General features: G+C 43.8%; 3 protein-coding genes across 3 annotated transcripts; 2 read left to right on the top strand and 1 right to left on the bottom strand.

Moving 5' to 3' along the window:
* Positions 1-23696: 23696 nt before the first annotated feature.
* Positions 23697-40357, top strand: ngfa (nerve growth factor a (beta polypeptide)). The gene is made up of 3 exons (XM_076167114.1): positions 23697-23893; positions 38697-38804; positions 39062-40357. The coding sequence occupies exon 3, from the start codon at positions 39073-39075 to the stop codon at positions 39955-39957; it is 885 nt and encodes a 294-aa protein (XP_076023229.1). The 5' UTR covers positions 23697-23893; positions 38697-38804; positions 39062-39072; the 3' UTR covers positions 39958-40357.
* A 3788-nt stretch (positions 40358-44145) lies between these two features.
* On the top strand, positions 44146-56037 carry LOC143013049 (tetraspanin-2-like). Its single transcript, XM_076166492.1, has 8 exons — positions 44146-44409; positions 50036-50138; positions 53329-53426; positions 53539-53613; positions 53702-53785; positions 53895-53954; positions 54070-54153; positions 54265-56037. The coding sequence occupies exons 1-8, from the start codon at positions 44341-44343 to the stop codon at positions 54328-54330; spliced, it is 639 nt and encodes a 212-aa protein (XP_076022607.1). The 5' UTR covers positions 44146-44340; the 3' UTR covers positions 54331-56037.
* Positions 56038-57220: 1183 nt separating this feature from the next.
* Positions 57221-60011, bottom strand: LOC143013048 (mitochondrial glutamate carrier 1-like). The gene is made up of 7 exons (XM_076166491.1): positions 59962-60011; positions 59704-59794; positions 59468-59586; positions 59155-59350; positions 58871-59028; positions 58710-58785; positions 57221-58589 (listed from the first exon to the last, which is right to left on the bottom strand). Exons 1-7 carry the CDS (start codon positions 59969-59971, stop codon positions 58430-58432), a joined length of 810 nt encoding a protein of 269 aa, XP_076022606.1. The 5' UTR covers positions 59972-60011; the 3' UTR covers positions 57221-58429.
* Positions 60012-72089: the final 12078 nt, after the last annotated feature.

The raw sequence follows: 72089 nt of genomic DNA, 5'->3' as shown, positions 1-72089 counted from the left end.
TTGAAGTGTAGCCTTTTGGGAAAAGCAAAACCAGCTATTCACAGCAACATAAAAGGAGAATTGTATCCATACAAAAATCACAACATGTGGTTTCACAAATATGGGGGAGGCCATGTATTATAATGGACCTTGAGTTATTTACATGTTGGCTAGGAAGCTTGAACAAATCAAATAGAAAACATAAGGGCCTACATTCAAAAAAGGCCAATCTACAGCTACAGCCACTTGTTCCTTACTTGTACAACTATACACAGACTATAACATATACAACATAATGAAGATCATCCTCTTAAAAGTCACCACTGAAGAGAGAGGAGGTTGTATTAGTGAATGCTGTGTTATGACAGAAGGGCAACACGGCTGAGCGTATAGATAGTTGGCCTCGCTCCAGTTTAACATAGGGGGCCTGGAAATCCACTGGATATGACACACACGCACACACACACAGACGTGAATCTTTTGAGAGACCACGTGTCTGCATGGAAGCAGCATGGTTGAGACAGATCGCTGAAGGATCGGTACAGTACCAGTAGAGAGACTATGCAGTGACATCGACCTGTGTATTCCTCAGCTGCTGCAGCCTTTCCATGACAACACATAACTTGCATTCTTCTGGTAGACTGTTGCTCCACATCCTAAACAGATCATTAAGAATCTGTCGGCCATACACGGCACGACACCAAAGAAGACAAGATCAGTCTAGGGAGTGCAATTATGGCCTCACACTCCATCTCACTCCTCTGACAGCTGCTGCTGGAGCTGCATAAACCACAAGCACTCAGACACTTTATAGTCGCTCACATGACTTCTTCCCTGAGTTTTGTTCCAGCCATGATTTTCCACTGGGATCAACATGAGAGTCACTGCTGCTCCCCAGTGGCCTTTAGAGGAACTAAACAGAGCGTCCTCTCCCAACAGCAAGGTGTCGCACACTTGCCTCATCATAAAAAACAATAAAGACAGAGAGAAGAGGTGGAAAGGACCTGATTGGGTAAAAGGCAAAAGTTATGGCATAAGCGTGGGAGGGAGGTGAGGTAAAGGGAGTGCAAAGCTGATAAATGGAGATTAAAAACACAACAAAAGCAAAGAGATGTAGAGGGAGACAGCCCGTCTTTGTACTTCAGTACAAAGGAGCAGACAAAAAGCCATGGATACTTGATCACCAGGGCCCTGGACCAGAGAGAGCCTGCAGGTAGAGGGAGACGAGGGCACAAGGTGCATTTGAGCGTATATGTGTGACTGTGTGTGTGTGTGTTCTCTGGGGTAGGGGTGAAGCCAGGAAACAGGTGCCCATTGTGCAGCGGGGAGTAATGAGGGAGGTAATGAGGGTTTGGGTTTCCAGAGCTGCCCATTACAAGTGCACCGCGGCTCAACCTGAGAGAGCCTGGGGACCGAGCGAGCAGAGGAGGGGCAGCAGGTATCAATGGAGATAGTGGAGCTCCATCTAGATAACGATGAACAGCCATTAGACTCAAAGTACCACACAGGGAGTAGGAGAGAAACTGCAGACACTGATAACAGCAGATGATTTATCCTCTTTTATTTTATTATGTAGAGGGATGTAAACACGGCTATAATTCACTGTTCAAAAATGATAAAAATGCAAAAGATAAACAGTAGGTTTGAGTGGCACTGTTATACCAGTGTGTGTGTGTGTGTTTGTGTGCGTTTATCAGCCTTACATCTCTATTGTATTATAATCCACCACCTGGGGGCAGCAAACCACACTGAAGCTGCAGTGTTCCATCCAAAGCCCTGAAAAATGAGCAGTAACCTTTGACTCACTATAAGGACAAGTCACGGATTACCTGCCTCAGCTAAGTAAAAAATAAAATAAGAACAAGTTAAAAGTATGAACACACATGCATCTTTGTGCGCTGAAAGACATTTGGAAAATCATAGACATGATAAAATGTACATACAACTCAAATTCTATTGTGTACATAAATGCACAGTAATCCTCATTCTCATCGCAAAGGGGACGCAAACATAACCTCCTACTGATGGCTTTATTATGTACATTTTCACTGGCAGAGTGACGCATCATTTCCTCATCTCCATTACCAGCAAAGCCCACAATGCAATATTTCTGTGTGACCTGACAGGCAAGGAGGGCATGGAGGAAATAAAACAACAACAACATTTAATAGCGAGGTGAGGAGGGATGTACTGCATAATACCTGTTTACTTTATGTACGTACACAGGGTGAATTAGAGAGCTCGCCCCTGCTGGCTAGGAGATAATGAAAGCTTCCCAGGAAGACTTGTTATTGGTGCCCTGCTGAGCTTAGCCTGACCTTTATTGAAATCCATCCATCCAGCCATCCAGGGCCTTCACCTGGAGCCACTGCAAAAACTCACTTTAGCTCAAAATGTGAATGCTGAGGCCTGGATCAAAGGCGCGCACTTTACTCACCCGGCTTTACAAGTGTTTTATCCACAGACACAAACACCGCCTGATTCATCTTTGCGTGTGCGCCTGTCAGACTTGTAAAGCTTTGGATGTCACCTCGTCATCCAGGCTTTTCCTCCCCATGCTCGGTTGTCTTTGGCTGTGTAAACTTTAGAGACTTGACGCTGAGATTTGGCCAGGACGGGCCGGCAGGCGGGAATGTAAGCATTCAGGTAATGTGAGAACTTGTCTGCGACGTCTTTGCGCGCTACGTGTGCAGTCCGAAGCGCCAGTGCGGTCTGTGCTTGTGTGTGTCTACTGTAAGTGTGCGTGCATGTGAAGCCTCAAAGTTTACCTGACTTGTTTCTACAGAGACTCCCGTGTTGCTCCTGGCGACCACAACGAACACAACACACCAACTATCACAGACCGAGTCTCCTTACTTCATGTGAAAATCTAAACATTACAGCTATTCCGCCTCCATTCCCCTGTCTCTCTTAATATTCTACGAACGTGACGTGAGAGTGAGACAGGAGGTAAACACAGGTAACACCTCCGGCTCTTTTGGCATCTTGCCACAACACTTTCCATCACAATTTCTAAAGGAATGTCAAATAACACAAATCATCCACCAATTATCCTGCAGACATAAATGATGATCTTCACCAGTCGACTGCAGCACAGGCGCATCCAAACCCACATACAGTAGATTTTTCCACACAATAAGCCTTCTTCTATTGTACAAACATGAAAGTATTCCTCCAAATGGAACACGCAAACTAAATTCGATCCGTCTGTATCTTTTCATCCTTCCAAAGCCATAATTTAAACCCCAACATGCCACTGTAATGGACCTCCAAACAATAACTAAATTGCAACTTATACAAGCAGAATCATTAGTTCAGCAGAAATATTTGAAAATGTCCAGAGCACCAATCTGAAAACAATTACTGGGGGAGGAAATCAGCAGACAGTCTCGTATAGAAACAACGTGCATTTCAATATGGTTATTTGCCTTTCTGGCAAATGTCCACACCACCCATATCCTACTGATTGCTTGCATTTATATAAACCTAAGCAGGGCTGGACTGATTTGCTTTGTGCTATAAAGCTGTGTGGCTGCACAAAGGCTTGGGGCGGGTTCGGGGCTTCCCAACTTGATCTAAACAAATTAATTTGTTAACTATTTTCTCTGCACAGACTTTCCAAAATTCTATTATCGTGGGTTTGTAAACGCTTCCCAAGTTGCATGTTGCCTTCTTTCTTCCTCTTTCCTCCTTGAAGGCATTCCTAGAAAGACTCTAAAACTGCAAAATTCATGATTAGTCAATATGCTCCAGATGTGTGTCTGCAAGTTAAGCTTTGTTAGAGAGACAGCAGCCTTGTCATGCCTCCCTGTCAGCCTATTAGCCCTAAAATACACCCTTGGCACCCAGAGCACACACACCAGGAGCCCCACCGCACAAATCCTAGCTGTAAATTTCTCCCGCTCGCTCTTTCGCAGTTGCACCGTTTGGCCCCGGCCCCAGTCATGCAAGTCCTCCATTAGGGGTCCTTGTGGCAGCGGGGCTGCCCTATCTGTGCCCTGTTTGATCCCGTCCTAGATTTCAAAGGGGGACATCCGATCCCGGCCCTTGGTGACACGGGTGAGGTAGGAGGGAGTGTGCATGGAGAAGGACAGTGAGAAGGGAGTGTTTTTAATAGATGGGTATAGGAAGGATCCTCATTCTCTCTTTCGCTCTCTCTCTCTAAAGGATCTTGTTTCAATAACACCCAGGTAGAGATGGACAGGAGGGCAGGTGGGTTAGGGTGGGGTTGGGGTCTTCTCATATATCAGATCTTCTAAAGATTAACATCAGGTTTAGATCTACAGATATCAACCTTTAATCTGCAATCCATCACAAGTAACCGTTCCTTTTTTCTCGCCCTCAGCCATTATTCACACCTTCTCTTTAATCCTGCAACCCTCTGCATTTCCCTACATCAGCAATTTCATGTTGCGTGTGTAACGTGTTAAATGAAATTCTCGAGTCCCAGCAGGGTCTTATTGGTCTTGTTGTAAATGTGGGCTTTGGAGCCTTATGTGCTCTGTAGCAATGGCAGGAATTTTTACAGTTTAAACACAGAGCCGAACGTCTTTCAAGCAGGTGGAATTTCTGCCAACGGATGTGGCTGTTTTGCACTCAGAGGTTTTATTACAAATTTGAAAACACTAGCTTGGCTCCAACCGGTGACGCAAAGCAGTCATCTGGAGAGCTGGCTTCTTCTTTTAGACGTGTAAACATGATTAATGCTTGTTTGCTTAGACTCGAACACGAATGGCACACAAACAAGCGAGTGTTATCCATTACATTTTCACTACATCTCATCTGATGGAGCGCTTGTTGTTTCCTGTTTTGACACCGACGTTGTTAAATTTAATGGGGAAAAATTGTTTCAGCAAGGCACCAACAAATTGTTTCTCTCAGAGACATTTTGGATACATTACCACTGAATACATCTTCATCTCCATGGAACAAATAGAGAATAAGGTTTAAATGGGATGGGTCTTAGCCCCGGTCATTTAGTGCAATGTTTGCAGTACACTGGGGCATAGCTTACAATTTGAATAAACTATGACATAAATCGTCTTTTCAAGACTTCCTTGGACGCTACAAGTATTGTGAAGAGTTCTACAGAAATCATTAAACTATGTTTGCTGCCCCGGTCTCCAGCAATCTGCAGTAAACACCACGGAAACGGACTGTTCCACATGATTATTGAGTCAGAGACAGCAGAGGATGGAATGCAGATCTTTATATACAGTACAGACACGGAATAGACGAAGCTTACAGCCATGATTGGATCTGGCTCTCTCTGCCGTCTTACTGAGAATCCGCAGCAGGATCTGCAGCAGGATGCAGCATTCTGAACTCTGACACAAGATAGGCCTAATGTGTGTGTGTGTGGGCCCTGCAAGACCATATAATCATGCAGGGTCAGACCCGAAGGTGTCCCTGGAGCAAGTTACACCATTATGTCACAGAGTCAGCACCACTAAACATGCACCTGCGTCTAGAGACATGTATGTGACGCAAGCACGCAGCTGTAAATACAGAAATGTGCCATTCCTGGTCCTAAAACCTTATATTACAGCACAAAGAGCAAAACTTCCTGAAGAAAATGTAAATGCTGAAGATTTTGCAGAATGCTGAACAAGTGCCTAAAAGATTTAAGCCATGCTGGAAATAATGTTTGAATGGTTTCTGTACCTGAAACTACGAAGGCTTAAAGGAAATACGAATGTATTCTAATAGGGAATGGCGAAACAAAACATGGCACTTTATAAAAGCCAATGAAATATGTGAAAGTTATGAAACAAACCCCTAAGAATGTAGCCTGAAGAAATGTCTGAATGGTTTCTGTAACTGAAAGAATGATGAAGTTACAAGCAGCTAAAGCTCAAATCCTTTGAAGATACTGTTTGTTTATGAACAACAGGTTCAGCCAATTAAGCAGAGACACCGAGCCGAGTGAGTTTGTAGGCAGAAAATGCTTGAAAACCACATGTGGAACAACTGGCTCTCACACACAACAGTATCTATCTACAGTATCTGGAAAACAGGAGCAGAACTTCCTGAACATAGGGAGGTATTATCAGTTGTATTTACACTCGCAATATCTGAAAAAAACGTTAAATATTTGCAAACTCTGAATGGGTGTGTCTGAAGTAGTTAACTGACAGAAAACCAAAATATTTCCCCTCTCATCGTAACTACTTTAATACTGAATTTGTACAGAGCAGAACTATTCTATTCTGGTGCTAAGCAACTGAAAATACATAAAATAAGTTGGAGAAAGAAGCTCTCTGCTACAGGGAAACTTCATCATGCTATAATCCCAGGGGTCTGATTCTTTTTCCTTTATGAGGCAAATTAATCACAGACATTTGCTCATTATGTGAAAATTGTAGTGTAAAACTGCATGGGTTTCTTTATCAGCTTCTTTCCTTTGTTTGCATACATACACACACACACACACACACACAGGAAACATGTCTTCCTAAAAGATGGAGTCATTATCAGTGATTGCAGTGAAAAACCCCATACAATGGAAATGTGTTATATGAGTTATATACATTAAAATCCAACCGAGCAATTACAACCTTTCCATTTCAATTACTTACATTAGCAGATTGAAGTCATTTATATTGTGTGCAGGCATTCTGGATTTAGCTGCAAATCTCCACTGCAGTTTTTTCTCCACTTCCCATACATTTCCCACAAAGTAGCTGACTTTAACAGGGTCTGCTTGCTTGGTTAAATTGGGCTTCTCACTATTACCAGCCTAGCATAGCTTGATAATGACATTGCTGTGGCTGTGCAGGCAGCCTTAGCTTTACTGGACCCCACTGTGCCATTTGAATTGTCATGTGATATATCACTGCTAACCATGCCTGGGGAGCCGCAGATAAATGCAGGACAGCCCGTGCATTTATGGCAGCAATGTTAAAGCCATTTGGAGTGAGTAAGGGTTAAGAGAATGAGCGGCAATAAGGGGAAAACTGTTTCTTGGATGGGTTTTACGACACTGAATAATCGTGCCTTGTAAACAGTTTATTTATCCTATGAACGCTAAGTGGGCAAACAGCACGGTGGCACTTTTCCAAAAACAATCTCATAATTTGTCATTATGGACCGTGTTTATTTTTATTTCTGCCTCGCGGGCCCTCATCAACTCCCCTCATCTCCAGCCTCATCTCTCCAGATGGGACAGGGTGTGTTATATTCGGCAATCCAAGTTCTTATGCAAGCTCAGCACATCACCTGGCATATCAAACGTGGCTCTTTCGTCATGTTATTGTGATCGTGTCAAAGCCATGTTGTAGATAAATAAGAATGTCACTGACAGAAAAATCAGCGGTGACAAAGATCCATGTGATTTAGATTAGCTGCCCCCCCACCCCTCCTCCAGCTCTGACCTGTGTGTTATGGTTTCCAAATTGAAACTCAAACCCTCAGAATGTCATGCAGCAGTACAATGCAGCATGCAGCCCACGCTGTGCTCAGCATATGTGGGCAGGATTGGTTTACTAGGGTCTGATGTTTTATTTAGCATGTGTCAAAGTGCTTGAGAGTGCATGTGCGTGCGTGTTTGCTTGTGTGTGTGTGTGTGTGACTGTCACAAAGTCACGTACCTGTGTGCTTAAAAGGACATCAAAGAACACTAATCAACAGCCAATTACAAATGTGATTGATGATTTTTGGCAGGCTACTGTGGCAAAAACTCATAAAGGACGCATGGCTTCGTGTGTGTGCCATGCCGCCTTCACGCACGTGTGTGTGTGTGTGTGTGTGTGTGTGTGTGTGTGTGTGTGTGTGTGTGTGTGTGTGTGTCCATATGTGGATGATATTTTATTTAGTAGATGTCACTGCCCCTGGTCACACTCATCTGAACACGAAGACACACTGATGCAACCTAAAACTCTGGGCTTGGATGGCTCTCTTGTAATAACCCTGACATCATTAAAAATAAAGGGGGGACATGACAATTACCACCTATTAGAGTCTATCTTCCTCAGCAGCACACAGTCTATGGCGTATTTAGCCAGAGCTTGCTGCTAAGTTCATCTGTAGCGCTCTTTTTGTTTAAATAACTTCCCAGATATTTCATTACGTCACTCAGCAAAATACATGTCGCTGCCTTGACCTACAACGGAGTAAATATGGATATTTTGCACGTCACCTGAAAGCTTTTAAATGCGATTTCCCCCTCCACCCAAAGACATAAATAAAACTAATTCAAGATGTAACACAGCCATAAATGTGTTTTACAAGCACATTCTTCAGCAACATGTTGAGAAGTGTAATCAGAGCAGGACTCCTCCATTGAGAGGAGGAAGTCATTTGGTCTGAAAGCTGTGCGCTCTGGCCAAAACCCCACTCAGACATGAATCTCTGGGTTACATTAGCTCTGATCTTTGTTTATCTCACCATCCACTTCAAAACTGACTTTGATAGATGTTTGTCTCTGAATATATATATATATATATATATATATATATATATATATGTAGTATGTATATATGAGATGTCTCAATTCTATCCGTGCTGTCACCCTCTCACGCCTTTGGCCCTGATGCTCCCCCTCTAGCACCCCCAACCCCCCCTGAAGACCCTTTGCTTGCTCTGGTTTCACTTCATTCCCCTTAAGCTGTATGTTTTCACACTCTTCCTGTGAACTCAGGGGGAAATAAGTGTTTTTACAACCACACAATGCCATTGACACTGGAAAACCCATTTGTGTAGGTGCTTCAAGAGCAGCCTTTCAAACATAAACATTTCAAACGGGCCAAAGTTTATTTCATGTCGGAGTGTTTGCTAATATCAGTTGCTGACAGGAAGTAAAGCGGACCCGAGCCGTCTCCTCAGTAACACAGTTCCAGTGAACAGGCCTCTAAAGATGATTTGTAAGCAAAAGCAACCACATGGGTGGCGCGGAGGAAAAAAACGGACTTGCCACCACCACTGCAGACATTCACACCAGAGCAAGCTGACAGGAGGAGGTTCACGTCCTTGTCGCCACATTCACTTGTGCATGACTGATGGCAGCACCTGTGCAGCAGAGACACAAGTCTGAATCAAGTCTGTGAGTTAAAGTCAAGGAACACACACAATATCTCTACTACCCACGTTGATTCTGGACCTTGGCAGTAGACGGAAAAAATTATTGTTCAGTCTTGATATTTATCACAGGACCAGAAATTTTCTGATCAGGGTCAACTTGAGGACTTGGGGATAGAACCTCCACATTAAGGTGATATTCTAATGTTTATGTAGCTCCTTCATGGATCCCTTTCTGCCATTTTTTTGTTTACATTCCTTCCTCCTACAAACAGACGCTGCTGCACACACAGCCGCCCTGACAGGAGTAAGGGCAACGAGCCAAGGAGAAATACATACCGACAGACGTCTTCATTCACTACAGCCTGGCACAATTACAATAAAAGTTGATGTGCAAATAAATGTGTTTGTTACACTACTGCAGAACTGCTTAAAAGGTCATGTTGTTAAATGATATTACAAATAACATTTTACTGTGACACCGTGATGTGTTGCTAAGTGTGTAAGCCCCACACAGCCCCAACAGTGGCCATCATCATCAATCAGCTGTAACCAAAGGCTCCAGCTTAACCATTGGATTGGAGGAAATATAAATCACAGAGCAGAAAATGTGCACCCAACCTGCTCTCATCCTCACGGATAAACACATCCGCCTCTTTGTTGATATATTCTCCATAAACAATCAAAACGTGAAAATGATTCACCGCTACACAGTTCTCTTGCCAATGCCTGGCTCTCTGGCAACACTCCCGATTACAGTATCTCTACCCGCTCAAGATGTATGACAACACTTATTAAGCTTTGTTTAACGGATCTACACTGAGGAAATTGTGGCAGTAGTTTTCCACGGCCGCCTATAAAACCACAGACCTCAGGAATAAGCTTCCATACTTGTGTGAGTGTGAGACAGGGCAATAAACACATGTTAATGGCCATGGACACCTGTGAATACTTCACTACGGGGCCCCTTTCACACACACACACACACATACTCTGCACACATCTTGCTTCTAAGCTGCCCAGATCACATCTGTGTCCGTCAAAGTGGTTGTACGTAGTGAAAGTTGGTGGTTTTCCATATGACTATTCTTTGTGGATTATTCTTTGTGAGTCATCCCCACACTCTCACTCACACACACACACACAATTTCTGCAGCGGTCTGGCAATGGATGCCACCTGGTCGGAATCAGTCAGGGCCAGGGGTTAAAATCATTGTGTCTTTAGTGTGGTGAAAGGCTCAGCGAGGGATTGGCAAAGCAGGAAGGAGGATTGAGTTGAAGTTGACAAACTGCATGATGCAACTGTCCTACCTAACTTCAACATGAATTTCGTCCATCTGTCCATTTCACCTCTGAGACCTTACAGACATTCTCTCAAACATAACAGATGTGCATATTAGTGTCCACCCATCTTTAATATGCAGGATTTCAACTGAGATGCTGTGAGTGTGAGTGTGTGAAGAAGGAAATTGTTTTCATCAAAGCTTGTGTTGAGTAACAAATTGTGGGATCGACTTCGTATGTACTCAGAATTAACCACACAGGTTGTATAAGAACAAAAAGGGATGGGTAAAGGTTAACTGGGCACCTCGCTGTCTCTGATACTTACTTTTACAACCGCTGACATTTTACATCAGACATTTAACTCAGGAAGTAACGCTAATGTCACACTCTATGGTATCTGTTGCCCACGATGCACAGTTGAGCCCAGGTAATCATCTGCAGCTGTCCACAAACAGACACACACACACACATTTGGCATGCTTTAGGATTTCAAACCAAGTCTTTCAGAGTGGACTAAGGGGTTTTGACACTGACAAGAGCAGACAGCGGAACAAAAGATGGCGACTGCGGGTTTGATCCAAACAAAGTGGACAATTTCCTGCCACCTTCACCTCCAGGTAAGAATCTGAGATTGTAAAATGCAAAGAAACACAAAGACGGTCTTGAGTGGCATGTTTTCTTTTCTGCTGTACTGTAAGTGCATCTGAGGTAGAAAGAACAACATTGGAGACCGATCAGATTTTTAGTGAAACGTGGAATGTTTTTGACAGCACCTGCCTCTCGCTGTTCTTTCCCGTCTATGCACCGCTGATTATCAGTGTAATAGTCTGGACCCCGTCAGTCCAAGTGTGTGTTAGTTGCACATGTGCGTAATCGTGTAGACACTTTTCAGGACGGAGCTGGACGTCGTCTTCATTCCACTCTGGCACCGACCGTGTTTCATACTGCACGGAGAATCAGCGCTCGTCAGCTGGTTTTAATGGTCACCTTGTCTCGGTGCCATGTCGCTCCTCCCAAAATATGCCTCTCCTCTCTGTCTGTCTTGTCTCTCAATCGTTCTTTCTCTGTCTTTATTTTCCCCTGTCTCGCTTCTTTTCTGTACTCCAGGCAGGATGTAAACCAGAGCAGGCCCACACCTAAGAGGCGTTTGTTGCCATAAAGCATCTCCTAACAAACAACGAAATTGATGTACAGAGGCCAAAGCTGTGTGCCGTATTCCCTACATGTGGCCGACACTCTGCAGACCCTCGACGTGGCAGCAGAAACACGTGATTCCATCAACAAATTGCAGGACGTAATGCAAACAGCACATTTGTCATTAAGACAGTGTTTTGTCAGGTTTACATGGGTTAAACTTCATTTTGTGTTTTTAGTTTTTTTTACCTTTTGGTGCTATTAAAGTGTTTGTTTAAAACCTAAAATCTAAACTGAATTTAACTAATCTATCTAAATCTTACCGAGCAGGGAAAGTTCTCTAATAATTGAGAGGCCACGTGTAAATTGGACCGAAACAGACATTTAACTGTTTTTGCGTTATTTATGTATTGATGACTGCCAACAGAGGTGAATTACTCAATGTGTTTTTGTGTTGTTTTTAAGCATGTGCAGTGTTTTCCTGCAATGAGAACTTCTAAGAGAGGATCATGAAGTTGGATATTAAATTGAGAATATTCTTCATGGTTATAGCATTATGAAAACTATTCAATGTTCACTAAACAGGTCCGATTTCTCGAAAACAAGGCTGTGTATTACATCTCTACCTCAGATATGCTGATGTCCAGCATGTGGGTCATCTGATAAAGTAGGTCAAGGAAGACTTCACCAGACTCTCTATTATACGCCAAGCAACCAATGTGGATGATGTCATATAAATACATGACTCAACCTTATTCATAATCATTGATCATCTCACTCCGCCCCTCTATGCGGCCTGGAGACACACAGAGGAACGTGTGCACGCCAACACATGGTCCACACACGCGTCGCATTGTGTTTCAGTTCAGGCGATGTCATTTTACAAATATGTGGTGGCGAACGCTCGTCAAGATTGTTCAGATGAAAGTGCAGGAAGTTGTAATTATCTTTCAAATTTGTCCACAGGCAGAAATGCTCAACTCTGAAATTCCTCGAACTTGAACACATTCTTACCCTCACTGCTCATCATATGTAACAGAGAGCAAGCAGAGAGCAAGCACAGCCTGGAACGGTAGCTGAACATAGTGAACTCGAGCGGACTGGAGACTCAAGTTACAAACTGGTCTACTGACATCTAAAGCATTGCAAAAATCTGGATTCATCAACTGTATATATATTGCAAAGCGGTCCTATGTGAGTGTTTCTTACAATTTTGCTCTTGGTTCTCAAGCTTTTGATGGACAAAAGGCAATCAGCCGAAGGTTTGATGTGTAGAAACCTTGGTATACCAGAATGTTAAGCTGGTCAAATACTGCGGTATAACTGTGGTGGAGAATTGATGAAGAGTAATAGAGTTACAACACAGCGTGGTTCTGGGGTGATTGAGAATTGGACTTGTGTGGTCCCTCTGGGTAAAGAGCGAGTTAGTCATAGGTCTATGAATGGAGTTGAAGAGACATCTTTATGGGTCTGAGGCCCTCTCTCGCCACTAGACACTACTAAACACCAGGAGAGTTCAGCTCAGCAGACCGAAGATCATGATGTGCATTTAATTCCGTGTACAATGCCTTCTCCATTAAGACCAATTCTGATCTCCTTTCGTCCGATATTATTACAAGATATATATTGAAAGGATGTTGCCATGGCTAAAAAAGAAAAATATCCAGCACCTTACCGTACACCATCAAGAATCAAAGATATGTCTGGGTCAAATAGGAATGTTTCCTATGACAAAGACACAGTGGAAAAACACAGCAGCAATTACTGCGAAAGTTAAGCTTGGCACTAAATGCAGGCTGGAAATGCTTACTGCAACATTCAGTGTAACACAGTAAGCAACTCCATCTACACTGTGTAGACAGGATATTGAAATCACTTTGGGGTCCATAATGAAATGATTATGAAACAGTCGCCATTTTTGAGTGAAGTGATGGAGCGGCGCTCTGAATGGTGGGCAAAGCCGCCACATCTTTTCCCAGTTAAAAAGGCTTAGCAAGCAGCCATTTAACTCCGCTGACCTGCGTTGATTAGAGAAGTGTCTGGCACAGAGGACAGGGTGTGTCTGCCAAGCTTTAACCACCCAAGAACAGTGGTATACATATATATACACACACACACACAGAAATTAAATGAAAACGCATTCTATTTTTTGAGCAGACGTGTAAAAGTCAACCAACTGAAAATATGTCTGCTCCCCTGGTTTTTAGAACTTGTGATTAAATGGCAAAAGAGTCTAGGTTCCGCATCGTTTTCATTCATTTAAGTTCAATTACGTGTTTCATGCCAATGTTCTGATGTTAATCACCTCTCACAATAGGAATTTATAGGGTCAAAGAAATTTCTAATGATATAGACATAGAGAAAATTGGTACGTACGCAACGTTTGTTTGATTGTTTGCCAACTTGGTCCATTTTATGGTGTACTGCACACAGCAAATCACCTATATGGGCATCTGCTCAAATGTATGACTCCTAGTTTAAAAAACATTCACATCAGTCTCAATTCCCATCACAAAGATCTGACAATGCAAGAGGGACATCTGACTTCACCAGCCATCTTTTCATCCCTCCTTTGATTTGTTTTACCATCCTGGTGTTTTCTGCCACCGCGCCCTCCATACTCTTAATTGTAGAGAACTCTCTTGAGTGTCAAACCATGCCTCTCCCACCCAAAGAGAAGTACATCCAATATTTTAGAACAAATCTAGACAGATGTTTGAAGGGAACATCTGTTCAGAACTATCCCCCTGTCAAATGAGGTGCCAAGTGCAATGAAGCTCAAAGAAAACATTTGTCAGACTCTTTTTTTATCTCCGCGCTCAACAGTGAATACACGGCCAGCTCTCTCAGCTCACACTTAGACACCGATTTCCTGCGCTTCACCTCTGATAATTACAAGAGTGAATGTGGCTGCTGAGTGAGTATTTGTTGGCCGAATTTGGAAACATGATCTGCAGCCATCTGAAGGCCAAAGGTGAGAGATTCTTGGAATACAAAGAATGAGGTATTGAAAATTGCCTTACAACACTTTGGCCGTAGATGTGACTAGTGGCTCAAGGGACAGACAGAGGCTCAGTGTTTTATTCAAAGGCTAGTATTCAGAAATTATATTATGAGAGAAAACATCCCATCACTCAATTTCACTTGAACAGCTGGCTTCGGCGATTGATTATATAATGGAGTCCTAATGCTAAGCATTGGAAACGGTGAGTGGTTTATGAATAATTACATTCCCAAAGCTGTTTGTGGTATAGTCCAACATTTGTCAGGATGTGACTAACATTATAATCGACTAATTGCAGAATTCTGATGTAAAGTCTGTGTTCAATGATCATGGCTAGTTTAAGCAGTTTGGTGAATAGTTTCATGTGAGACTTCCGGTGGATTTGACACTGCTGGCCACAGTGTATTATCATGAATATTACAAAACTTGCCCAGTCAATGGTATCAGAAGTGACATGCCTTATTTCTCAAAACACAAACAAATTACATTCAAGTTCCTCAGAGGTCACTTCTTGGACATCTTTAATTCAACATGTTTCAGTTTACTCCAGTTTACTCCAGCAATTTGTTGCTGAAGTGTAATGTGATGACATTGTAGTTTATACATTTGTAACACCAAAGATAGATTGTACGATTATTGGTCAATGTTCATCTTAAACCTGTTTGCAGAAAACTAAATCTAAACCAGAAATCTTGGTGAAGTCATGGTTTTAGTAAAACTGTGTCAATCACTACCACCTCCACCTCAACAATAAAGCAAGAGTTTGATCATCCATGTTGAAATAAGAAAAAAAAAATCCATGCCTGAACTCCATGCACTTGCCTGCTCACCGTCTGCTGTTAGCATACCTGTTCTTCTTTTCCAGACATACTGTAAAGGTCTGCATTTGAACTGTCCCTGAACCAAAACACATTTTTTTTCCATGATGCTCCACAGCACCAAACAAACCAAGACATCTGTCCAATCCCACACACACAGTGCACTTGCCACTTTATGTATCATAGTTTGGAGATGTCCCTTATCATTTCGCAAAGGACCTTGTTACTGACAGTCATGTAACCTGTTGCCCTCTCACTCCATACTTCTTTTTCTTCCCTTTTCACCTCTTCTATTTCTCTCCATCCTTCATCACGTTGCTGATAGCTTTACCAGATGCTGTTTTGTAGTAGCAGATAGCTACTGTGTGGCAGCAGATGTGCCCCATGTTCTGGTTCTTTAAGGCTCTAACTAAGCCCTGTAGGCCAGTACCAGCCCTGCTGTCTGTCAGATATCAACTTCGACCCACCACACACAGAGCAAACATGCCGCTTAACTCCTGCTGTGCTCATGCATGAAACAAGTCTCGTAAGCCTAAGCCTGATTGTATTTGAAACTGACAGAGCGGAGTCTGAAATAAGACCATATTGACAAAAAGTAGACCTCCCCAATATTACTCCAGTCTGAAACAAGTAGGCATAAATGTACTTGAATGGTCGAGGAGATGATTAGTTCTAATTTCAAGAGAAGTCACGTTAAGTTAAGAGGGTTCTCATGTATACAGCATTACAGCATCCAGTGTTACTCTGGAACCCACGTTTCTAAAACAGCAGTAACAAGAACATCTAACCAGAGAGTTCAAAGGAATTCTAATATCACTGATGCTACTGTTTATATCAGTAATTCACTGTCCAAAGTCTTTCCAGTAAAGTCAGTGCTTTGGTTAGGTCTAAACAAATGACAAAAATGGTCATGAAGCCTTATTCAAGCTTGGGCATGGCAGTTGTCCTTGTTATTTGCACGTAAGTGTATGCAAGCAGTTGTGTGCACATGAATGTTTGTCCCTATTCACAATTCATCTCAGTCCCATGGTGGCCCCAAGAGCAAGCTGGTGAGCTCATTCCAATTACATGTTGTGTGTTATGCTGGTATTTCACATCTAATCCCCCTTGCAGACTCAGTCTGACATGGACCTCTTTTAGTCTAAGCATACCAGAAGACAGCTCAGGACAAAGGAACGGGACTAAAAGCTCATAAAACCCTCGAGTCAAACAGGCTGCTCATATTCAATATGTTTGTGTGACTGACAAAAGCTGTCCGGGAAACGCGTGTCTAACTTAGAGTGATCACATTCTCCTCCCAGGCTTATCTCCTGATTCATCCAACAGTATGGTGATTTACTGACTTTGATGGATGCATCTTAAAACGCTGTGGAATAGTACAGAAGAATAAAACAAACACCAAGCAAACATGGAGTTCTATGTGAGTGAATTAGTTGGACAAAGAAACTGAATCTGCTGCTCTGACCTCTCTGAGGAATGAAGTATTATTCCTGCCTACTACGTCTACGCAAAAACGTTTATAACAAATAACATGCATACAAATGAGACTACACTAAACAAGATACTTAACTGAAAATATTGAAGGTTATATAGATGGTGTTGTGCTGTTCATCCCAAAGGCTTCTTCAGCTAGAACGACTGTGGGGTAAGAGTACTCACGTTGTGACTGACGTGCTTATCACTGGGGTGGGTCCACCCACTGAGTAATGCAGACATAGTTGAGAACACACATTCTTTGTACTTAACCGCATCAACGCCACCAGTGAGGTGTGAGGGGCGTGGAGGGTAGTTTAGGGGAAAAACAGGGGATTCATGAAACAGGTGTCACAACCTGTGTTGTAACTTTGAGAAAAACAACATTCTAAAATCTAATCTAAATTGGATAGTTGCTAGCTTTCTGGTGTGATTTCGACAACTGGATCACATACAGCGAATTGAAAGCTGCGCAACAGATATCAGTGAAAGTTCCAGGTTGCTTACTTCTCCTTTAAAGCTACAGGAATTTACACTTCAACTCATGATCAGGTCTCAAAAAAGCCAGTTCAGATAGGAGAGGGTGTGTCACATTTGACAGAGTGGGAGTGTTTGGTCTGTTGTTCAGGGATGCCCAGGGGTTGGCGGGGGTGGTATCAGAGCTCTTCCTCTTTAACGAGCCGATCATTCTTCACTTTCTCCCCAATGCATTCCTGCAGGGACCTGTAATATCCCAGAGGGTTCCCACATGGCTTTAACTTTACCTGGTTTGGAAAACTATCCAGGGATTAGTCAGAGGTGAAAGCACCCTGGGATCCCAGAGGCGTCACAAGGATGCTATAAACCGCTTTTATAACTCGTAACTCATGTCTGTTTTCTGACCCCTAATGGATTGTTTTCCTTGCTGTGCATGACAGCCTGTGATCACTGGCTCACAGCAACATGTTGTACAATTTCATCAAGGCCTATTAGTAGCAGTAATAACAAACGTCTCTGGATGTCATGTCAGATGCTGTGGACCCCTATTATGGAGGCGGCCTGTGAGACGAAGCTCATTGATGGCTGTCAGACTCCAACACTTTGCATCGGTAATGGAGCATCTTGGTGTCAACGTGCTGGGAGAGGGAACATTAAACCTATTTCCCACTGACATATGGAAACATGGCTGCCGACCAGACAGGTTGTGTTTGGGCCTGTGCCTCTGTGTTTGTATGTGCAAGCGTAGCGTACATGTTGACCCAGTTTAACCCTTTAAAAGACTCTCTGTGGGGTTTCCAAGGAGTAAAGCCAAGCCAGCTGCTGCTTTGTTCCCCTCCCAGGTGTCTCTTTTTAACTCACCCCTCACAAATCACTTGGACTCCTCACCTCTTTTCTCCCCCTTTACAGCTCACTCACCCTTTACTACATCCCTTCTCTCCTTCAATCTGAATCCTCAGCTCCTTACTCTGCCGTCTCGATTTCCTCCAACTCTTATTCTGAAACGATGTTCACACCAATAAAGAGAAATGTGAAAATAGATCTCCTCCGCCTCAATTTTGGCCCTGCAGTCACATTTTGAAAATCATTCATATTAAAGTATGGAAATGGGTGGCTTGAGGTACGATTGCCATATGGCAGACGTGGCCCGTGTGTGTGTTTGTCCACTTGCCTAAAGCATTAAATAGCCACATTTTCCTTGCCTCCAACTCTCCAAAGATGCTTAAACTTGTTTGTGAAGTTGGATAAATGTGTACAAAAGACATATTGAGTTAAATGATGCTGACAAAGCAGCAGTGCAGGAATGATTATTAGTTTGGCTAATGCAGTAAAGAATCGTGCTTATAATCTGTGATCAACTAAAACGAAATGCAAAAAAGGGAAATGGAAAATGTGAGGCAACTTTAGAGTGACAATCAAGCAAAATATGTCATCAACCAGGCTGTGAAATTTTATGGAACTTATAAACCCAATGTCAGTGGAACATATTCAACATTGAGTTTTTATATTTTGACCACGAAAACAGAATTAAGGCAAATGGAAGAATTTCTGAGACAAATTGCCGGGAAATGATCACCAGGGCAGCTTGATGAGTAGATGCTCTGACGTACGAGGTGGGATGTGAGTCAGAGAATTTTTCCTCTCTTAAATCTTTCTTTAAGCTCAGAGTGGTCCCTCTCTGTTTTAGATAATGTCCAAACGAGAATTAGTGGCTCATATCTATGGAATTTGTGAATAAAGAAGCGAAGCATTGCCTGCCTGAAGAAACGCTGGTATAGATTTTGTTGCTTATTATGAAAATGGTCCAACAACCAGACGCGGTCCGACACACGTCTACATGATTATGACTAGAAGCTGAACCACAACGCAGATTTTGATATGTGAGGACAATTGGCCAAGTGATTTCCTGCTCATAGCTGGTGCTTGTCCATTTTCGAAGATACCCTGCATAGGACACATGCTCTTTCAAGCATCAAACGTCTGCTCCCAGTTGAATGTGACTTTATTCAAACCATTACTGGCTCCCGTCTGTTGCCGCTTGTTTTAGAAAGTATGGGAAATATATGCACTTTGGTAGGCTATCCAACCGCAACAATGTGTTTTGAGGCAGGGGAGATCTAAGCCTACATGTCTATGAGTTGTGAGCTGTGAAGGAACGGACCCTGAGGCCCGGGTTCCATTACAGGACACAATGCCCTCTGTGTGTGAGAAACAGCCAGCCACTAAAGATCTCCGCTATAGAGCTGGGCTGTTCAGATACTGGTAACAGGCCCTGAATGTATAGACACAATATAATGATAATGCTGACGACGTAACTTAGATCTCTCTTTTCAGACACAGGTTGCCTCTGTTTGAATACGTCTAGAACCTTAATGAAAACCGATACAGTTAATGTACGACGGGGATGTGTTAAATTGTTGAAAACATGGGCAATTGTAGAATTCGTGTTGGAAATATGGCAACATTTCAAACCCAGTATCCACCTCTGCTGTGCCTGCTGCACCCACAGCTTACACCAACTTTCATCTCAACCTTCAAGTTTTGGCTTGGACCCAGAATTGAAATCAAAACAAGATGTTTCTGAAGCCAACGTTTGCCAAAATCTATGGGAACTGGTTTCAGTAGCAGTGGGCCATGTCACTGAAACAATCGTGAGAGAGGCTAAAGTTTAAGACATACGAGGAAGAACTGTAACAGACACGCACATACAAACACACACAGGGACGGAGGGCTTAATGGAGTGTTCGGTTTCTCGGAGGACAAACTGTGGGAATAACTGGGAAAATCATTCCGTTTGAGGACGAAGGCAAATTTTTACCTACATTGAACGTGTTTTTCTATACGATCAGGTGTGCTCTGCTCTCTCTCTGAGTCCATCTGTACATACTGAGGGCAGCGTGCGTGCGTGTGTGTGTGTGCGCGAGGTCTGGCTGTTTACTAGACTGTGTACACCGCAGTCCGTCCTTGGTGGGACAATAGCTGGATTCTGCATAGCGAGGCCGTGGGAGGAAGGGGACAGAAGAGTCAATGAGTGAAGAGGCTTCTGGGATGCGTCAGCGCAAGGCCATGATGAGAGTGTAGGAGGACGAGCCCTCTAATTCAACAATGCATGGAGGAACAGCCATTCATTTTCCTCTGGGCGGCACACACAAACACACACACACAAATGCAACCATAGGTACACACAGCCATGCACAATGGCCACAAAGGTGCAGGTGAAATTAAGCCATTCATCTACCTTCTCCATGACATATGGATATCTGGGCCAGAACGCGTCAATCAATGACAGATTCTCTGGCGTAGGTTTTCACTCGTCATTAGGGAAAAGAAAGCATGAATGATATGGGAAATGTCAGAGGGGAGATGTGTCATCAATAATTGAGTGAGTGCCAAAGCCTTTGAAGAAGGAAAAGGTTCCTAATGCATAATTTTCTGTTTACAGTCTTACAAGGTCCATCTTTAACGCCCCAGGACAGACCTATCAGATTTAGAACAGTTGCGATGTGCATTGTCCATTCATTCTGAAGGAACACTGGGCCAAAACAACCTATTGTTTGTCCACATTGTTATTTCTGACTTACCCTTTCACTGCGGCTTTACAAGCTCTTTCTGGATGCTGTTCATGTCTTAACATGAAGAAATGAAAATGTAGCTCGTGTGATGCACCAGAAATAAATGACGATGTCTTTGTCTGAATGATTGGTCCCATTCATTTTAAGATAAAGGAAAAGGAAGTCACCATTAATGTAAAAGTACACTCATACAAGTGTATAAAGGACACCTGTGCAACCCAATACAGAACCACTGAAATAAAGCCATCCTCTGTGTCAACATTTCTGTTCTAATATTCTGCAATGTAAACGTACAGCTGTGCCATCAAATACTGCTGAATTGCATAAAAAGGATTGGTGCACCAAATAAACAGTGTGTGCGTGACGATTCTGGAGTGTGACCTGTCAGACACACTCCATCGTTTATACATTCAAGCTCAAATGCACATCAAAGCGTGTGCTATCAAACACCAGCTTCACCTCCTTCTCAACAGGCCAAAGTGGCAGAAACTCAGAAGTACAGTATGATGTCATCTGTGGAATGATTAAGATGAATGGGGAATGTGCATGCACTTGTGTGTGTGTGCTCGAACATGAGTGTGTGTGTGTGTGTATGTGATTCTGTTTAAGCAGGCCACTATTTCCCTGAACTGCACTGCCAGAGAGAGAAACCTGTCCGACCGCTTCAACTCAGCTATCACCGCGATACATACGGAGCACGGCTGGGTAAGGCTGCTGTTACGTGCCTGGATGGAAATAGTGGGAGGTAAATTTGGCTTTGAACTTTTTTTGCGTTTGATGCTGGGATCCTGACGTCGCTTTGCAGGCAAAAACAAACTCGCCGTGTTTGGAGCAAAAAGGATTAAGGGGGATAGGACTTCATGTTTTTACGGGAATTTATAGTTGAATTTATAGAGCTGTAAATTGAGACCACACGTCACAGCAGGATTGTGACTCATCCTAGTTATACCAGAAGCAAACACAAACACACACACGTGCACAGCAACGATAAACTGATTTTACTAGACCAAATAAATCAGCGCTGGTGCAATCACAAGTACTCCTGTGTTCACCTTCAGGGGAATGGTGCGATATTCATAAGCTTTTGTGAATTCAAAACGCGCCGCGCTTCTCAGATCTCTCGGATACACAGATTGTGAGAGACAGTCGAAATGTGAGAAATGTCCAAAATGCGCAACCACGATATGAAAACCTCAGCAAACTACCAGCCGCTCATCTTAAACCGTGCAACCAAGACAAATCCCCCAGGGTTAAGAAACCTGATCATGCTGAAAAAACACAATGCTGTTTTTAAATAACCTGCATTTTGTTCTAGGCCTGGAACAAGGTCACGCACACACACGCACACACACATCACCCGAAACAGTCAAACCTTGTGCCTGAAATATGAGGATATCTGTGCACTTTTGACCTCCTCTCTACCCTCGGAGCCCAAAGTGCTCACCCCTCCTGACTATTTCTCACCCTGAACCAACGCAGTGCAGGGGAGCAGGTTCAAAGTTCACCGTCTGGGGTTTCCCCTTTCAGTCTCTGCCTTGATAACGAGGGCCGAGGCAGGTTTGACAGTGGGGCGCACACACACACACACACACAGAGGCTCAACGTGGCAATCCCGAGCACACACACACACAGGGAACACACACACTTATCGCAGCCAAACAAACACACACACACATCAGAAAATGTCAAATGCACCTCGACACAGACAGCCTCACAAAGAGCTGCGTTGGCTTCAGGGGAATGCCCACTTGTGGTTTGAACTCATCGCTGGGGGTCAAAATTCTTCAGCTCTCAAGTTATCCCCCTGTGTTATTCCTTTCAGGGCCCATTTACAAGCCATAAAGTTTTCACATTAACACCAAAACAGCGCCAGTGTCACAACTTTAAAGCAAAGGAATTCCATTTTCATCCAACGAAGGATGACACCGACACACAATCCTTCCTTTCTCTCGTTTTTCCTTCTCTCTTTCTCTCCCTCTCTCTCTGTCTGTCGGAGCAAAGGGGTGGGATGTCTGTCTGCTCAGTGCCAGGGGCTCTGACAGCGATACGGCTCAGGTCAGAGAGGATGGGAAAGGGAGAGAGAGAGAGAGACGCACAGAGCCAGAAAGAGGGCGAGAAGACGCGTTGGAGGGAGAGAGAGATGGGGAAAATGAAGATGTGTAAACAAGAGAGAGCGAGGGAGAGAGAAAGAGAGAGAGAGAGAGAGAGAAATGTCAGAGAGAGTGACTGGTGTGATCCTGCAGCCTGGAGGCCCCGCTGAATGCAGGGCGTGGCCGGCCTCTACCCAGGGCGAGGGGATATCACAGTTGCATAGTTGGCTCTTCTCACTGCTCCATTTCCCATTTTTCCTTCTCATTTGCCATTGACAAGTAGCAGTGTGGAATTCCTGATTGCAACGGACCATCAAAGTTCTGTTCTTGAGCATCCATGAATGGCATCGAACTGTACTAATCCCTAATATTTGTATTGCAATGCCGTGCTAGAATATTGAAATGTAATTCTAACTTTTACTGAGCTTATGTCCGATCGCCATCTTTTGTGCCAAGGACATAGGCAGCTAAAACACATTCACACACACACACACACACACAAACACGTCTCGCAGTTTGCATCCAAGGGTATCTGCTGTGTGTATGTATGTCTGGCTAGAAGTGACTCAGGTGTGTCATGACAATAACAAACGTGGGAAGCTTTTCGCTGTGAAGAGACTGACTGGCTGACCTCAAGATGCTGGGTTACACCTTATTCCCTGCGTTGAAGAAGAACTACTTTAGGCAACTACTTTAGGTGTGACTGATCAAGCAGCTGAGCGTCTTTTTTTCCATTTTGCGTATGAACATGGAATGGGTAGGCACTAGGACCTGTGGTGAGACAAAGTAGGAGGGTGGGAGTAGCTTTGGGACTCCTCTTACTAACTTTTAGAACAATCCATTTCCCAAAGAGTGTGGGAGGGAGACAGACAGAGGTGGATGGCCCAAGACCTGGATTCACAGCTTTAAAAGCCGGAGCGGGATTTGGAGTTTGGGATAATTCTGCCCTCAGCCCCGGAGAGTGGAGGTGGAATATAATCAGACTTTCTCTGGACGTTTTCACTCAGAGGAGAGAGACAGACAGAGAGAAGGATCATTAACAGCGTGGTAAGTTTCACATTGTTCCTTTAAGAGCTGTAATTAAACGTGGTATGTGTGTATGTGTGTGTGTTGTATGTGTGTGCACGTGCGGCACAAAAATAGAAAGTTGGCGCATGACAGGGAAGAAAGAGGAGGAATTTCTCCAGAATATTGACTCTGAAGGTTTCTTAATACCTGTCATTAAGTGAAAGTGGAGCCCTCTCTAAATTGACCGGGCTCAGCAGCAGCAGCAGCCAGTCTGGGGGGGAAAACGCTGCTGCACTCAGGAGGAGGCGTTTAGGGGGGGAAAAAAGTGAAGTTAAGTTGAGTGATGACGCTAAAAAGTTTGGTTGTGATTCCGTTGAAGATTTCCAGGTACAAACATGATGGAGAGGGAGGAATGAGGAGGTGGTGGAGGGAGGGAGGGCAGGAGAAGAGAAGGGAGGTGAGGATTAGAAAACAGGGGGTTCTCCAAACTTCAATGGGAACCAGTTCAGTGTTTCAGAAAACTCTTGGGACATCAGGTTACCTCTCTCTCTCTTTCTCCCTCTCGCTGTCTAGCTCTCTCTCTCCACTCATGTTACACAACCCTCTAAAGACGTGTAGATTTTGATGAGCTCCAGTGTCCAACATGAAGTACGTTGCTGAGGTTATCCTGAAGTGTGGGCGGGGCTTGGTACTCTCATGGCAAATGGATCAAATGTATATAGTTGACTGTATGTATCTAAGTGTACGAGTGTATGATTGTGTGTGTAAGTGTGCAAGCATGTGTGCTAAACACAGACCTCATGCCTGCCACTCCTACCAGGGAATTCCTTTCGGGCTTTGACAGGGAAGGAATGTCACACAGACAAACAAACACATCTTGTAAACATGTGTCCTATAGGTACAGCAATTGCATCAGCCACTTTCAGCAAATTGCTTTCATGTGTGTGTTTTGATCAAACCGAATCGACTGAAAAAAGTGTGTGTTTGCGGAGTGAAAAAGTCAAGTTTCAAAGTCTAAGTTCAAAGTTTTTTTTCAAATAAATGCTAAGTGACAGGCCGGTTTATCTGTGCTGCGCTCGCCCACTTCCCTCCGTCTATTCCTCAATCCCTCTCACTGCGTCGCCCACCCCCCCCACACACACACACACACACACACACACACACACACACACACACACACACACACACACACACACACACACACACACACACACACACACACACACACACACACACACACACACACGTGCACATCGTCTGCATATACAGCATTGTGTGGCTACACATCTGTGTTGGATAAGCAAACTTATCCAAACTTTGAGCAAAAGCCAGGGAGCAAAGCTCTCTCAGGAGAAAATGTGGTCCGGTCTGTACAAAAAGAAAATGTTTTAAATTGTTTACGAGCTTCATTTTCGCTGCTAGTGTGTCCTGGAGGGGAGCTGAGTGTGTTTTCATCACCTCTCTGCTGGTCCACAGAGGAAGTGGAAGGAGAATGCTGCAGCAGTCTGGCTATATATCCTACATGACACCCAGCATGTACTTGGTCCATGTGGTCAACACAACACACTGCACACCACAGTCTCTTAAAATGAAAATGCTCATATTTGATATACCGCTCAAACTTCAAGAGCACCCAGTGGCATCACTAAAATACAGCTTTGACCATATAAACTAGTGTGTGTGTGTGTGTGTGTGTGTGTGTGTGTGTGTGTGTGTGTGTGTGTGTGTGTATGGTGGGCAGATGGACAGTGCTGTTTTCCCCCACAGACAAAGATGTCTGTGATTATTCATGACCCCTCTCAGGTTTCCCTTTGAAGCTGAATTACAGCTTTCCCTACGTTAGCACCAGTGTGTACGTGGGTGTGTGTGTGTATGTGTGTGTGTGTGTGTGTGTGTGCGTGATAGAAAGACACACGGAGAGGGAAAGAAAGAGAGAGCGAGAGAGTTCATGACATACAGGTAGGTATATACATTTACATGTACATGTACAGTGTGTTCACATACAGTAGCCTGGAAACTCTCTGTCCTCATTTTGACAGCCTCCAAAACATCAGGAAGGATTTCAGGATTTCCCGTTTCTTTCTGGTGGATACACAAGATAATGTCACAATCTCAATAACCATGAAAATCTGTGAAATTCTAATCGCTCAGACTATGACAGGGAGGAGATCCACCCTTAAACACATAAAGGACGGGTTGGCGTGCGCGGCCTGGATTGCAGTGTTGTATAGGACACCTGTGTCGGGGAGAGGCTGCACCAGCACACCTGGACTCTCACTTTAACTACGGCCATTTCACCTGAGGGCCTTAAAATCACTCCACATAACCATGAAACAGCCTAGAAGAGTCAATTATACTGTTATTATATTAAATTGCAAGTGCTATAGCTTCTACTTTGTAATAAAGCAAATGTATAATCTTAAACCAATGCGATCTGATAATGTAATCAATAAATTCATATTATGGCTATAACCACACAGGCATGCAACCTTACTGCACAGCGTATGAGCAGTTACACCACAATCAACACATTGGCCTGACTGTGTTAGCATTTCAAATGAGCCAAGACCTCATGTGACAATCGGATATTAAATTGTCCGGGTGTCATTTCTCACCATGACTTCACTTTTTGTGTAATTACCACAAAATAAAAACTGCCTAAAGTGCTGCTGACTACTTACTTACCCATCAGTGTAATGTGTTTCGACTTAGACTTTGAGTTCAATTTTACGCAGGATAAAGCATCATTACGCTCATTATTGTTACTTGTAGCCAATGTGTTTTCCATTGCTGGTCTAACATTACCAGGCTATGTTAAATTACACGATTAATACCGCCCTGATTACTAATCACCAGATGTGCTTTAATACTACTTCTTAATGCTGTCTAGACAGGGAAAAATCTGTTTACAGTGCCAGATGGCAGCAAATCTCAAATGTGGGACTTTGTTTATGCTGAACAGTAACATTTTATTTCTCCGGCTCACAAGATTTCTTATCAGGTCGTAGATGTTTGAGCAGATCAAATGCCACCTTTTCCTACTTTATAATGTCTTTATCTTTACCTACTCAATCGCTCTCCTAAAACAATTATGACTGCTTATATTTTGTATACAAACTTGTAACAACTTGCCTGCAATAACGCTGCCATCATTTTTACAACAGTTGAGTGACATGTTAGCCAAAGGTATTGATTACTGTGTCAAACTGTAACACACTGTAAGAGCTCCATGTAATTGACATTGCTTGCTGACAGAATCATTTTTCACAACAAAGTGGGCCAGACGCGCTCTCTGTCATTACCTACTGTCGTCAACTATTGAGTAAAAGTAATTTTTTTTCATGAAATAGAGTATATGAAGTATTTTTGTCCAATTCCAATCCAATTCAGTCAGAAACGTTATACCATTTAATAATCAGAAATATTACATGTGAATCACTCATCATCTCTATAAGGAATAATACAACTAAAGTTCCTTGTTTCGGGTCAGAACTTGGCTTTGGTTATCTTTTGTCACCGGGGCTGGAGTCCGGCACAGGTCACCGGACAGAATGGGGTACAAACCTGTGGTGTAAAATGAGCCAGCTGGGGTTTTTTCCCTATCTGGAAGCAGTGAGAGGTGAAAGGTCAGGCGCGGGGGAGCTATGTTTGTTTTTAGGAAAATGGGCATCTACAGGTCACAGCAGGTCGGGCTCGTGAAACATGTGGCACGAGGAGAGGAGCGCTCCAAACACACACGGAAAACACGGAAACGTGACGTCATGCTTAGGTTTCGTTCTGTGGTGACTCTCGCTGAGATTTCCGTTCCCAAACAACTTCTCCCAATGTTTAAAAACACGTTTATTCAATATAGATCACAGCTAATATTGTTTGACATTTGAAACTTACTGGATCTAGACAGGATTTTTTTTTTTGAAGACATGACCAGAATTCCATTGTCCCAGCTACATTCCCCCATATGGACCTGGTTTCCAACTCCTTTGGACTGTAAAAAAAAAACATAACACGAATCATACTAACCCACGTTGGGATTTTTCCAAATATCGGGGAAAGTAAATCCCTGTTATGCAAGTCAGTCCAAGTTCGACAGGTGGTCCATCAAATGTCTGTATGTTTCTGTGTCTAAGTCTGTGCGTGTGTTTCAAAAATGACAACTCAATGTGCCAACACGCCTGCTCATTCCACATTAAATGCCTCTGTGACTTTCAGCTATGGCTCACACTCGGCTCACACTCATGCCTGTGCACACAGCCCAAACACACAGCAGCAGATAAATCACTAATTACCAGGGATGTTGTTACAGGAGAACAGAGTTTTGTGGTCTTCTTGTGTTGACGTAGTAAACAACTAACACGATAAGTACTCTCCGTAATCTTGTTTTCTGTGTTTGTGTGTGTTTGTGTGTGTTCGTGTGTGTTTGTGTAGAATAGGATTGATGTGGTGACACCATCTCACTCTCAGTTTCCTTCCTCCTTCATCTCGATTGGTAGGTTGACATGAGCTTGTCTGGACATGAAAGTCTCTCATATTGCTATCTACCATCATACAAAGAATGAAATGCATGTGAAATTAGACGGCGCCATTACATGCTTGGTTACAGGAAAGTTCTCTAACCATGTAATCCACGTCAGACGCTGCTCCAATAGATAAAAATTTACCTTAACAAGAAACACGTGGCAAACGCAAACCACACAGCGTCACACAGCAGCGGCAGAGTGCGGTTTCTGTGTGCGTGTGTATATGCATGTTTGTCTTGGATACGCATCAAACACACACACGCCTTAGCCCCAAGGATACAAGCGAAGCCGCTAACCGTGCACTTATTGGTATAATGCCTATTTGGGAATGCATAGTATGCAGCGAGATGAGCCACTGGCTAGTTGTATCAGATTGGTCTCCGAACACAATGAGCACATTGGCGTGTCACAGTATAAACGGTGTCATTCTTCTTCGAGTGGTTTCAGCCAGAGGGGATCATTAATCTAATGGTCAGGAGTGATTCACGCCTGTGTGAGGGACATCACAAGCAGTTTTCTCTACCCCTGCTTTCAAACTGTCTGTTTCATCAGTCAACAAGTTTGGTTTAAGCTAAGGCCCTAGGATAAATCATATGTCAGGAGCCGTTTGTGGAGGACGACTCTGCAAGAAGCCATTTCTCTCCGTTAAGACCGGGCATAGAGATTCATGGTAAATATTCATTCATCTACACCCCAGCTGCGGGTCACAAACATGCATGTAAACACACTGGAAAGTAGTCACTCTATCTGTCAGCAAAGCTCCGCTCACACGCTGAACATGGCACGCTGCTGACAGACAGAGGATGGGCCTGGGAGGTCCCACGCAGACAGGTGGCTGACATCAGCTGGAGATGGAAGGAGAGAGGGAGGGAGGGAGGCAGATTGAGCGAGGTTGGGAGGTAGAGAGAGACAGAAGCAGAGAGGGAGAGAGATGACAGAAAGATGTGCAGACCACACAGAATAGAAAATGGCCGGGTCAAGTCTTTAGTGAGAGGGGTGAGATTGTAATGAAACAAACGCTGGGAGTGAAGACAACGTATAACACTCCTGTTGAGACTCTGTGTCTCTATCTATGGTACCGTAACGGATGGGTCAAATAGAAAAGTCATGTTTGTCATAAAGAGGTAAGTGAATAACTACATTTACTTTCGAGGATGAAGCAGAATCAGCCACGGTTACATCACTGGCACCAGGATGCCCTCATACGAGTGAGGTCACCAAGTATCCTGGGGCTAGACACTTAATCCCTATGAGCTTCAAAGGATCGCCCTGGCTTGGTTGACCCTTGGCCCCGAAACCAAAGGGTGGAAAGAGAATTGAATTAGGTTTATTGAATAAAATCGTTGTCACAACAATTTAATAGGGGAGGGGGAGACCAACGCATGCATTGTATTTCTCACGAGCAAGACCTCGGAGCGCCTTGGCGTTGAACAGCTCCTCCTCGTTTTTCATTTCATCGACCATATAACCGCATATAAACGTCTATAAGCCCACGCCCAAGCTTGTGACAAGAGCCTACGTAGTGGAAAACTTCGACGTCTGTCTACTTACACCCATTTAATTTAGCAGATTTACCTGGGTGACTCATTGGTGAACTCTTACACGCCAACAGCGTGTTAATACAATGTGAATATCTGTAGGGATGACTTCATCCTGGTTAGAGGCTGATAGCTAAAAAACTAATGAGTCACGGAAACACTAGTTAGCTCGTAACGCTGGAAAACAGGGATGAACTTGACTCAATATTACTGTGCTTTCTAGAAGAGTCCATGACGCTGCTCGTCACCTCCTAACTGCATAGCAGAGACACTTTTCAGGTTCTGCTCTGGTAAACGTCACTTCAAAGTAAATACACATCAAAGGCTTCAACAGAACAGGGAGTGTTGCTTTGCTGTCAGCCGAGGCAGAGATGCAGAGATTGCCTTTTCTCTCTTCTTTCTCTGTTAAAGCCATTGGGAGAGAAGACATATGATGAAACTCAGCGCTTCCTTGTTCTCCTCCACATTTTCTAGCGCCTTCGCTGTCCTTGAACACTTCTTTGTCTCCCACTCTGCACCCCCGCGACCTTTCCCCTTCCTTGCTCCGGTTCTTTCCATCACACAAGCCTTTATTCGTTCCATTCCCAAGATACCTCACTGCCCATCGCTACCTCGCCCTCCATTACTTCTCGCCTCTCCCTTTCCCTTGATGTCTCCGAGTGCTTCCTCTCCATCCCTCTGCCTACAGCGCTCTGCGTGGCCAGACAGACATTCTTGCCTCCGGCCCTCCTCTCACTGCTCCACTGTGGGATCTTAGATTCTCACCAGGCCAGGGGAGTTATTACCACAGTGGTGCCAGAACTTTAACTACTTGTCATGTGAAAATTGTTCAATGTCAAGGTCATAAAAACTCAGGGTCTGGAAAACATGTTAATCATTGTGTTCATCCTGCCGTCAAGGCCTGCAGTCCCGGCCTCCCACAACTGCTGGTCCAGTCCAGGGAGTGGCTGGGATGAATGGGGATAGGCCCGGCTGTCGGCAGGGATGGAGGGGGAGGAAATCGTTCGCTAGAGCAGCCACGGTACTCTGGGCTGTGGTTTTGCGTGACTGCCAAAGCAACCTCGTGCCTGGAGCTCCACTGGGTTCCAGCACAGCAGCAGAGAGTTCATAATGAGGACATTAAACAACATCGCGCCACTGAAATCCTCTGTCTGCTTCAGATGTGTCAAGCTGTGAAAGGAGAAGGGACAGAGCGTTTCAGTTTCACTGCGATGAAACAACGATTGTGAGTCGGCTCTCAGGTTGTGATTTGCAGTGTTTTGATGAAGTGCCTAAGCCTCGTTACCATAGTTTATTTTGTAATAACAAACATTTTATACATCCAAAGCGACGAGGTGTCATGCTTGTTACCCACACAGACAAAGGGAGAACATGTAAGCTGCGCTGCCGGATGCAAACCCAGAACCTTCTTGCAGTGCTAAACATCTACTACACAAAGTAATACACCTGTATGTGAACATCTTTAAGGTCGAAACTCACAATATAGAATGCATTTCACCAACAAAAATTAGGTATCCACTTTGCCCGGAACGTGGCAAAATGGAAAAACAAAACAAAGAGTAGCATTGTTTCCAGATTTTAGTTTCAACTTTCTGCAACTCATCCTTTACTTCCCAGATGTAATTACGGCTGAGTCCTGCTCTTAGCTTGTTTAGTTTGGATTCCTCTCACAAACACCACAAGGATTCAGTCTTTCTCTTAAGATGAATCAGACCCTATTCTACAACAATGTGTGACATTAGGGGAATAGTCTGAGGTTTTAATGTGGACGTGTCTCTGCTTTCTGTCAGCGAAGAAGAAGCAAATCCAGAGCAAACATACCGTGCCGAAGACTGACTTAAGACTGTGTAGCTTTGTGATCCGCTGAAGAAGTGTTGAAATCTCAGCAAAAAAGCAGATAAAATAGAATTCAAATCATTTCCTGTGTTCAAGCCTGTGAGATGTTTGCCAAACCTGAGACCTGGAATTCCTGGAGGTAATGCTCTCCCTTAAGGACGGATAGTGGGAGCGCAGTCAGTTGTCTAGCGTAACTTACCACATCAAAACCAACATAAAACATATTAAAATCTCAGCAAATAATACGTTGTGCTCATAAATACACAAATCACTTTCTGTTTGACAGATAATTTACTCAAGAGTTTTATTTAGTTTAATTTAATCGGTCTTAAGTTCATTGGCGCCGTGTTCTCCTCTCCGCTGCTTTTCAATAGAAGATGGTAGATGGTCCCAGATGGGAAAAGTGGATCCATATGCAGACACCAATCCAGTTGTTTTGATTATCCCTGTTCCAAGAGAAATTCCTTCCACTGGGAATAACTAATTGAAATCCTATTGTCAGAGAATTTGGAAAGTCTTCAGTGGAATCACATTAGAGCTTCTGAGGCAGTAGCTAAGGGGTCAACTTGAAATAGAAGATGGGCAGGCATACTTTGTATGAATGGTTCAGAAAACGATTGTGTAATGTCAAAGACTAACAGGAGGAAATCTTTAGCGATGAGATCCAACCCACAAGGGAATAAAACTCTGCACCTGTGAACATCCGTCAATATTTGTCCAAGACGTTACCACTGAGCTTAAGCCCCTGTGAGAGTTAAGTCGATGATGGGGTCAGATTCCTGGAGCAGGAAGGGAAAACCTGGATGCAGAGACAGAAACAGACACAGAAATGGGCCGACAGAGAAAGAAAGACAGAAAGAGAGACAGAGACGGAGAGAAGGAGCCACGAAAAGCAGCAGGGATGGATACGGCGAGTCGGGCCAGAGACGCTGGCCCGTAGCCAAAGTGCGTTCCTTTTAGTTTCCACACCTTTGCTCCCCATTCCCCTGATATTCTCAAGATGCCTTGGACAGATAGGTGGACTGAGCAAATCCTCCAAACACAAGCTTTCATGTTTCAGCAGCTAATGAGTAGAAACACCTGTGTAAAAAGAAAAAAGAAGACGTACCGGAGAGAGATCCTACCACTTCCAGCCACATGCTTACCGAAACACTTACTAATCAAAACAAGAGACGGCTACAGAATTCTATCCTTTCACCGCGTGGCACCAAGTTCATTCATTATTTCATGAAATGGTTAAAAATGCTCTTGAACGCTCTTTTCAGTGTTCTTGTTCGTGACACATAGCTTGCCCCTGTACCAGCCAGCCGAGTTTAACAAAAGGTCAGTGCGTTTTCAAATGTACAAAAACGTACTTCAAATAAAACCTAGAAGAAACTTTGAAATACATTTTGTTATGCATTCTGTGTGCCAGGCATATTAAATGTTTTACTGCTGCACCCTGTAAACCCATCACGCTAATGCAAGCAGATGTGAAGTCCTGCACATACTAGTGTTCCCCCCCCTTTTCTCCCCTTATTCTAGCTGTAATTCTTAACATAATTCGTTGAGTAGTTACACAGTAAATGCACTTTTTGTTCTTCGTATCTCGCATCATTTGTCATCACGGGGACAAGTCAAGTGCTTTAACAGGTTGGGAGCGCCTGTCAGTTTGCCGCCTGTCTTCCTTCTTCCTGTGTCCCGAAGGCCAGAGCAGCAGAGCAGGGTTTTGATGTTTGAAGTATCCCTGATGTACAACAGGTGCCTCACTTCACCCAGCGCACATCTTTTAAAAAACGTGAAGACGAGTGGAAAAGACAGCCTGGAAGATGAATTCTTTCATCTCTGCTACTCGCATTACAACTGTCATATGGCGAATTCCCCAGTCTGGCATTATAGGGATGGGATAAACCAAAGATGCAGGACGGAATAACAAATGGATTCTTCAACATGTTACCAGGAGCTATCATCTAGTTCAGATGTGATATATAATATTTCTTCTTTATGATCAAGTAATTCAACACAGGGCTGAAAAACTGCAGCAGCCATGTGAAACATTAAAGTATGCTGTACGCCTGGCCACGCCCCCCCAAAAGGTGCCTTTCCATTTCCACCTGATAGATCGCTGATCGGCGTGGATGGAGGTGCATATTTGCAGCAGATGTGAATGTTGAATGATCGTTCTGCATGGAACTATCGCAGCAATTTAAAAAATTGAGGAGTGACAAATTACAGCAGAAACTTTGGCTGGGTGCCTGTCAACACTGAATTCCAAACTGCACAAATGTTTTTTCATATTTCCTCTTGGGCGAGATGAGACTCATCTGTGTGAAAGAACCAGGACATCAGATGGAGTGGAGTCATTGCTCTGTTTACATCATTTGAATTGCTTATCTGGCTTATCAAAGACATGTTTTCCATTAACAGATTTATTGTAATAAGTTTCTTCCTCATCCTGCGCTACTTGACAAATTCTAATTTAAAAGCTTTTAAAGCTTAACAAACACATTTCTATCATTTATCAGGAACGTGGATGTGCTTTTAACGGATTACATGACATCATCCTGCGTGACAAATGCTTGATTTGTGGCAATCAATTTTCTTCTGTCTGTATTGGTTTCACGTGGCGAATTGTGAAAACTGAGACAAGCTGATGACGTGATGACGCGATTCCAGCCCAACTCATTTCAAATATAAAGGTTGCTTTCAATTACAAATGTTGCCAGCTGTGAATGAAGAAGTGGTGACTAGAGGGGAGAAGTTACAAACTCTGTAAATACAAATAGAAACAATGACATCAAAACATGTAGTGTATGAAATATGTTTATTAGATGCACATGTGTATTCTGGTGCAACTCATGTTGAATGAGAAGTTCTGCCAATATAATGTTAAGCAATCTGTCAAAACTAAATCAAACCATACTGTGCAGCATGTGTCCAAGTCCAGTCCTATAGATGAACTTTAGGTGATTCCCGTCATTGCATTTTGTAGATATTTAGTAATAAAGATTGGAAAAGCACTTATTCAAAGGAACTGATACGCCTTCAGATGTGTGGGTGGGTGGGTGTGTGTGTGTGTGAGAGAAAAAGAGAGCGAGTTGACCTGGCTGTCATCCCGCTTGATAATTATTTCCAGCGGATGACAGCGGGAGGAAACGCACCACACAGGCTCGATGAGAGACGTCCGCAAACTGTTTACCTCCCTCTCTCCTTGCCCATCTTGCTCTCTTTGCTTTCCCTTGCTCTCTCTCAGCGGCTGTCACTCTCTAGTTCTCACCCCTTCATTATCTGCCGAACGTTGTCAGCACTCCTAGAAAGAAAGGTGTGCGTTTGTTTGGCGTTGGACCGTTGACATGCCGCTCTTGGCTGCCTTTTAGCGGGGACGTGTAACTAATGACTGACGTGTTGGACAGAGAGGAAGAAGCCCTCGCTGACTGTAAACCAAGCTGGGTTCGATGGCAGGCGATGCTCCACTTTGGCCCACCTGGCCTCTGAGTTATTATATCACAGTCAACACGCTGCACTGTTACTGTAACCACATCATCTGGCAACATGCAAGTACCAGAGTCAGATTTTCAGGGAGGATTGCACACTACTGTACAATGAAAAACTGTTGTTGGCAGGAAATTTGCATTTGCATTGTCAGTACCAGTAAACGTGTGGCTGGACTCCATTGCTCCAGGCTAAGGAATTAGTCTCTGATTGAAGCGTTACCCTTCATGCTGCTCAATGATTGCTTTTGCAGGTCACAACCTGGCAGCATGACTTATGCCCTCTTTCCACATACTTTCATCAACCGGCAATCGAGCCTATCCAGATAGTGCCTCGCAGTGCCTGGGACCCTCGTGCCATCGGCGTGTTCTGGTGGTGATGGACGACTCGGTGGGGAATGGTCTCAATTTACAGTTTGGCAAATCTGGCTTATTGTGAGAGATGGGATCCTCCTCAAAGCGCAGCACTGCTGGGCCACGTCACACAAAATCTGCTCTCATAAACATCCACTTTGGTGCAAACTTCAGCACTGCACAAAGCATAAATCATGAAAGGATAACAAACAGCTGCTTTGTTTATCACAGTGTGTATTAATACAGTGTGTCAAACATGAACTGTACAGCGATCGTCATGCGTGAAGTATTTGCTGAAAAGTTTTTGGAAGGAATACATTGTTATTGGGCCTGCTGGTATCTTTTTTTCAAAACAACCCTGTGTGTGTGTGTATATATGCACATGTGCCACAATGCGTATAAAGCCATATTCCAAACTATATCTGTCTTCTGAGTCGCCCCTTGTGGCCTTTTAAAGCAGCGCTGCTCAGTTTGCAGTTCCATGTTCTCAGAGTAACAGCAAAAGAAAATTGACTTGATCTTTGAATTTGTGTTGTTACAGCTGATTTCAGTGAGGGAGCAAGCACAATAATAACGATGAAATTATCCATGGAAAATCCTCAAACCGCACTTGGAGCCGAATCCAGTACTAAATGGTCTATTCTTTTCACTCAGTAAGTTCCAAACGTTTTGCCAATCGCCAAGTATGCCTCCCTCTGCAGATCAGGGCCAACACACTGACATTCTTGTCATATTATGAGTGTTTGGAAGGTAGGGTTTGAACTTTTTGATGGACTTTTTGATACTTTTCCCTGCTGTGAAAATCATAAGTGTTGGAATTCTTTGCAGCTAAATCTAAGCTGGCCAAAAACGTCAAATCTCCACCAATTAGAAAACTTGTTACTGCCATAAAAGAGCTACTATAAAAGCAATACCTATAAAACCTGACCTGATGCTGCGGTACACAAAGCAGCATCTCTGAAGAGCAAAGCAGCTTCGTGTCCCGTGCGAGCCAGCACACATGGGAGCCTGACACACCGTTGCTGCAGATTATGTAGCATGAGACTTCCTGTTTTATCAGCACCATATGGGCTGCCTCCCCTACACAGTATGATGTATGTCAGTATGTGAAATGCATTGGAGCGCTTAATGTAGCTTTTTTTTTTTCCTTGTTCCTGTTCCTAGAGAACACAAAGCAAATGTGGCTGAAATATCAATCTTTGCAGCACAACCGGAGCACGCTACCTGAAACAGAGGCAATGTTGTTTCCACCAAACCGTAAAACAAACAAACAGAATTGGGAGCTCGTCCATATCCTGCCCGGTGAAATGCTGGAAAACCACAAAGAGCTTCTCAAGAGATAGTGTTCAGGGCTGTGCATGAGTATGTGTATGTTTTGTTGTGCATTTATTTTGCTACTCACAGTATTTGTGCTAGACGTGGTTTGGTTGGACGGATTTGAGCGAGAGAGAGAGAGAGAGTGCAAAAGAGGAGTTTGTGTGCTGTGATCCAGTGCTGAGATAATCCTCTAAGTCAGAGGTGCTCTGTAAAGCGCTCTGACCCCTGCGCTCCTCCACTGCCGTGTTTACGCCGGCTCCATTGGCATTAAGCACAAGCCACATATTTTTAACATTAGGATCTTCCCAGCTCACCCTGGGCCACGTAAATAGTGAGCGCGGCCCGTCAGCCTGGATCAATCAACCCACTGCCTGTTTGGACCAGCTCCATATGTGTATATGTTTCCGTGTCAATGTGTGTGAACGTGCTGGCTGCAGCCAAAAGGCTATCACTACTGGGTCAGTGTCTCCAAAGTCTCCAACCATAGCTCTCCATCTCCTACAGTCAGTTGATTACATTAAACGCCAACTTCAAGCTGACCCCCGTGGACAAAACACGTTCACAAAAAGAGACGTAAAAACAAAACATCTCAAGGACTTCTGGGTTCTTAGCTTGTGGGAAAATACCTGAAATGATTTATGGAGGCGATGCTGTCTTTTGCAGCTGGATCGCTGTTTGCAGCGGGAGCCGGGCCAGTAACATTTCAGCCTGTCTTTGCTGGCTGATGTTCCCTTTGAATTGTAGGGCACGCAACTAGAACAGGCAACACTGCCCTCTTCTGGTCCATGTTTCACACACTGCCAGACATTTAGGCATTTAGCATACATTTCAGCGTTCAGTGGAAGAACTAACTCTCACACAAACTAACCGTACAAACTGCAATATATATTTAACTTTATAAAAGATAATTTAACTAATTTCCTAGTTTTTCTTAGCTTTTTATCTCCAAACAAGCAAACATTCACACCTCACTTCACTCCAAGTTGCTGAAACATGTTGTTGCCCATTTATGAACTGTTTCGCTTTGCAGCCGCCAGATTGGATGATTACATCATTTAAAAATAAATCAAAATTACTGCCACACCATAATCGACACACATCACTGACCTTGAGTGTGTTTGTGTGTGTATGTGTGTGTGTGTGTGTGTGTGTGGCTGGCATTTGTGTACCAATATACATCACATCACTTAAGCATGCAAACCATTCATGGAAAGACCTTACATGCATGCCTACATGTGCATAACTCACATGTGTGTGCTTGTAGTTGTGCACCTAAGAGTGATGGTGTGTGTGTGAGAGTGTCTGCATGCGTATGTGAAACATGTGTACATATCCATATTTAATGGTGTATACTGGTGTCCTTTGCTTGTCCATATAGACGTGACGTCTAATGAAGTGTGAAATACCGCGCATACCAAAGCATGGCATGTCTAAACTGTGAGAGGTAAACACAGTGAGTGTGTGTGCACCAGGGCGTGCGATAAGGTCAGATAACGGTATATTGTGTATGTCTGTGAGGAGTGGAGAGAGAGAGAGAGAGAGAGAGAGAGAGAGAGAGAGAGAGACGTCTGAACAACCATTCTGAATAAATAAGCTACAGTGAACTGTTTTCTATACATTTTTGTGGCAAAATATAAAAGGGAGAAACAATCACACCTATCAACGCACAGCATGCAGCACGTCATCTCATTTGAAACTGTTAATGTATGTTAAGAGTAACATTTGAATTACCAGGACATGTGTTAAGAGCTGAATCCTCTACATCTCCTTAGACTAAGTGCTTGTGTGTGTGTGTGTGTGTGTGTTACAGAGCTGTGGTTCAGGGGGTCCAGATGGCAGGCATGAGGGGCCCGGCCTGCACTGGAGTCTGGCTCTAGAGTCCACAGGGGCTCCCACTTCCACTGGACACATTCCACAGGTACAAACAGTGGGGGCAACATCACACACACCCACACACACCCACAAAGTGTGTGTGACCACCAAAGATTTTTCCTCTGTAGTAAAAAAGGATGTTACATTTATATTGAGTGCACAGAAAAGGTTCATTCAGTGTAGCAGGACAGTTGTTTTACTTGATTAAACAATTAATCAATATCATTGTGAGCACTGAAAGTTTCAAAATGTCATTGATAATTTTTAATGGACTACAAGCTTTTTTCCTTGTGTCTGGTCCAGGACGTGTGCCCATGAGGTCGTCGCCACTGGTCCTGCTCCTCCTGATCGGCGTCCAGGCTGTACTGAACATGGGAGGTGGACGGGCCCTGAGCACCGGGGCAGCCAACCACAAAGTAGGACAGCACACGGCAGCCAATCACAGAGCAGGACAGCACCACGCAGCAGCCGGGGACCACCTCTCTCAACGCCATTCATCGCCGGAGCATCACAGGACCAGCCACCACAGGACCAGGAAGCCCCAACGGGCGTCTTCTCAAACCCAGGACAGGAGCCCCAATGCTGGGCACTCACAGCACTTGGCTCCCTTCCACGACTCCAGCATCCCAGAAGTGGACCCCAAACTGTTCTCAAAGAGACGCTACCGCCCCTCGCCCCGCGTCGTATTCAGCGAGGTGTTCCCACCACGCGAGGAAGGTGAGGGCTATGACACTGAGGGCGCCAGGGGGGTAAGGGTGAGACGCAAAACGGGTGCACAGCCCATGCACCGAGGCGAGTACCCAGTGTGTGACAGCATAAATACCTGGGTGGCCAACATGACACGGGCCACAGACATGGCCGGGAATGACGTGTCAGTGCTGCCCTACTTTAAAGTCGACAACGTTTTAAAGAAGCAGCTCTTCTACGAGACTACCTGCCGATCCCCCACACGCAGGGTCCCAGGGGGCGGCGGCGGGGGCAGGCAAGGGGGACGGGTGGGCAAATCGGGCTCCAAAGGCATCTCGGGCTGCCGTGGCATCGACAGTCGCAACTGGAACTCCTACTGCACCAACTCACACACGTACGTGCGCGCCCTGACCACCTTTAAGGAACAGACAGCCTGGCGTTTCATCCGCATCAATGCTGCATGTGTGTGTGTTCTCAGTAGGAAGTCTTGGGGGGCACGAGTGGGGCACTGACCGGGGGAGGACGACTCCTGACCACCGAAACTATGAACAAGGCACACACACTTCCCGTAACAGCCACTGCAGCTTTATTGCCAATACTGTAATCCTCTTCCCCACCTCAAAATACAAACACACACACACGAAAATTGAATGCACAACTACATGTACACACTCACACACATACACACGGACATAGCTTCATCAATCCAACCCCTCAGCCCCTGACCCTACCTCAGTCCAAGAAGTCCTGGTTGTTTTAAGTTATAAGGACTGCATGTCATATTTATGGTTTATACAGTCAAATATGAAAATATATATGTGTATATATACAAAATGAATTCAAGCTTTTAATGTTGTTGTTATTGTTGTTGTGTTGTTCATGCTGTTATTTATTAAACACCTCAGTACTTGCCTGGGTTGTTGCGTCAGTTTAAACAACAGTCAATTTGTGCCGGAAGTGTGGCGGACCTTAACTGCCAATATGTCTTCAAAGAGGTTAACTCATATTTCAGTCGGTGAGGTGGAATTCAGGGACAGGAGGAAGGAGTGACCCGCCGAATCTGGAGGGACATAGAGCAGGCATGCAGGCCGACAGAGCGAGCCGGCGTCCTTCGCATATTTGGACATCCACGACCGGGGCCCAGGCTCTTCCCAAGGGTAAAGGAATGTCGTTCGCGCCATGCAAGCCTTGAGAGTCGCAGCTCTGCAATCTATACACAGACCCACACATGGGAAGATGGATTGGCTTTAGTGTTCCCCGAGCGGTGCGGCAGAATTCCTTGTCACCTTGGAAAACTGCTGTAAACACAGCTGTGGGGAATCACGGCCAGTCTGTGTTTGTGTGAGAAGGTTAAAGGGTCTACATACAACTCACGCTGTAGGTTCACAGTAACAGCAGCGCAGGGCAAACAATGAGAGCCACAACAAGTGCACTCCAAGGTTTCAGAAATATACTACAATGTCTTTGGATATCATACACAATTATCATAAACGAGCATGTCGGTGTGGTAGGAACAAAGGACCAACAGGAGTTTGGCAGCATGTATTTCATAGTTGTGACTCCACTGTTTGGTATGCTACCATTACTGCACAAGTGTTCACTTCACCATTTTAAAAGTACAATTTCTTTAGACATTTTAGGTCATGCAGTAACCACTATGACTCTCTCAGACTGTCACAACATATCTAACATATTCAAAACACTGAGGCAAACAATCCAAAATAGAGACTGTAACATTTTTGAATCGGATAATTTAGGCCTTTATCCGTTTAACTGAGAGTTCTGTCAGATTTACACAGTAGCTGCGTTTACAAATACTGTTATTGTGGAATCAAACATCTAAGTAGTTTATTGAACTCAAATTCAGCCCAGCTCTATGAGGTCACCATAAACACCTGACAGGCTTTAGAGAGACTGTGCCGCCCTCTTGTGGCCAAGTAGAACATCACAGGTGTTGTTAAGTGATTGGGAGTGTTTGATAAAGCTGTTAAGCTCTCTCTGTCGCTCTCACTCTGACACACACACAGACAAACACACACGCATGCATCCACGCGCATCCACGCGCATCCACACACACACACACACACACACACACACACACACACACACACACACACACACACACACACACACACACACACACACACACACACACACACACACACACACACACACACACACACACACACACAGTGAGAATTGAAAGCTCTTCACCTCACATCAGCAACCTCCTCTGGCTGTGCTAACACTCTCACTAATGCCACTCCACACATCATACACAATGACATTTTGCCTTGGATGTGTTGCCAGGAAACCTCACTGTCAGGTCTGATCAAAGGTTTCTAAGAGGCTTGACCCCAGATAAACTCACTGTTTGGCAGGAAGCTCAAACAGGCAACACAGTTTAACTGTTTCCTGTTCTCCTAAATCTAGATGCAATCATTCTGAAAGCAAACACAGTGGAAATGTGCTTCTACAGGGAGAAAAAGGGGTCAACTCAGGTTATCAACTTGGATATGAAGACCCCTGAAAGGGTGAAATGTTGAGATTTATTTACCACCTTTTGTTGCATAGACAACTTTTATAATTTCCCTTTCATTTTTCTGAATGAGAAGCCCTACATGGGTGTGTACAGTACACAAACAGCCCAGCTACCAGAGAACTAGCACACCTGTATACGTTACACTGTATAACTATTTACAGACACTATTTCATAATTATACTATTCATAATTTTCTCCAAGCTTTCTAACTCTTTTTATCAGAGCAGCCAGCAAAATGTTTCCGAAATTCCAGGGAAACTGAAAGTTACACACCGTAAACTGTATTCTGCACGTCAGCTGTTACCACACACTGCCCACAAATGTTCAGGGGAGATAAAATGTAGAGCATGACATCAGTGTTCTCAGTAAGAGTTTCAAGAATTACCACACACTTTGCTATTAAATATGCCCACTAGATGGTGCTATGCTGCCATAGGTTGAAGTCTGATGTACCGCTGCAGAGTCCTGAGTGATGTTGTCATAGAAAGATTAAGGATTAAAATAGCCCAACCACTGCATTTGGCTTCAGTCTACATGGAGCCGCTTATCTCACATCCTGACCCTCACAGCTAAAACCACACAATCTGTCTTCAATAGTGGCCAGGGAACGTAGACAAGTTTAGGAACCAGACCTAGACGTGGGCAAACAGATAATAGACAAATAACAGCAGCTATTACAAGTTCCGACTGGGGGGAGGACTTGGCTTGAATCAAAATCTGAAAATATGGTCATGAGTGCATATACTAAGACGACACGTCATGTCTCCGGCAAATGAAGTAACTAATACAGAAGTGGATGATATAAACCATGTGATGACCCAGTTTGGTTTGTCCTGCACAGGTTTTGAGACTCATTTCAGACTATTTTAGATTCATCCGACGACAGCTGCCAACAAACAGGAACACAAACAGTCTCGTCCCAGCTTTATCAGCCTTTCCTCTTTTGGCAGCACTCTGGTTAGAGTCCAAACTAAACTGTTCTGTCCTCCACAATTCCCAGAAAGAGTCTCAAAGGACACCGTGCACAAAGCTCTGTGCAGCTTTGAAACACAAGTATGCCCCTAAGCAGAGACTCATATTTGTAATCATTCACATTAGTGCATCATGTAAGGATTCATTTCCTGACCCCTTCTCTTCCATTCTATCTCTCTCTCCATCATTTCACTCCTTTCTGACCCCCCCACCCCCACCCCAGCCTCGCTCCATCCTTAACTCTGGCAGGGCTCTCTGCTCCTCTATAAGGGCATTTTGTAACCAGTGACAGAAAGAGCTGCACTTTGGATGTTCTCTCTCTCTCGCTCTCCCTCTGCTCCATGGTTGTGTAGAAAATATTTATGTTGAACGCGGTGTTGCTGCTGCTGAGTTACACGCTGCTCCCAGTTGCTGACGACACAGAGGAAAGAAATCCAGAGAGGCTGCTCTTTCCATCTCATTAATAGCAGATTTAGACAGTATCTTGTTTGTGCTAAACTGACACTTTGCACAGAGACTACCATGACAGAGCAAAACTTACTTTAACACCCTACTGGAAACAAACATCCTTGTAAATATGTCTAATTATCTCTCTTCAAAGACTTTCCCCAACTGGAAACTTTGTTTTCATCTAGATCGTACAGATCAAATATACTGTACAAGTGACTGCTGCAGTCAAAATATAAGTGAACCTCTTTCAAATACTGATGACACTTTTATCACTTGCATCTTTTGTAAAATGACTAAATTATCTCTGTGCCTTGTAATATATATATAACAGTCTTAGACCTTTTGCAAAAAAACAGGGTGAATCCCACATTTTACTAATTATTTTAAAATATAGCAAGCTTATGATACAATAGAGAATGATAGATATAATTTGCAGTAAATTGGAGGATTTGCAAATTTTAGGAAATATATATACGGTCTAAAACTGACAACGAAGTCTGGAGTGGAGTAAATACACTGAACTACAATCATTAAAAATGTGTTCATATAGATAAGGAGAGAGCCTTGGTCGTATTGTGCAACACCTCATCGTGCAGTCTGGTTCCCCCCTGCGGCCCCCCTCGGCATTATGGAAATGGGCGGTCTGGAAAGAGTCTAAGCGGGCCCCGCAGTGTTCTGTGCGTCCGTGCGTGTACGCGTGCGTGCGGTGTGTGCGCGCGCGAGAGAGAGAGAGAGAGAGAGAGAGAGAGAGAGAGAGAGAGAGAGAGAGAGAGAGAGAGAGAGAGAGAGAGAGAGAGAGAGAGAGAGAGAGAGAGAGTGTTGTGATCGGTGCGGACCGTTATTGTCACTTTGTGCGGAGTTGGTGCAGCCGGCGGAGCGTCTGCGCGTTTTTTTTGGAGGATAACTACACAAACTGAGACATCCGGACGACATGGGGAAAGTGGAAGGAGGGATGAAGTGTGTGAAATACCTTCTGTTCGTGTTCAACTTCATATTCTGGGTAAGTGATCTTACGGTGGAGATACGAGATGTGTGTGTGAATGAATTCCGCGGCAAGTGCAGCGCGCTCCATTCACACCCGCGCGCGCACACACACACACACACACACACACACACACTCGTGTGTCGCTTTAGCAACAATGCTCAGATTATTTGCAGCTTGTGTGTGTCGATGCTCGAGTCGGGCTCTTGTTCTTCTGAGCTTTATATTTAGTTGCCCGTCCGGCCGGCGTGGGGCTTTTTCTGACTCGGCGTGGCGCGGAAAGGCTGACAGCCGGAGGTTTAGGTTTAGCTCACCGGGATCAAATCAGATTTTCCATAGAAGGAAAAACCCGCCCCCTACTCCGGAAAGCGTGTTTTTGAAAGAGAGAGAGAGAGGGAGAGAGAGAGAGTGTGAGTGTCCACAGAGGTGAGTGATAAACCTGCACAGCACAACTGAGGCCAGAGGAGCAGGGTGCTCAGGCCCAAGGGTCACTTTACTCAAGACAAACTGTCAGGTGGATGTGAAAGGTGTGTGTGTCCTGCCCACACTATAAAGGAATACACACAAGGTCATTTCGATGACGGAACTTTGCCTTCGTACACAGGGAAAACCTGCTTCATGTGTCCGTCTTGAGTGCGCGTGTGTGTGTATATAAGTCTATGCTGTTTGTCTGCTACCGTTCTTACACCTCTGAGGGAAAGTTTCTGTGTGTGTGTGTGAGTGTGTGAGAGAGCGAGAGAGAGATTTTCCAACAAGCATCTGCAGAGTGGATCAGGCGCTGAGTGCAGTGTGAATGGATCCATTGTGACACCGGGACAATGGCATAACTTCAGACTGCTGCTGCCCCTGCCCAAGTCCTAAACGCAGCACCTAGACCTCCCATTACGTGGGTCCGTTGCCAGCGTAGCGTTGGTGCAGCATGCAGGATGGGTGTGACCCAGTGACGAGGCCACATGGGTGAAAAGGGAGAAAGAGGGTGAGCGGCTGCTTGGCTGAGAGGAGGTTGATTTGAAAAGAAAAAAGGAAAAGTGGAGAACAGAGCAAGTGAACGTGAAAGTGGAGAGGAGGGTCAGTGGGAGATGGGGGGGGTGTCCATGTATGTGCACGGGGTTAAAGAGGGACAGTTGGCATGCATGTGACCTAAATAGAGACGCGAAATTGAGGACAGTGGGATTCTCTGTGTAATCTAGGATCAGAAACACAGAAAAAAGCTCCTCAGCAGCAGTTTGGTGCCGCGTGGAGCAACAGCACTGTCAGAATATTAGAGACAAACCCTGCCTCCATCTTCATAATTACAGCATCCCAATCCCCCTGGACTCCAGACCCCTCAGAGAGCCAACAAGGAGTGTGTGTGCGTGTGTGTGAGTTGAAAGCGTGGAGGAGGAGGGGAATTAGGATTGTTCTATGTACAGACAGACATGAGCAGGAAACATACACACATCTTGTCTAGGATGGTCAGACAAATGATGAATTCCAAAATAAAGATGTCTCACTCTCTCTCACTCTCACACACACACACACACACACACACACACACACACACACGCACGCACGCACACGCACACGCACACGCACACGCGCACACACACACACACACACACACACACACACACCAGAAGTAGAAAACATCTCTGTGGTTGTGAACCCTTTGCTCCTGTGTCACTGCATCATGCGGTGAAATTCCTGCAGGGCTCTATTACTAAACTGTCATTAATATAAACCAGGCAGCTGTTTATGTTACACTAATACAACAGCTTGAGACAGAACATCAATACCGTGCGGGTCTGCTTTGTGTTTATGCTCTCTAGTACAATAAGTGCCCTATTTAGTATAAAAATCCAGCCTGTGTGTGACGACAGGGTGAGGAAAACCTTGCCTCACAGAAATATGAAGGTATTTAGAGACTCACTAAGTGTGTATGTGTGTGTGTGTTTCATCCTGACCAGCCACAGAGATGACAGTGTTTTCCTTTACTGGTCTGACACTCACCTGTGTAATGATTCATCTGGTTATCCGTTTGGATTGTTAGAAATGATTAATTTGGTTAGTTACTGATCCAACAAAAAGGCCACAGCAATGCTCTCCTGTTTTTATCTCGCCCTGACTCGAACCTTTCAGGCAACACACAGCAAAAGCTTCAGCCAATGACAGGGTAGAGCATGAAGTACAATAGGTTATATAGAGACCAATGAGCAGCTATTTCAGTTCAAATAAGATCTATGTTGAGCTCTAAACACAACTGCTGAAGCTATAATAATGGAAAAGAAAAGGTGTAACTATTATTAAGAAATAACTGCAGCAGTATGGACGTGGAAAACAAATATTGAATGTTACAGTTGTGATACAAAAGCAGAAGTTGTAGAGTATCTGAAGTAAGATCAGCTCATGTTGGCTGGAAGTTTTGGCTCTGGCAAACTGTCACATCATTGTTCTTTCTGTTCTTTCTGTTCTTTCTTTATTAGAGGAGCCTTCATATAAATGCCTGCGCAACTGGAACACATGACTACGCCAGCATGTTGATTTTATTGCACCATTATTATTTTTATCCTGCATTTACAAAATCCCTGGTATCGCATTTTTCCAGGTATATACTTAAAAAAACGTATTCACTCTGTAGTGACTGATTGTGGATACACACACGGTGTTTTGTTTCCGTCCTTTGTCAGATGCAAATGCACAGAACTCTAAAGTCCAACGTTGTAAGTGCCGGACATTTTTAAGATCTCTAAACAGTTCCGGACTTTAAAATGAAATATTCACACCCAGCCACAATATTGTGCCAGAGTTCGCCCACACAAACGGCTGCTTGTCTGTGTTGAGGTTGCTCTGTGCCGTTGCTCTGTGCCGCGGCGCTCCCCCCTCCCTCCCCCTGGAGCCGTACACAATGGGATTTACTCCACCCATAATTATATCACTCCTATTTACACTTTGCCTCCGTCCATCACTTCTTATATGTGCTTTTGTCTGCTCTCCCAAACAAACTCCAGACTAAAGAATCATCCAGTCTGGCTTCAATCACCAACCAAACAATGCTGTTTTTGTTTTATTTACTGCAAAGCTAGATTTTTTTCCCTCGTTAAGATGAAACGTGAACTAAATGTAAGAATCTGTCCGTCCATGTGCTCGGTCTCGTGTCAGCTCAGGCCCCTGCTGTCATGGAAAGAGCTCTGTTTAACTGCTCTATTAAAAAGTGGACTTTACACTATCAAATAGCCCTAATAAAGCGTATTTACCTAGAAACATGCAGACACACAAACATTCAAGCGCAAGAGCTGTGAGGAGACAATGGCGGGACAAACAGGTGATTTAAAGTATAAAGGTTTTAGTGAAACCTCCACTTTGGTGTGTGTGCCCGCTGGCAAGATGCTGGCTCCTCTGACGACGCTGGTCTCTTATTCTCCACTTTCCTCTCCTTCGCCCCTTTCATTCTCTCTCTCATTGTGTCTGTCAGTTTGCCTCCTATTGTGCGCCAAAGCGTACTCTCGGGGAGACAGTGGGCCTTTTGTCCTTTGGGTGAGGTTCTGAGAAAGGGGGGGGGCGACGAGGGGTGAGACAAGAGGAGGAGGAGGGGGGAGTGGAGATAAATGGATAGAGGGTGGGTGGGGTTGGGGGTGCCAATTTGGGAGGTAGAGAGAGAGATTTGGGGTGTGTCTGGTGTCAGGGTGGGGAATGATGGCGGGGGGAGCAAAGCAGGGGGGGTATGTTAGTGTGTAAGGGGGTTAATGGGACCTTTGGGACAGCGAGAGGCAATGTTGTGGATGTAGTTAGTATGTCAACCTACTGCAGTGTGTGTATGTAATCCAGACTTTTTACCTTTCTGCAGTCAAATTTAACTCACATTCAATCCTGGAAAGGCAGGTAAATCCCCCATGAGCCAGCGGCAGCCATGAAATGTCAAGAATAACCATAAAATATTGGGATTTAAGCCTAAAAGCAGGGAAAGAATTCTGAAAAAAGTTGGGATTCATAGACATAGATTCCATATGCAAATCCCCCTCGCTGTGTGTCCTTAAGGCACATCTACACTACCACCAACACATAACTCTGTTTGGTGTTCCAAGAAGTGTTGCCATTAAGTGGATCCAGAACTTTCCAGCCAGGATACGTCGACATATCTGCAGCCATCACTTCACAGTGTTTTACAACTCTGGATATAAGTGCTAATCCTGAAACCCTGCGGGCTTAAGAGACCCATACATCAGCACGTATGACACTAAACGCTCACCTTGGGAGGAAGCTGCCTTTCCATCGCCTGTCCCGTCGCCGTGTTTTACAACCAAACTTTGTGGCTCCTCTTCAGAAGTGAAGCGTGGAATATAAACCGAGGACCTGGAGAGGACGGAAGGAGAGGAGACAGAGAGGATGAGACACAGAGAGTAAAGAATGAGGAGAAACAGAAGGAAAAATAATGAGGCCTGAAATTAAGACGTTTGTTTTGCCTGAGCATGGCAACAGTGGTTGTCCCGCTGAGTAAATTCACACACACACACACACACATAAATGCTGTGCTGCTTTGAGCATGAAGCTTTTTAGGCCAGATTACCCTTCAGGGGACAATGGAAACAGTTCAGTGTCCATTCCAAACCTCTCCGTATTGATCCGACTGTGGCGCGTCCACCGCAACTGACCCACTCAGCAAGTCTGCAGTTTGTCCTTGAGAATATCTCAGAGCTCAGAAAAACAAGCATCCACTTAAAGGTCAACCAGCCACTTAGACGACAATAGTTTTTACTGTCGCGGGTCTGTGTAAACCAAGCTCACTGCAGCACTTGTGATTTCATGGGATGTAAATTGACGGTGGTTCAGATGATGGAAAATATGAGCAACATGTAACCACATTTCCAAACAAACAGGAGGTCCTGCCTAAGCTCAAGGTGCCACGCTGCTGCCCACAGCCAAGCAGATGATTTTCTCCCCACCAGGCAGCCAGACGTTGCTGAGAAGTGTTTTTAAGATTTAAACTCAAAGCTCAGAGTACTAGAACTCTCCAATGATGCATCCAAGGTGTAGACAGGCTTTCAGACACATTGTTTTGACTGAGAATATTGTTTTTTTAGCCTAACTAACTCTTAAGGAAATTACACTCGTTGCCTGAGTGCAAGGGTGGAGGGCCAGAGTGGAAACTCCACAGCACCAGTTGCTCTATTTATGTGGAAAATCACAGAGAGCGAGAGGACAAACCTCTTGAAAATGCATGCAGGTCCACTCCTGTGCCTGATTTAGATGAAGAGTTCTGGATTCGGGACGACTGCTTCAATTGACTCACCACAATATTTTCAGATCCAAGCTCTGATTGAATTGTCATGTGAAACACGTGTTTTATAAGGAAATAAAAAGCTTCGAAATGACTCCATTTCACACAGTAAGGGTTATCACAACCAGGTGCCGTCATGAGCCTGTACGTGTAAACAACACAGCTGCCCATTTGAATGATTATTGCATCTGAAGCAGCATGTGGGCGCAGACTAATCAGGGAACACAGCTAGTATTTATTAGGTTTTTGGTTACAATTATAGCCTCAACAGAGCCTGGCTGCACACCACTTGTCTGGATCCTTTATGTCTCATTTCTCCTGGGAATTCCTTGATCTAATAAATATGTGGTGAAAGCTTATTCCGGGTCTTTCCATCATGTCTCCCTGCAGCTAATGGGCTCCTTTGTTCTGGCTGTGGGACTGTGGCTGCGCTTCGACCCGGAAACTGTGTCTCTGCTCAATGGTGATGGGGCTCCAGACACCTTCTTTATCGGTGAGTACACCAGCAAACCAGACAGATATGAGAGCGTTTACATGGCACAACAAAACAAATCAACCACCATACTCCTGATCACAGAAAAGTACATAAGGCAATAGTATACTGAAATACTGAGAACCTATCAGTAACCATTTCATTTGGTTTAAGTGAAGTTGGCTTGTTTTAAGTTTTAATCTGAATTTCGATCCCAAATATATTCACTTATATTCAAAAAACAAAACACCACATAAACATCTAAACAAACACGCACGCGCGCGCACAATGCTGCCCATTTTTAATTAATTTCAGGTAGTTTGTATGTTTACCTTCATTTATCTGTAGTGTCTCTTTACGTTTGTTGTCTTTTTTCTGTTTAAACCGTCCTCTTGTCGCTCTCTCGCCGCGATATTGTAAGTTAAGAAGGGGTAAGGCGTCATGTTGCGGTGTTTCACTTGCTAGCGCGCCGTTAGCGCTGCAGGATTGCCATTGCGCGCGTGCGAAGCCGGAAAAGGAAGTCAAAGCGGCGTCCAATCAGAGGCGAGCATTGATGGTTGCGTGGAATACTCCATTACCTGAGCTAAGGTGTAGACTAGAGTGTTTGATTTGTTTAAAGAGATAATTCCGGTACCATCAAAGTTTCATCTCATGACCAAACGGCGTTTATAAAGGTGTTTTTTTATATAAAATTACAGTTTATTTATTTATTTTAATTCTAGTCGGTGCTCTAAATGGGTCAGACCAGGAGAAGAACAATAATGAAGAAGAATCATAATGTTACTATCTAATCTTTTCTAAATCTATATTATATACAATTTATTTTCAATTCTATTCTCATCTATAACTCATCCACGGTGTTTAGACAGCTGTAAAACTCATTTTCCACTCATTCAATACATTAATTGCACTCTTTATCAACAGGTCAGTGGATTGTCCCTCACACACTCTCACATATTGTTACATCTTGAGTGTGATGACTTTGTAACTGGGTATTAACATATTTCCATGAAGCGCCCACTGCCTGTAAAAAAAAATGTCTGTCTCTATGACATAAGGAATATTCCTACCACAGACCTCCTTACAAACACACACACACTTTGGTACTACATCACAAATGCACACACATGTAGACAGGGTTGAGTTCAGTGGGTGTGCTTAGAAGCTGTACATGGTTTTGTGTGCCATACAATGAGTGTATGTTTTATGTGTACGTGCTTTTGTGATTCTTTGATGTGGAGGATGATGTGTGAATAACAGGAAATAATTGCTGTACAAAAGGGTAAAAATACATAATGGAAACCACAGGCTGCGATACTAACCACCTTTCAATCAGTCACTCTGTCCAGATGGAAAGACTGAGAGAGAGAGAGAGAGAGAGAGAGAGAGAGAGGTGTGTGTGTGTGTGTGTGTGTGTGTGTGTGTGTGTGTGTGTGTGTGTGTGTGTGTGTTAGTATTTCATGAGCCACAGTTGTCCAGTTTTGGAGCAGCCTACAGCTGTCGGTCTGATATAACAGAGTTAATTATGCTGCTAAAATTACAACTTTCCTTTCATGATTAAGTGGATGCTAAGTATAAACATTCTATCCCAGTTTATGTTATCTTTTTATTCATCATAGTGATAGGTATTTGTGACTGTAGTTCATTTTTGATTGAGACCAGATGGGAATGTCTGTCTGAAGTACCCAATCATCTCCGTCTCCCACTGATTTGAAGCATTGCCTGAAACACCCAAACACAATGACAGATTTTAAAGGGAGGTCTAGGTCTCCCCATCTATCCCTGCATCCATCCATGTATCCCTCCATCCACCTAACACAGCCAGCATCCATAGGGCCAGAGGCAGTGTGCACCAGTCTGGACACACATATGCAAAATAGAAGGTATGAGTTCTGTGTTTCTCTTGTGCCAGCTTATCATCACTGATAAGGATGTGCAACGGCAGACCAGAGTTGCACACATCTCTCTATTGCAATATCCTATAATGCGGTAAAGGCATTTCATCACCTCGCCCCCTCTTTGTGTGTGTGCGTGTGTGCGCATGTGCGTGTGCGTGTGCGTGTGTGTGTGTGTGTCTGTGTGTCTGTGTGTCTGTGTGTCTGTGTGTGAGTGTGTCTGTCTGTGTGTCTGTCTGTGTGTGTGTGTGTGTGTGTGAGAGGATTGGTGGCCTCTGTCAGGTCCTCTGAGAGCAGAGCTACACATGGCTTTGACAGTGAGAGCGCCGTCCCCAGGCGGAGTCACAGCTGAGAGTGCTCAACAGTTGCTATGGCTGGTTCCCATGGCACCGAGCCCACAGACAACTTCTCCCATCGTTGTTCTTTAGTGGTGCGATGTGTTAGACAAGACCAGCAATGAGCCAAGGACAACTTCTCATCATCTGCTAATATATTCTTCTGCCAAAAAAACAAAGCAGAGTGCAACAGTGTTTCTGTCATTCTGTGGAATGTATGATGGCAACAGAGCTTTGGAGCTGTTAACAACCAATCAGCATATGAGCGGATCATTGGAGACGATCTGTTAACAACCTCACTCCCTTTTCCGACAATAACACCAGCAGCACTCCCATCACTGAGGCAACCAACAGAATCCAACAGAAGTAAATTTGCTATCCTATCAAGCGTTGGTGTGTCTCTGTTGTGACACATGAGCCGTCTTCCTGTCTCTCTCCCACCTGAGCCCATGCCACTCGGGGGTTGTCGTGTCATGTCCCACCCTGTCCTCTGCAGAGATGTTACCCCGGCAACAGACCCCATCTGTACCGAGAGTGCGCAATCCAGATAGGATCCGGCCTGTTGTTGAGTTCCTCCCTGCAGACTCCCCATCGGTGTTCTTTCCCTAATGAGAGGGTTAATGGCAGATCAGGGGATGTAAACATCTGGTGCAGTAACTTACACATCTCATACGGGGACAACATCATTCATCAAAAAAGGGTCTATTTCTCTTTCCTGAAATAGTAATAGTAGTGTTAAACCAGCGTCTGTCATTATTATAATACCAGCATATTTGCTGTGACTTGTTCAGGTTACAGTCGCAGCTGTCCTGTACTGCCCCCCTCTGGCTGCCTCCTTCATTGCATCTATGAAATGAGAGTGAACTTGAGCACTTGAGGGAATGAGCCGGCTAATCCTCTTATGTTGGCTGTAATAAATCTAAGTGATCTTTACATTTGCATCTAAGTAATATTACCCCTCGTCCCTCTTTCCTCCTCCAGGTGTTTACATCCTGATAGTCGCCGGCAGTCTGGTCATGCTGGTCGGTTTCTTCGGCTGCTGCGGGGCCGTCCGGGAATCTCAGTGCCTGCTGGGGTCGGTGAGTACAAACACAGACAAATAAACTAAAGGAATCTCAATAAATGTGCTTCTTGTAGTTTCTGAAGCTGGCAGTTTGTTTCACTCATCTTTTGTATTCTTTGTTTTGTCAGTTCTTTGCCTGTCTGGTGATCATCTTTGGAGCTGAAGTGGCAGCAGGAGTGTTTGGATTCCTAAACAAAGACAAGGTGCGTTTGCTGTTTGACATCTTGAATTGTTTAAGTCCTAATCAGCAATTTATTAAGTATCTTCTTTTCTCTTCTCTCCTTTAAACAGATAATTGAAGACGTCCAAAACTTCTACGCAAAAACCTACAACGAGAACAACAACGGCACACTGATCACTTCATACCAGCAAGTGGTAAATCAAAAAAAACAGATATGCCGTGAAGGAAACGTTGATTTTACCAAATAAGAGCTTTTCACTTACTAATGGATAGGTCTTGATGACATTTCCTTATCTCCCTTAGCTGAACTGTTGTGGAACCAAATCTAGCCCGTGTCCTACTGATGCCCAACCAGATACCAAGGTCAGATCAGGACAACAATAATATTCTGCTTCTATACTCCAAAATGGTTCAATACCTCCTTAAATGTACCAAAAGCTTGACCTCCTTCTGACTCACTCTCATGTTTGGTGTGCAGGACTGTGAGGAAGGCATCATGGAGTTCTTCAACAGCAAACTCTACATCATCGGGTACGTGGGCATTGGCATCGCGGGAGTCATGGTGAGTCGTGATCCAAGAAGACATAAACACACACACACATACACACACACACACAGAAACACATGTAGGCTAGCATGATTTCCTTACTGAGAAGTGTTTCCCTCCCTGTAGATCATTGGGATGATCTTCAGTATGGTGCTCTGCTGTGCCATTCGCAACAGCAGGGAGGTCATCTAGGCGGATCATCATCATCGACCTTCACCTTCACCTGTCGCCCTTTTTCGGTACCGAGCCCAGAAAGACTGTGCAGCCTTCCTATCAAAATGTCAGCCACTGTTCCTCACTTTTACTGTGGTGCTTATAAATTAATACCAGTGAAACTTACAGGACGAACTAGCACATTAGGATAGTTCACCTTTGTACCGCAACATTCCAATTAGCCATTCACAGGGGTTTTATTTTGGGATGTCGGCCCCTCAGACTGTCAAACAGTTTTTCCTCACGTGCACTTCACACACATTTGAACCTACATACCGGCGCAGCAGTGTCAAGGCTTTTTGACACATCTTTGACACTGACCACTTGGCTATGGGAATATTTAGCTACACACACCCACACCCACACACACACACTGTTGTGTTACGTGAGACCACAGCCTTTAAAAAAGGTGGCCTGGCATCTCATAGGGAATCCTAAATAGAGGACTTGACGTCACGCAGTACTCAAACACACACACACACAGATTCTACACAACCTTTCATCCACAGTCGCATTAAAGATGATTTTTGGTGATGTTTCACACCAACAGAACTACAAAGTAGATTCTCTGATCCAGTGACATAAATAGCATCTCCCATTTCCTCTGCCCTAAAAACTTTTCTTATGTAACATAGGACGCTGGATCTCTGTTGACTTTATGTCAAGAGGACCCAGATCACGTGGACATGTTTATGCTTAACATAACTAGCCGGTCACCTGAGAGTTCCACTGAGACCATGACATCTGGTTATATAATCCAAGCCTTTGACCCCCCCACCCCCCCTGTGCCTTAAACGTATAGCACCCACAACAACAACAAAAATCAGAAACAGCACCCGTATTCCTCCCACCTCATCCACCCCATTAGATACACCTTTAAGTTCGGTTCCAGAGAGAGGTGAGATAAGCCACTGTTAAATCTCCAGGATGTATAGAATTAATGGTTCAGGACTCCAGTATGTAAATATGTGTGAGGTTTTTGTTTTCTGTAGTTGTATATTATTCGTGGCTGATGTGATAGTTTATACTGAACACGCTGTGTGTAGACCCCAGACTTGCAGTAGTGCAGTGTTGTTGCAACAGGGTTTGCAATATAGTGGAAGAAAATCCCACACAGCTTCTTAATGTGCCTTTTTTTTTACTATAATGAGCTTTTCTAAACAACGGTAACTGTAGCTGAAGACCTACAAAGTGATTAGCTGTAGGTAGTGTATATATGTTTGTAGAGTTGGACTGCATTTTATTTTCACACACATCTGACAAGTAGCACATAAGGCTTGACTTGACGTTGTTGTTGTTTCGGTGTGTTTTGATGCATCTCGCTCGACTGTGTGATAGCAATAGTCCCTCAGCCCAACTTTTCGGTGCTAAGAGAACCTAGACAAACTATTTTGGTCTTAATATTGATTATGCTCCCAATAGTACATGGAGGGAAAGTACTTGTCAATTTCGTTTTCACATATTGAGTTCAAATAATCGCTGTGGCTGAAGTTTGAACAGGTTACAGGTTTCTAAATCCTCAAAGGCGCCGTTGTCCCTCATCTGTCCGAGTGAATCTGAAGCTGTTCTGTGTCGTGCACACAGTCGAGACATTGATAGTTGATTGTGTGTTAATTTATTTTAATTTCATTCCACACTTCTCAGGAAGATAGTTGTTTGAAGTTTAATAAAGTTTTTCAAAGTTTTTCACAGTCTCCTGTCATCGTGTCTTGATCATTTCATTTTTAGAGGTGGTGTTAGTTTACATTTACTGTATTTCCTGTCATATAAGCTGATGGCAGCAACAAAATAAACAAATAAGGAGTATTATCTCTGCTACTCATTGCCAAATTGAAGTATAATAATACTAATAATAATATAAAATCAACTAAATGCTAAATAATTACTGGCAGAGAAGGCTTTCAAAAAACAAAATATGTATTTACCGTTGAAACAAGCAAACTATTGCATCAGCACCTGTCTGTCAGCAGCATCCAAATGCTCTGTCTACTGTAACTCTAAATGTAGAAGTAACAGGTGATTGGCACTGATTCTGATTGGCAGCAGTACATGAATATGAGCTAAGTTTCACCAAAATTAAATGTGACTTTAATGCCAACACGTCAAAGAATGAGACCAAGATGAAACAAGAATACTTATGAATATGTAAATCAAATTGAGAGCTTATATTTACACATACTGCAAACTCATTCCCTGTTTATTTTTCTTTGCTGATTCTATTTGATGTCTCCAGTGATGAGGCAGGTTTCCAGGTTTAGAGCTTCATGTCAGAGTTTCACCTTTCTGCACTCGAGCTCAGCAGACAGCTGGCTGTTGTGTGTGCAACGCAGCACAGCCTGCGGGGCTGCAGCGGGTAGAGTTACTCCAACACTGCAGCATGCACATTTCCACCAACATACGCATGTGTGGAGAGGCAACGCGACACCTTTCAAGGTTGCATCAGAAAAGTAAGACGCCTTCCACTGTGTACACAGTGCAATACCTCAATACACGCACACAAATAACACAAACATTACGTTTATGAATATTTATTCGACATTTATAAATCTGTTTTTACACGGTTAAAAAAAAATTAAATCCAGTTTAAATACCCTTCAACTGGAAACAGCTCAGAAGTCTTGGAAGAAACACATGTTCTCAGTGCAGAAAGCTTTGTTATCATGTACATTATGAGACTTTCACGTCCCACAAATGTCCCACATGGTTGACATGGAGTTTAGATTATTCACATAGTTCGAGAAAATTACAAATTTATATGATATATATATATATATATTTACAATTAAGATTTTGGCCAAAGAAGTTTGGGACCCAGGCCCAAAGTCAAACTACTGCTCCCTTAGCATGATTTTGGTGATTCGCAGGTAAAGAAAATACTAATATAGTGTGATTTTAGATGATTTTAGATATCTAGGTTACAGACACTGAAATGAAGTCTGGATTGCTGTTTATATGTAACCTAGGACACTGAAGTGTATTGAAAGGCAAACCTGACTAATTGCAAATAATCACAGTCTGCTAAGAGGCCAGGAGGCCAGGAGAAGGTCGTGTTGCATTATGTTCAATAGACTTGGTCCCAAAAGCACAGTGAGTAAAAGTAAGCCTTCATCACACCCGTGTACAAGCTCATCTCCTGTCCTGAAATCTGAAACAAAATGAATCACAGCTGTTTGTGGAGCTCTGAAGTTATATGTGATATCTGTCCACTACCTGTACCACAAAGGTTATGGAAGAAAGATAACACCTAAGATAAGTAACCATTTTGTGATGTCACTATTTATAGACCGATGTAGATTTTAAAAAAAAGAAATGGTGGACGTGAGCCGGACAGATTTAGAAGTCATATCACCCCTTGCGATTCCTGGTACAACATTGCAACACATGAGCAGCGCACGTGTTTCATGTGTAAGCAACAACCCTCTGAAGTTGACACAACCTGGGTGTGTGTGGTGAATCAGAGAAAGCTGGTACTCACCAAGTCTTAAAAAAGTATTTTATACAGACAGGAAGCATAAACATTGCCCAGTGTCATACACAACCCTTTAAACAGGATTGGAGCTATTAAAGTTCCCATATTCAGCCTTTGCTAGTATTTGGTCAATTCACTCTTCTCTTCCCGGTAACACCCACAGACTGCCATCGCCGAGTTCTACATACAGGTTAGGGTTACAGGTTAGGTGATATGGGGTGCATCTGGGTGCCACAGGAGACAAGTTCGTCTAAGTCACTTTAAATGATGTGATTCCGGCCCCTCATTGAGGGAAACAATGATGAAAGAATGGACAGTTCTCACATCTGTCCCTCTTTTCATGCAGTCGACTCCATTAAAGCCCATATAGACGAGTGAAGTTTCAATTTCAGTCTATTGAATGAATGAAAGACAGTCGTGCTTAAAGGCAAGATTTGAAACCACTTTAAATCAAAATGGCATCTACTTGGTCCCCTTAGCATTTTGTCACTCTGAAAGCCTCCACAAGTACACAGTAACAGAGTGCTAGCGTCCATAGCTACGCCCGGGGGCATAGCTGCCTGCAACGTGATAAGGCAACAGGAGGACAGGGGGAGTACCGTAGCTTGTTTAGACAGAGTACATATTATAGGGGCTGTATCCCAACAGGAACTCTCCGACTCCAACAAAGTACATGACCTGGGCAATGCCAAAGAGAGGCGCGATCACCAGGGCCCGGCAACTGGCCCCCTTCATGAAGGCCCCGGGACCCTCCTTATGCAGGATCTTTCTGCAAAGGAAAAGAGAGGATGCAGAGTCGATGATGGGTCAACCTGAAGATCCACAATGTTGGGTTTGAGCATCATTACATCTGTACACAATGAGAGGAGTGTTTGTTTTGTTATTTTACCTTATACAGTCCACCACTCCATTGTACGTCTCCTCATTAGCTCCTTTCTTGAGTGATTGTAGCCTTGTCTTGACCACTGTTCAAGGCAGAGAGAACTTGTTAAACGGCTAAACAAATAAAATACCTATATATCGAATAGATCGATAGAACAGTCAACTCACCATCACATGGGCTGACAGTTACAGCAGCGATGCATCCTGCCAGGCAGCCAGACATGAAAGACCAATAGAAAGGCACGTTGGGGTCTTCGGTTGATCGCTTACCAAGCTGGTGCAGGTGGGCAAACAGGGGGAAGTACACAACTGAGAAGGGGATGTCCCTGAAAACGCAAGAGACAAGCAGGGTCACTACACTTGGAATCATTTGATGGAGCAGCCCAACCAACAGAACCTCTGTGGGTCCGATTTTTGTAAATGAGTCACAAGGACACCAGAGATCTTCTCACCTCATCAGTGTGGCACCCAGTCCCTTGTATAGTCCCGTGATTCCCTTAGTCCTCAGCAGCTCCCTGGTGATCTGAGTAGCAGACACACGCATGATCTTAGGTGCAGGGCTGGCATTGTACGAGCGGCTGAGGACAGCAGTGGTCCCCCCCATCTTTAGAGTGGCCACCACGCTGGGCATCACCCTCTGCTGGGCCGCTGGCAGATACAGGAAGGATACCGTCTCATTCTATCATTGTACATTGTTTGCTGTAGGTGATTGTCTTTCTTTAGGATCTTATTAACCAATCCCAAAATAGCTGCTGGTAGTGTTACCTAGCCTGCCGGCATCCTGCAACTGGATCTTGAGCATCTCCATGGGAGTGGTGATAATGACCTGGCACATTCCTGCCCCGCAACCAGCCAGCATCTCCTTTAACACTGTCAGCTTGCCACTGAGGACACACACACACACACACACACACACACACAATGGTAGGATTAAAAAACGAAACATGGCTGCCTTTGCTAAAGTCTGTGTAAATCGATTATTTTGGAACAGTGTGACTCACCCATCTTTGCTCAGCTGATGGCGAAAGAAGTCGTTAGCTGCCAGCTTGATGGCCTTCTCTGGGGTCACCAGGGTCAGATTAACTGCAGCTCCTAAAGCAAATAAATAACAGGCATGACAAAGAGACAACTCCAGTCCCACACACTGCCACTGTCCATGAATAATACACAGTTTGTGAGGCAAATAGAAATGTGTAAGTAGACTTATCACAACATAGTGATTCACATATTGAGCACTTTAGTGTGTGTATTAGTCTTACCTCTGTACATGCCAAAGTATCCCTCAGATCTAACTGTCTTAATCAGGCAGTCCATCCTGGATTTAAACAAAACATATATGAATTGTTACTCATAACTGTCAGATAATCTACAATAAACACAAAATGTGCTGTAACTAGTTTGGGGGGGAAAAGGAATGGTTGGTTGAATGGATTGGAGAATGGTTCTGAAGTACGCACTATGTTGATTGACATCTCTTTATAATGCAAATCAAGCTAAATAAAAGTGGTTTGACTTCACACAGGCCAGAGGAGAACATGAAGTGTACATTTGGCTCTTACATGTTCTTGTAGAGCTGCTGACCGCTGCGCTGATTTTGCAGGCGGGTCTTGGCCAGGTCGATGGGGAAAACACAGGTGACTCCCACCATGCCTGCTATCCCCCCATTAATCAGTTTGGCTGGAAGACTGCAACACAAACAGGGACACACACACACGTGAAAATATTAATGAAGACTGGTCATCTAAACACAAAATTGCAAAATTAAATAGATAACCTGCAGAGTGAAATGAATGGTTATGTAAGGAAGTTGACTGATTCAATGATTCAGTATATGTGAGAAGCACTGGCAGGCAGATCCACTGCAACTGAGCAGAGAGTACAGACACTGCCTCTGGGAATCTGTCCATCCAAAAATAACTTTTCACATAGTAAACCAAAACCAGTGTCCAAGCATATGTGGTATTACACAACCCAAAGCCTGTATGAATCCCTATATTAGCCCATTAAGCCTAGCTCTCTCAAACCAACATTTATAATCTATGTAATTGAATAGATAAGCCACGCTCCTTTCCAAATTCTCCCAACCTGTCATGTCACGCTGGAGGGTAGAGATGCATTATGTGGAGAGAGGGTTCATACCTAATCTGTTGTTGCTGGGCCATGATCTTGATGTGGTGGGTGCTTCGTTGGCACGATGTAGAAGGCTACAGAGGGAGAGCAGGTTGAGGGTCTCCGAGAGCCACCAAGCAACGCAAGAGTAGAATTAAGTTCAAGGATATATATATAGAGAGGCAAGCCCAGCCCTGATCCCAGGATGAATTACACACCGGCCCCCACCCACTGACCGTCAGCCAAGAAACACAGACAGACTCAAACATCAAGCCATAGCCTCCAAGAATACACCTGCATGTATATTATAAAAGCAATGTTAGTGTCACAAACTCAAATCAAATAAGCAGCCCTGTCTTCATGATTTGGTCTATACGAAGAACATGAGCTCAAAAGTCCCATCTTATTATCAGAGGAAAGATTTATATAAAGGGATGCTTATTTAAAGGCCTTCATTTAGCAGGTTCAGTGCTCATGAGTCACTTCCCTTTTACACTGGAGATGAGGCTCGACTGAAAGCAAAGACGTTTAAACAAACGTACTAATGTCAGAGTTTATCGCACATGGCTGAAATACAGTTTGTATACTTTGGCTGCTGCATGGATCTACTGTGAAGATACCCTGACAACAGCAAATTTGTAACATACTGTATATATATACATGTGTTAAATCAGTCTGCTATGAGTTTCCTGGATAACAGAAGCGGGTTTTTATATATATTAGTAAAAATAAGGATGTGGGCGGAGAGTAGTCTGAATTGGGTTCTGGAGCAGTACTGCACCTCATCCATTGCACTCATTTGCCAGCCGTGAGTGTTTCCAAGCCGGTGAGAGTCACATCCACCAGAGAGAGCACCCCCTGGCTTCACCTGCTACAACTTCTCACCTGGGCCCATACTTTCTGTTCACTCGCTCACCCGTATCAGGTGATACCCTGCAAGGGCAACGATTGGCTCTTGTCTCAGACCTTCCCCGAGGTAATTGGTGGAGTGACAGGCACTCAGCATGTGACCTCTACAATGAGCTTCCACCCACAGTGAGATACAGCTTCACCTGCACACAGATATTCTACCTGAGATGTACATGACACATTAGTCGTGGTGTTGAACATAATCACATTTATATTGTGATGATGTGAATCATATTAAGCTCCTTCCATCCTGTATATTACTTTTACTGTTGTGCTTTTGTTTTTGTTTTTGTTCTTGTATTTACTGGGACTGCCCAGTAAATAATATAAAACGATGCCAATTAGCTCTTTATGTATTAGTGTCGTGCTTTTATGACCAAATAAAATACACGATTAAAATGAAATAGGAGCAGTAATTATAAATATTTGTGAGCTAAAATGAAAAGATACAGATAATTGTGCAATTGTCCATATACTGTATGCAGATGCTCGATGTGATGTAGAGAAAGTGTAACATTCTGGTAAAAAAAGAGTGGACAAAAAGATGAACAAACAGATGATACAATTAAAGACATTTCAGGTTATTTTGTCACATTCTTGTCAGCTGATGGTAGTTTAATATACAAAGCACAAATGCAATATGCAATATGCTAAATATTGTTTTATCTGATTCATTCCATGAGTAAAAAGGAGTAAAAATGTGGGAGGAGAGTAGTCTGAATTGGGTTCTGGAGCAGTACTCCACCTCATACATCGCACTCATTTGCCAGCCGCGAGTGATTCCAAGCCGGTGAGAGTCACATCCACCAGGGGCGACAAAGTGCACCGTCTGGCTTCTCCTGCTAAGACTGCTCACTGGGCCCATACTTTCTGTTCACTCGCTCACCCGTATCAGGTGATACCCTGCAAGGGCAACGATTGGCTCTTGTCTCAGACCTTCCCCGAGGTGATTGGTGGAGTGACGAGCACTCAGCATGTGACCTCTACAATGAGCTTCCGCCCACACCAGGAAGTTACGGGACCATTCACTTTATATAATGCTTGGTGTGTCTCTCACGTATTACGTATGGTTTCAATAAACATTGAAATCATATGTGTGCTGTGAAAATGAACACGTGGGCGAGCAGAATTGTTTTTGTTTTTTTAAAGAAGACAAAATACGTGCGGAAGTCGTAGATTTCCCCGTTTTACTCTTTCTTTATGTGATTGATTTCTGACTGAGAGGTGGACTCCCATGGCATGATGGGAAAACACTATTTATCGAATTCTTTCAGCTCTTCCCTATATTCCAGATGATTATACATTTGACGAGCAATGTATTTGGTACGTTAGCAAAAACAACTTTAAGAGATATGTGATGAATGCTAATTGTATCTCCAACTTATCTTCACAGATAAACTACGATTTAATATTTTAATAAGAACCATCTGTTCAGAGCCACGGACACTATATGATGTTTGCAGTAATCTCTGTATTTTTATTGAGATGGTAGATAGATAGTAGATATCTCAGTCTCAGTCTCAGTGAACTGATTGGAACGAAACAAATTACACTCAGTAACTCAACCCGTATTAGCCGAAATATACGCCCTGTTGTGGCTTAATTTTTCCACTAGATGGCAGACCAATAAAGTCTAAAATGCTCACAGTAATATGGGGTGCACTAAGATGCAGTGTGAACAGAAGAAGACTCACCTGAGAAAATCATCCATTTACGACCAGCCAAGGCTGCAAAAACAAACTGACCATGGGCAGATGTAACAGCTGACATGACACAAGGGCGGTTATTTATAGTAATTTTATATGAAGTAATTTAGACTGGGGTGATGTTACGTTGCAGAGGTAACAGCATCAGAAAACTTGTCGAATGAAAAAGGAAAAGCAGTACTGGAAGAATATCATGATTGATGGATGGTTTCAGAAAAACTAATAAAACGAAAGGAATGAAAATACACAGAATCTGCAACCACCTGCAAGGACGCGATACAACCACTGGGTTTCTGTTCAGCTTATCTGTCTGTTGTATCTTTGTCTCAGACAACAAAACAGAAAAGTAAATAAAAGTAAATCTGCCAGTGTTTCAAACAAATATTGAACTGCCTTGCCGCTGTATTGTCAGCCCATTTCATGTTAGGACATTTTTAATTTTGATTTCATTCTTTGAGCGACCTTGGGACACCTCTGGAGGAAGAAGAAATAGTTTGACCCAAATCATCCCTGCTGTCCTTGAATTGACACTCTCATTAATAACCTCGGGAATCTGGAGACCTCCTCCTATCCTCTCCTCCATTGTGATAATTTGTGCTGTAACGTTTGGCTTATCCTCTTTTCACTCTGTGTGCACCTTCCCTTTCACTCACACAGCCCTGACATGCCCCCACAGGGCCTCAGAATCAATCTCACAGTGCTTAAAATAATCAACCTAGATGAAGAAGAGGGCTTAGTGGTAACATGTGCAGTAGCTCCCCTTCCATAACTTTCTTTTTGAGATCTGCCATCTTTTATTGTTAGCAAAAAATGTGTTTATTTCATCCCGTTTTTTTTTATGTGTATACTGTCTCCTTCTATGTATGTATGCATGTGTGTATGTTTATGTTTCTATTACTTCTGTCCTCTGAATTGTGCAATCCCGCTCAGACACCATCTCATTAAAATTCAAATTATATACCGCATACATATGTGGGTATGTTTCTCAAATATATGTAAGTGCATGTTGACTCACCTACTTTATGTGTGGAGGAAATGCAGGGTTTTTTCCCAATAAGAGGACAGAAATAAAGGTTACTGCCACACCGTAATTGGTGACCCCTGTCTTTGCGAGCTGTGGCCACAGACAGCTGAGGAAATATCATTGATCAGCTGGGATAAGAATAGAAACAGAGACAATGAAAAGGATGGCCTACATGGCATAAACAATACCCCTCCCTTCACTTGTTTGGGTAATTAACCACAGCATTCACAGTGCCCTAAAGATCTGGAAAATATCCCAATGCGTGTGTGTTACAACCTTTTACTAATGAGTTCTGCTGCCATTTAGGCTCCAAGTCTGAGGGAAGCTGGATAACTGTAGCTTCAACAAGGTTTAAGCAGAATAAAAAACAAATCCAGAGAAGTCCACGATCCTTTTCATGTTTGTTCAATTATGTATGGTCAATTTTTCAGACTGCTAGCGATTTTTAAAAATATGCACATTCCCCCCACCCCAGTGCTAAAGTCGAGGAGGCATTGCCCGCCCTACATTACGACTCAAATATAGCTACACAAATTAAGGCCAACTCTCCTATGCCACATTGAGCGTTCGGGAAAATATCAGTTTATATCACTGTATTTATCTCTTAATGTTCAAATATATAAATTTATTGTCAAAGGGTGGCATTGAATCGGCGCTTTGCTCAAACAAAATACAGAAATAATTCCAATTTCCCCATGAATACAAATGGGACTGTGAGTTCAGTTTAATGCTCCATGTGTCTCCTGGCCTTGTAGGGGTCATAAAAATGGATGAGAAGATTTATTTATCAAGGGCCGGAGATGTAAATAAATGATCAGTTTGTTTATCTTTCTTCATCTTCTTCCTCTCTATCCTGCCCTTGGCTTGCTGTGAGAGGAGGAGTGAAGTAATTACACCCTGCCTCTGACCCTCCCTGGCCCACAGCCCAACAAGGAGGGCCAATGTTGAAAAGACTGTGCGGGAAAATGGGAGAGAAGGAGGATGAAGCAACATTGGAGGGAAAGAGAGAGAAACGCAACGGACAGTGACCAAGTGAGGGTTGGTGATATCCGACAGCGAGGGAGGGGAGGTCGGACAAGATGAATGGATACGGAAGAGATCAGCATGGCAGAGGGGAGAGGGAGGGTAAGCTTCCGACAAAAGGAAGTGGGAGACGTTCCAGTAAAACACATGGTGAGTGCATTCATGTGTGCATGTGTGTGTGTGTGTTCAAGCACATGGAGTACGAGCAGAAGATGTCACAGCATTAATAGCATTATATTACTTGCCAAAAATTCAAATACACACTAGATATTGTAGGCAGTTAGGGATTTAATTCTAAATTAAGACAGGAAAGACAAAATTTGCATGTAAATCCATGGACTAAGCTATTGCTGCATGCATCCACAACAATTACAAGCATTTAAACTGATGAGTTGCGACAAGTGAGTGGGTGTCAGGATGTGCACAAAGATGCTCACGCGTGGACCATGATAATAGCTCAAATACATCAATAGCATATCCGAGCCTGTGAGGTTTGTAATGGTTATGTATTGAATCTCAAGCACGGACAAGCAGAAGCATGTTCACTAAATAAGGCCAAGGGTGAGCAGAGAAAGGACGGGAGCGGAGAAGACTGTGTACGCAGAGAGAAATGAGAGCAGAAAGAATGAGTGAAGCAAAGCTGGAGCACCCAGTCCTCTTTCAAGGCAGCGGCCGGCCTTGAAGTCTGCTGACACCCAGTGCCAGGTTTGGCGCATGGACGTTTATTCCAATGGTGAAAGCTCGGGCGGCATTCACTTATCTCTAACTCTGTGCTCTCAGCATTGTTTTAATGACACAATGGGTGTCGGCCTCCCTGTCGCTCCAGATCCACGGGAGGTGCATCTGCCGTTTCTAGCTTAGCTCTGCTGTTAGAGTGCGGTCAGTGCTTATCAGTGATTCACCAGGATGAATCATGATGGAACCTAACAGCACTCTCACCTATATCCACCATTAACACTCTCATATCTGATACCCAGCATGATCACACAGCCAGTGTCATGAACAAGCTCAGCCCATCGGTGAACACTACGGCTTTGTGGAACTCATAATGTTCAAAATAATCTTAACAAAGTAATGGTGTTTATGCCTGTGTCTTGAAGCGTAATGGCCGATATTATATTTCAAAGGTTAACTCTTAATGTTTGACTCCGGTATATGCAAACGTTATATGAAGAGTGTGATTAGAATCTGCCTGTAAGTGATGGATAAAGCTGTTGCAGAAACCCAAAGCCTTCACTGATGAGACCTTTAGCTGCTTTTAGACACACAAAGAGCGCAGAGAGAGAGAGGGAGAGAGAAACATACCTTTATATGAATGTGTTCTCAGCAAATGGAAGCTGCTGCAGGCTTAATGTTCTCTTGTGAATGTCTGCGGGCAAAGATTGTAAAGACACACACGGACAAAACGACATCATGCCCTTTTATTCTCCAGTGTGTGTTTCCATGTTTGTGCACATATTTGCGTTTGTGGGTTTTATGTGTGTGTGTTTGTGTATGTCTGTGTTCGGAGGAGGGCTGGTGGAAATGTGATCTGTTGCTTCAGACTCTCTCTCTCTGACATTACATTACATTACGATCATTTGGCAGACGCTTTTATCCAAAGCGACTTACATTACATTACCACCCTTCGCAGAGGGGGGAGCAATTGAGGGTTCGGTGCCTTGCTCAGGGGCACCTCGGCAGGGGCTCGAACCGGCGACCCTCCGGTTCCCAAGCGGAAGCACTACCCACTGAGCCACTGCCTCACCCACGCACACTCATATATAAAACCCCACAAACATAAAAATGTCCACAAATATGGGAACACACAGACAGACAGACACACACGCACACACACACATACTGAAGAGTCCCAGTAGTTAGTTCCTGCGTCATTACAGTAGCCATCTGTCAGCATGCAGGCACACATGGCTTTCTGTGTGCATCACAACAAAAACACACACCGGACTGCACGCAGCCACAATACATATCTGCAACACACACACACACACACACTCACACACACACACACACAGGTAGCCTCTCTGCCCTACACAACATGCCTTCTGGCACTCTGCTGGATTCATTTGTTCATTTGTTGCTGTTGAGTTCAAAGGTTAACATTTTCTCTCTCTCTCTCTCTCTCTCTCTCTCTCTCTCTCTCTCTCTCTCTCTCTCTGTCTGTCTTTCTCTCGTCTCTACCCACATGAATCTGTCTGCTTTGTTACTTTCTGCCAAGAGCTGATGTCATTGTCAGCAGCTGACCGGTCAGTGTGCATAGAAATGATGAACGCCGGCGTGTAATCCCACAGTTTAATCCAGACTATTCCCAATCTGCTGCATGCAATCCGGACAGACGGAGAAATTCCAACAGCAGACAGAGAGAGGGAGGGAGGGGAGGTGGGGAATAAAAAAGTTAAATGGATGGGGGGCTGAGTTGGCTACAATTGTGAGCCTCCATTGATCTTTAATGATTATTCATTTTTCAGAGATGCCCACCTGTTTGTCTCAGAGCAAGAGAGGAAGGGAGAGAGAGAGAGAGAGAGAGAGAGAGAGAGAGAGAGAGAGAGCAGCTTATTTCTTCCTCCTGGGTGGGAGACAGTAAGTGAGAGTGAGTGGGAGGGAGGGCGGCAGTCAGAAACAAGCAAACTAATTCCTACCGAAGAACAGACAGTCGTGCCAGAGCGGAGCAGGTTACAGAGCGGCTCATTGTCGCTCTTTGCACAGCAGCTAAACAACAACAACAACAAAAACAACAACAACAACAACAGCGTCGTTACTGTTCGTTCCTTCTCGAGTGTAGATTCCAGGTGGAAGCAAGAGTTTCCATTTTTTTCTGGATAGGCTGAGCTGCCGCGAAACGGAACCCAGCCCACAGCTCTGCACAGCCGCGAGTACTCAAGGTAAGACACACACACACGCACACACACACACACAGCTCGATCGAACACGCTGCTGGATGGAGAAATCAGCGGGTAAATAAATAATAATACGTACAAGAAGATGAGCGAAACAGCTGCAGTGAAAGGCTCCAAACAGAAGGCAACGAGTGTGTGAATGAGCTTACAGGCGGGATAAAGTTGAGTCAGGCGCTGGGGGGCTTTGAGTGTTGACCCCCTCGACACGACTCATCGCCCAGCAATGATATATCTGACTCTCTTTATGGTATTTTCCATCATTTATAAGCTCATCACATTCCACTATATGAGCTGATAATGTGTGTTACAGCCATTCGAGTCTGGGAACATCTGTTCCAGTCAAGTGTCAGGATGTCACGATGGAGCCTTTGCAACACTTTTAGAATGACATCTGGCCTGGTTACAGTAAGAGATGTAAGCCAGGGTGTGAGGAAGAAGAGGGAGATGAAGAAAAAAAGATGAAGAGAGTTAGGAAATGAGTTAGCAGCTCTGAGGGGGGAGATTTGGTGTTTATTTGAAGTGGAAGCAAAGCGAGACATCCTGTCCCTCACACCTTCTCCCTTCTTCTCTGTAGGGTGTAGTGATGTGTTTGGTGAAGACGAAGATGCACGACTCCCTCTCTCGCTTTCCCACTTATTCACTTGTTAATTATGCATTAAATTCCCCGGAAGCAGACGCCACTGTATTCCCCCCTCCCCCCCTCCCCACATACACACACACACACCCACCCCATCCTATAGTAGGTATAAGGATATTGACGGCTAAATCACAGCTGGAGCTATAAAGGTATTTTGTAGTGCAGCGTGTGGAAATGTGTCCAGTACAGTGCAGCTCCAGTGCAGCAGTAGTTAGAGTGATGCACCAGTGAGTGGAGTCACGTTAATGGTTCAGATGATTTATTTATGAGAATTTCAAGACGGATCAAATGTGTATTAAAACTAAACTGGATTGTGTCATCTCTTTTGATTTATTTTTTATTTTTTGCCACAGAAGCAGAAGACACTGACTACTGGCCTCGTTATCCTGCCTCATATCAGCTGATGCAATTAGATAAATGAGGGGGGTTGTGGAGAGAAGAGGAAACATATCATAGGAGAAGTATCGCTGCGCTGCTGCACCCCAGAGAGAGAGGCTGAGAGAGGGTGAACAAAGCGAGGGAGAGAGAGAGAGAGGGAGAAGGAGGAGAGGCTGGGTATGAAAAGAAAAGTGGAAAATATGTATTTGCTCGCAGAGTCAAAGCTGCTTTGAGGTGTTAAAGGTGGCGAGGAAGAGCGAGAGTGCGAGTGAGTGGAAGCTTCTCTCCCCAAAAAACAGTTTCAGGTGCCACATCTCCCACATCTCACACATCTCACACCTGTGAACTGAGCTGATCTGCACGACATGCATGCAAGTCACATGATCTATCTATCCATCCATCTATCTATCTATCTATCCATCTATCTATCTATCTATCTATCTATCTATCTATCTATCTATCTATCTATCTATCTATCTATCTATCTATCTATCTATCTATCTATCTATCTATCCATCCATCCATCCATCCATCCATCCATCTATCTATCTATCTATCTATCTATCTATCTATCTATCTATCTATCTATCTCTCCTCCTCTTAGCAGCCGCTGTCCTTTAAGTCAACCTGTTAGCTGCAGTATTTTCTGTTTGAACTCATCTCTTGAGACCTCATTTAGAGTTTGTGGAAAGGAAGCTGCCTAGAGGACAAAAGGCTTTCAATTTGTTTGTTTGCTTTTTCACTGTGTACTGTACTGTTCATGCCAAAAATCCCTCCTCCCTGGACAGTCAGATAACTGACAAGCCAACACAACACACACTATCAAAGAAAGGTGGTATCGGTGATGTATGCGTGTCCAGGTGTGTGTGTGTGTGTGTGTGTGTTCATGTTTATATTTTGTTATCAGCAGGTTGTTTTGGACGGTGGGAGATGCAGCTCAGGTTGTAGCCTTCAGCCTTTTTAAAAGCCTCCTTCTCAGAAACAGCAGCACAATGACACACATGCAGCAACAGAAAGAGAATCCAGATCGCAGTGGAGAGTCCATTTATCAATTAGTTCAATGTTTCTCAAACAGTGGTGTGTGTACCTCCAGTGCCCCCCTTGGTGGTATGTGAGATGACTGAAATTCTGTTCATGATAAATGACAGTAACATTTTAATGAACAAATGGAATGTGTTTGATTACGCAAGACAAATATTTTAACAATATGGGGTTTGGGTTGTTTTTTTTTTCCAGATTTGTCCAGACAAATCTGGATGCAATGAGCTTGTTTTCTTTGTGGGCACCAGCAGCTTTTCATTCTTCAGCAAGCTTTTTTCAATCATTTAGAAAGTCTTTTGTCATGAGGAATAAAAATTCTTATACTATTAGTATAAGTATTACAATATACTACTAGTATATTGAGCAAACACATTCCATTTGCTTTTCGTTGCCACCTGCTGTTGATCAACAATAGTAAGTTGTTCAGCTGATATGTGTCTTAGTTTTACACATGTGGTCCTTTAAACAACAGGAAAACACTGATGCCGCAGTTTTATTGTCGCATAATCATAGATCGATGCATACATGAAATATATGCATCGTATTTTGATTGCCATTTTGTTGAATCCAATGAAATGGATGAGTGGGTTTTGACTGCATACACCAGCCACATTGAGTACCTAACAGTTCATCAAGGGTGATGAATTTGGTGATGATAATATTGATCCAAAAATGGGTTTTAAACAATGCGTTTATAATAGAACGGCTTACAAGAATGATGTAGAAGAAAAGTAGCGGTTATGTTCATGTTTACAGTAACATTGGTGTTATTGATCTGCCCACATATTTCTCTGAGTTGACTCACTGCAGTCTGAAGTGAGAGGTTCGAGAAAATGTACTATTTAGATATATAGAAAATATAGAAAATCCTTAATATGCGCCTTGTTTATTAAGATCTTTGATTAGAGCTGCAGAGAGACAATATCCCAGCCTGGACTCGCTGAACCATTTTTACAAATTTATGATTTCATCAATAGAAAACCTAATGTCAGCTTTGTGTGGATGCTGGTGCAATGCAGGCAGGAATATCCCATTATAATGCAATGCTATATGGCCATAATGGCTATAATTGCTGATTGCAGTACTTAGAGTTCACCGTGACGGTCGTGTGGTTGAATGTGAACATCTTCCTCCGAGACTTAGTAGGTGAGGGACACAAAATGTAGTCTAAAGTTTTGATTGGCTTAAAGATGCTGCTGTTGTTGTCAAGACTTCGGTCATGATGCCAAACTCGCCTGGTATCTGAAGGTGGAGAAGATGAGGAGGCGCACACGAGCAGCAGTTAGTCAAGACAAGAAAATAAAACCCGAATCAAAACCACACCTATTTCTGTACCCGGGCCACCTACACTCACTCGCCAGAAAAAACAGAAACACCTACTATCTTAAGCCATCCACTACAATAGATCAGTCCTTTCTGTTTCTCTGGTCTGGAGTGTGTGTGTGTGTGTGTGTGTGTGTGTGTGTGTGTGTGTGTGTGTGTGTGTGTGTGTGTGTGTGTGTGTGTGTGTGTGTGTGTGTGTTGTGTGTGAGTTACATAAGGATAAGCTTGAGGATAAACTGCAGAGCATATGTTTACTTTTTTTTTTGTATGGTGCCAGAGGTCCCCCATACCGTGCCCTTCTTTCTCTTCTGCTCATCTTCTGCCTTCGTGCATTCTCACA

This window comes from Genypterus blacodes, unplaced genomic scaffold, assembly GCF_046128005.1.
Source record: "Genypterus blacodes isolate CSIRO-AG114 ecotype Tasmania unplaced genomic scaffold, CSIRO-AGI_Gbla_v1 ptg000156l_1, whole genome shotgun sequence".
In the NCBI taxonomy this organism is placed as follows: Eukaryota; Metazoa; Chordata; class Actinopteri; order Ophidiiformes; family Ophidiidae; genus Genypterus; species Genypterus blacodes.
This window is presented reverse-complemented; position numbering and strand designations above follow the sequence as displayed.

Bases quoted from the DNA above. Each gene is read 5' to 3' on its own strand.
- ngfa (XM_076167114.1), top strand. From the start codon at position 39,073: ATGAGGTCGTCGCCACTGGTCCTGCTCCTCCTGATCGGCGTCCAGGCT.
- LOC143013049 (XM_076166492.1), top strand. From the start codon at position 44,341: ATGGGGAAAGTGGAAGGAGGGATGAAGTGTGTGAAATACCTTCTGTTC. The intron at 53,427-53,538 runs GTGAGTACAAAC...TTGTTTTGTCAG, and splicing joins CTCAGTGCCTGCTGGGGTCG to TTCTTTGCCTGTCTGGTGAT. The intron at 54,154-54,264 runs GTGAGTCGTGAT...CCCTCCCTGTAG, and splicing joins TTGGCATCGCGGGAGTCATG to ATCATTGGGATGATCTTCAG.
- LOC143013048 (XM_076166491.1), bottom strand. The intron at 59,351-59,467 runs GTAACACTACCA...TGTATCTGCCAG, and splicing joins GCAGGATGCCGGCAGGCTAG to CGGCCCAGCAGAGGGTGATG. The intron at 58,590-58,709 runs GTAAAATAACAA...TTTCCTTTGCAG, and splicing joins GGAGTGGTGGACTGTATAAG to AAAGATCCTGCATAAGGAGG.